This window comes from Patiria miniata, unplaced genomic scaffold (genome assembly GCF_015706575.1).
Source record: "Patiria miniata isolate m_02_andy unplaced genomic scaffold, ASM1570657v1 HiC_scaffold_1, whole genome shotgun sequence".
NCBI classification, from domain to species: domain Eukaryota; kingdom Metazoa; phylum Echinodermata; class Asteroidea; order Valvatida; family Asterinidae; genus Patiria; species Patiria miniata.
The window spans coordinates 34,945,544-35,006,491 of record NW_024037047.1 but is presented as its reverse complement, the minus strand read 5'-3'; the positions used below and the strand labels follow the sequence as shown (position 1 = coordinate 35,006,491).

Sequence of the window (60,948 nt, the reverse complement as noted above, 5' to 3'; positions counted from 1 at the left end):
TTTCGTTTAAATCTTCTGTCTAGTTTGTCTTCTTTTCATAACCAATCATCTGGTCACAATTCAATTCAATGCTCCAATTAATTTTTGAGATAGCGTGTCGACGTGGACTATCGTTCCTGTGCAAAAGTAAGGCAAATGTTCTGTTTGGACTGCCAGAGCAGCCCATCGCCTAGTTTTGCTACGTGTCGCGACACAAGATAATGTTTACGGAGAGAAAAACAATACTGCGTTTAAATCTTCTGACCAGTTTGTCTTCTTTTCATGACCAATCATCTGGCCACAATTCAAGTCAATGCTCCAATTAATTTTTGAGATAGCGTGTCGACGTGGACTATCGTTCCTGTGAAAAAGTGAGGCAAATGTTCTGTTTGGACTGCGACTGCAGCCCATCGCCAAGTTGTTCTCCGTGTCGCGACACAAGACACTGTTTAGGGAGAGAAAAATAATATTTCGTTTAAATCTTCTGTCTAGTTTGTCTTCTTTTCATAACCAATCATCTGGTCACAATTCAATTCAATGCTCCAATTAATTTTTGAGATAGCGTGTCGACGTGGACTATCGTTCCTGTGCAAAAGTAAGGCAAATGTTCTGTTTGGACTGCCAGAGCAGCCCATCGCCTAGTTTTGCTACGTGTCGCGACACAAGATAATGTTTACGGAGAGAAAAACAATACTGCGTTTAAATCTTCTGACCAGTTTGTCTTCTTTTCATGACCAATCATCTGGCCACAATTCAAGTCAATGCTCCAATTAATTTTTGAGATAATAGCGTGTCGACGTGGACTATCGTTCCTGTGAAAAAGTGAGGCAAAGTTCTGTTTGGACTGCCACTGCAGCCCATCGCTAAGTTTTGCTACGTGTCGCGACACAAGACACTGTTTAGGGAGAGAAAAACAATATTTCGTTTAAATCTTCTGTCTAGTTTGTCTTATTTTTATGATCAATCATTTGGCCAAAGTTCAATTCAATGCTCCAATTAATTTTTGAGATAGCGTGTCGAGCTGGACTATCGTTCCTGTGCAAAAGTGAGCCAAATGTTCTGTTTGGACTGCCACTGCAGCTTATCGCCAAGTTTTTCTCCGTGTCGCGACACAAGACACTGTTTAGGGAGAGAAAAATAATATTTCGTTTAAATCTTCTGTCTAGTTTGTCTTCTTTTCATAACCAATCATCTGGTCACAATTCAATTCAATGCTCCAATTAATTTTTGAGATAGCGTGTCGACGTGGACTATCGTTCCTGTGCAAAAGTAAGGCAAATGTTCTGTTTGGACTGCCAGAGCAGCCCATCGCCTAGTTTTGCTACGTGTCGCGACACAAGATAATGTTTACGGAGAGAAAAACAATACTGCGTTTAAATCTTCTGACCAGTTTGTCTTCTTTTCATGACCAATCATCTGGCCACAATTCAAGTCAATGCTCCAATTAATTTTTGAGATAATAGCGTGTCGACGTGGACTATCGTTCCTGTGAAAAAGTGAGGCAAATGTTCTGTTTGGACTGCCACTGCAGCCCATCGCTAAGTTTTGCTACGTGTCGCGACACAAGACACTGTTTAGGGAGAGAAAAACAATATTTCGTTTAAATCTTCTGTCTAGTTTGTCTTATTTTTATGATCAATCATTTGGCCAAAGTTCAATTCAATGCTCCAATTAATTTTTGAGATAGCGTGTCGAGCTGGACTATCGTTCCTGTGCAAAAGTGAGCCAAATGTTCTGTTTGGACTGCCACTGCAGCTTATCGCCAAGTTTTTCTCCGTGTCGCGACACAAGACACTTTTTAGGAAGAGAAAAACAATATTTCGTTTAAATCTTCTGTCTAGTTTGTCTTCTTTTCATAACCAATCATCTGGTTACAATTCAATTCAATGCTCCAAGTAATTTTTGAGATAATAGCGTGTCGACGTGGACTATCGTTCCTGTGAAAAAGTGACGCAAATGTTCTTTTTGGACTGCCACTGCAGCCCATCGCCAAGTTTTGCTACGAGTCGCAACACAAGACAATGTTAAGGGAGAGAAAAACAATATCGTTCCTGTGCAAAAGTAAGGCAAATGTTCTGTTTGGACTGCCACTGCAGCCCATCGCCAAGTTGTTCTCCGTGTCGCGACACAAGACACTGTTTAGGGAGAGAAAAATATTTCGTTTAAATCTTCTGTCTAGTTTGTCTTCTTTTCATAACCTATCATTCGGTCACAATTCAATTCAATGCTCTAATTAATTTTTGAGACAGCGTGTCGTGCTGGACTATCGTTCCTGTGCAAAATTGAGGCAAATGTTCTGTTTGGACTATCACTGCAGCCGATCGCCAAATGTTTCTCCGTATCGCGACGCCAGACACTATTTAGGGAGAGAAAAATATTTCGTTTAAATCTTCTGTCTAGTTTGTCTTCTTTTCATAACCTATCATTCGGTCACAATTCAATTCAATGCTCTAATTAATTTTTGAGACAGCGTGTCGTGCTGGACTATCGTTCCTGTGCAAAATTGAGGCAAATGTTCTGTTTGGACTATCACTGCAGCCGATCGCCAAATGTTTCTCCGTATCGCGACGCCAGACACTATTTAGGGAGAGATAAACAATATTTCGTTTAAATCTTCCGTCTAGTTTGTCTTCTTTTCATAACCAATCATCTGGTCACAATTCAATTCCTATCCAATTATTTTTTGAGATAGCGTGTCGAGCTGGACTATTGTTCCTGTGCAAAAGTGAGGCAAATGTTCTGCTTGGACTGCCACTGCAGCCCATCGCCAAGTTTTTCTCCGTGTCGCGACGCAAGACACAGTTTAGGAAAAGAAAAACAATATTTCGTTTAAATCTTCTGTCTAGTTTGCCTTCTTTTCATGACCAATCATCTGGCCACAATTCAATTCAATGCTCCAATTAATTTTTGAGATATCGTGTCGACGTGGACTATCGTTCCTGTGCAAAAGTAAGGCAAATGTTCTGTTTGGACTGCCACGCAGCCCATCGCCTAGTTTTGCTACGTGTCGCGACACAAGATAATGTTTAGGGAGAGAAAAACAATATTTCGTTTAAATCTTCTGTCCAGTTTGTCTTCTTTTCATGACCAATCATCTGGCCACAATTCAAGTCAATGCTCCAATTAATTTTTGAGATAGCGTGTCGACGTGGACTATCGTTCCTGTGAAAAAGTGAGGCAAATGTTCTGTTTGGACTGCGACTGCAGCCCATCGCCAAGTTGTTCTCCGTGTCGCGACACAAGACACTGTTTAGGGAGAGAAAAATAATATTTCGTTTAAATCTTCTGTCTAGTTTGTCTTCTTTTCATAACCAATCATCTGGTCACAATTCAATTCAATGCTCCAATTAATTTTTGAGATAGCGTGTCGACGTGGACTATCGTTCCTGTGCAAAAGTAAGGCAAATGTTCTGTTTGGACTGCCAGAGCAGCCCATCGCCTAGTTTTGCTACGTGTCGCGACACAAGATAATGTTTACGGAGAGAAAAACAATACTGCGTTTAAATCTTCTGACCAGTTTGTCTTCTTTTCATGACCAATCATCTGGCCACAATTCAAGTCAATGCTCCAATTAATTTTTGAGATAATAGCGTGTCGACGTGGACTATCGTTCCTGTGAAAAAGTGAGGCAAAGTTCTGTTTGGACTGCCACTGCAGCCCATCGCTAAGTTTTGCTACGTGTCGCGACACAAGACACTGTTTAGGGAGAGAAAAACAATATTTCGTTTAAATCTTCTGTCTAGTTTGTCTTATTTTTATGATCAATCATTTGGCCAAAGTTCAATTCAATGCTCCAATTAATTTTTGAGATAGCGTGTCGAGCTGGACTATCGTTCCTGTGCAAAAGTGAGCCAAATGTTCTGTTTGGACTGCCACTGCAGCTTATCGCCAAGTTTTTCTCCGTGTCGCGACACAAGACACTTTTTAGGAAGAGAAAAACAATATTTCGTTTAAATCTTCTGTCTAGTTTGTCTTCTTTTCATAACCAATCATCTGGTTACAATTCAATTCAATGCTCCAAGTAATTTTTGAGATAATAGCGTGTCGACGTGGACTATCGTTCCTGTGAAAAAGTGACGCAAATGTTCTTTTTGGACTGCCACTGCAGCCCATCGCCAAGTTTTGCTACGAGTCGCGACACAAGACAATGTTAAGGGAGAGAAAAACAATATCGTTCCTGTGCAAAAGTAAGGCAAATGTTCTGTTTGGACTGCCACTGCAGCCCATCGCCAAGTTGTTCTCCGTGTCGCGACACAAGACACTGTTTAGGGAGAGAAAAATATTTCGTTTAAATCTTCTGTCTAGTTTGTCTTCTTTTCATAACCTATCATTCGGTCACAATTCAATTCAATGCTCTAATTAATTTTTGAGACAGCGTGTCGTGCTGGACTATCGTTCCTGTGCAAAATTGAGGCAAATGTTCTGTTTGGACTATCACTGCAGCCGATCGCCAAATGTTTCTCCGTATCGCGACGCCAGACACTATTTAGGGAGAGATAAACAATATTTCGTTTAAATCTTCCGTCTAGTTTGTCTTCTTTTCATAACCAATCATCTGGTCACAATTCAATTCCTATCCAATTATTTTTTGAGATAGCGTGTCGAGCTGGACTATTGTTCCTGTGCAAAAGTGAGGCAAATGTTCTGCTTGGACTGCCACTGCAGCCCATCGCCAAGTTTTTCTCCGTGTCGCGACGCAAGACACAGTTTAGGAAAAGAAAAACAATATTTCGTTTAAATCTTCTGTCTAGTTTGCCTTCTTTTCATGACCAATCATCTGGCCACAATTCAATTCCTATCCAATTAATTTTTGAGATATCGTGTCGATGTAGACTATCGTTCCTGTGCAAAAGTGAGGCAAATGTTCTGTTTGGACTGCCAGAGCAGCCGATCGCCTAGTTTTTCGACGTGTCGCGACACAAGACACTGTTTAGGGAAAGAAAAACAATATTCCGTTTAACTCTTCTGTCTAATTTGCCTTCATTTCATGACCAATCATCTGGCCACAATTCAATTCCTATCCAATTATTTTTTGAGATAGCGTGTCGAGCTGGACTATCGTTCCTGTGCAAAAGTGAGCCAAATGTTCTGTTTGGACTACCACTGCAGCCCATCGCCAAGTTTTTCTCCGTATCGCGACGCAAGACACTGTTTAGGGAGAGAAACACAATATTTCGTTTAAATCTTCTTACTAGTTTGTCTTCTTTTCATGACCAATCATCTGGCCACAATTCAAGTCAATGCTCCAATTAATTTTTGAGATAGCGTGTCGACGTGGACTATCGTTCCTGTGAAAAAGTGAGGCAAATGTTCTGTTTGGACTGCCACTACAGCCCATCGCCAAGTTTTGCTACGTGTCGCGACACAATACACTGTTTAGGGAGAGAAAAACAATATTTCGTTTAAATCTTCTGTCTAGTTTGTCTTCTTTTTATGATCAATCATTTGGCCACAATTCAATTCAATGCTCCAATTAATTTTTGAGATAGCGTGTCGAGCTGGACAATCGTTCCTGTGCAAAAGTAAGGCAAATGTTCTGTTTGGATTGCCACTGCAGCCCATCGCCAAGTTGTTCTCCGTGTCGCGACACAAGACACTGTTTAGGGAGAGAAAAATATTTCGTTTAAATCTTCTGTCTAGTTTGTCTTCTTTTCATAACCTATCATTCGGTCACAATTCAATTCAATGCTCACATTAATTTTTGAGATAGCGTGTCGACGTGGACTATCGTTCCTGTGCAAAAGTAAGGCAAATGTTCTGTTTGGACTGCCACGCAGCCCATCGCCTAGTTTTGCTACTTGTCGCGACACAAGACAATGTTTAGGAAGAGAAAAACAATATTTCGTTTAAATCTTCTGTCTAGTTTGTCTTCTTTTCATGACCAATCATCTGGCCACAATTCAATTCAATGCTCCAATTAATTTTTGAGATATCGTGTCGACCTGGACTATCGTTCCTGTGCAAAAGTGAGGCAAATGTTCTGTTTGGACTACCACTACAGCCCGTCGCCAAATTTTTCTCCGTATCGCGACGCAAGACACTATTTAGGGAGAGAAACACAATATTTCGTTTACATCTTCCGTCCAGTTTGTCTTCTTTTCATAACCAATCATCTGGTCACAATTCAATTCCTATCCAATTAATTTTTGAGATAGCGTGTCGACGTGGACTATCGTTCCTGTTCAAAATTGAGGCAAATGTTCTGCTTGGACTGCCACTGCAGCCCATCGCCAAGTTTTTCCCCGTGTCGCGACACAAGACACTGTTTAGGGAGAGAAAAACAATATTTCGTTTAAATCTTCTGTGTAGTTTGTCTTCTTTTTCATGACCAATCATCTGGCCATTATACAATTCAATGCTCCAATTAATTTTTGAGATAGCGTGTCGACGTGGACCATCGTTCCTGTGCAAAAGTGAGGCAAATGTTCTGTTTGGACTGCCACTGCAGCCCATCGCCAAGTTTTTCTCCATGTTGTGACACAAAACACTGTTGTGGGAAAGAAAAACATTATTTCGTTTAAATCTTCTGTCTTGTATGTCTACTTTTCATGACCAATCATCTGGCCATATTTCAATCCGTCGTTGTCGTGGTCTGGCAATCCTCGATTCGAGGGTTTGTTACTTTTGCTGCTGTCTCCCTCGCTCTTGATGACTGGTCTCGTGGCTGTATAGTCCTAGCCATGACCGTATTGGTCGTCAACAGATGGAGCAGGAGAACTGCAGGGTTGAGTAAGGCTGAGACGCCCGTTCTTTCCTTCGGCATCTTTTCTCGTCCTCCTGCTCAAGGCGTGAGGTCTCGAAAAGCTAGTTCCACGTGTGACGGTGGAGCGCCAGGTGGATCGGTTAGCTGCTTTGTCCTCCCGGGTGTCAATGGGAATTCCACAGCGGTGCGGGTTCAGTTTGGGGAGGTCCGTTAAACGTCTTTTGGGTCTTCCACGTGGGCGCTTGCCAGAGCTGAGTTCATCGAAAAAAAGTTGTTTTGGTAGAGCGGTGTCCTCCATCCTTCTAACGTGTCCGAACCACTGCAGTTGACGTCTCACAATCATGGCTTCGATACTGGTCATCTCAGCACGTTGGAGAATATCAGAGTTACGGATGTGGTCCTCCCATGTTATCCTGAGAATGACCCTTGGTTTTTTTCGATGAAAACGTTTCAGAGCACGTGCGTGACGCCGGTACAAAGCCCACGACTCACAGCTATAGAGCAATGTGGAGAGTACAGCAGCACGATACACCTGGGGTTTGGTACGGGACGTCAAGGAGTGGTTATTAAATACTCGACGATGTAGTCGCCCATATGAGGAGTGTGCCAGCCAGCCGAATGCGATTGTTGATTCATTTAGAATGTTTCCAAGGTTTTGAAATTTGCTCCACAGGCTCTCTATGAATAGTGATCTGAGGAGAGGAAGCAGGTTGAAGTGGGCAGTCTTGTGCAAGGAATTTAGTCTCGATGTTGATCTCAAGGCCAGCAGACTCGTAGGCCTCGACGAAGGTATCGGTGGCATATTGGAGGTTGCTGGCAGATGAGGCTGGGAGCCTGGGACCATGTCATCATCAGGATACTGGAGTTGAGACACTCACAGAGTATGCCGGGCCATGTTGTGAAGAGCGTGTTTAAATCACCTTTTCTAGATCCTTCCCCTGGTGTGGGGTGAGCAACGCTCCGTCTAAAAAGACCCGCTCAGCCGCGGATGCAGCTGCCTGTGGCCAGTGTCTTCACAGTGTCACATAGCCACCGACCATCACACACCTGCCCCAACGTGTGGGTTTCAGGCTGAAGACATCCAGGATTCACCTTCCCTGTTCCCGTCACCTGTCGCCCATCACCGCTAGGCTCGGAGGTAAGACGATTGGCAAAAGTGAGCCACTCGCGTGAAATATTAAGGTGGGGTGCAGGCGCGACTCCGGTCCCCACCACCTTAGCCCACACATTCCGGAATCCATGGCAGATTGGAAAATCCGACGATGGCAGTAAACATGGGTTGCAGCAGACTGCCGAAATCCCAGTATAACAGAATTCGCCTCAGAGCCTGTCCACAAGGCTTGTGTGACTGAGGTCAGTGTCGAGACACTGCTTTGCAGGTATTATTTTTCTTGTTTGTCTGATTCTAATTCAGATCCCTTAGCTAGCTTAAGAACTTTCATTTTTGTCGTGCTTACGCTAAGTCTAAGGTATGGTGCCATTAGACTACATATTATAGTCAGCGGAGCCGGTGGCATGGTTAAAATCGTGATCACGCAAGTTGCAGTGACGGCGCACGGAGCCAACGAGCCCCGGGCCACTCGCATGGTCGTTTTTGTACGTGTCCGGGATGCCATGCGCCTTGACTCAAGTCTACGGAACTGACGATTCACGGTCATCAAAAAAGGCCTTTGAGACAAAACAAAGCAAATAGATGAACCTTTGTGCAACTGAAATATGTAAAATGGGGCCGTATTGTGTACTTAACAGGTGAGTATAATTTTTACTTACACCTGCACATGTGTTACGCCAATCGGCGGCGGCGTCGGAACGCTTTTAAAACTGGGGTCGGCAACACCAAAAAGAGGCATTTGCTCAGAAAAGGCACCTTCCGGCGATGTGAAAGAGGAGAAAATTGTGAATATGCAAACATAATTTTAAAATCACAATATGACGTCATTGTGACGTGACTTCATATTTGTCAGTCTGGGGACATAATCTGTCTACCCACTAAGTTTCATGACAATCGAATGACACCTTATGTTTAAAAAAAAAAATCAAAAAAAAATCACAGTTTTGATGACGTCTTGATTTTCGTCACACAAAGTTTCAGGTGCGTTCGATTAGCTTCCCCCCTTAAAACACGGGTTGACACATACTCAATAAAGCCAAAAAATGAGGCAAATGGAATGCTGTGGTGTACACGCTTGGCTTTCTGGGAAAAGTAACGTCACATTTGGTGGCGGACTTTCAAATGTAAAAACACGGACTGTCGTGTGCTCGGCTGGTAAAATGGAAATAGTTGTATCATGGTTCTGAACCAGATCAATACATTTAGGGAATCAAACGATATGCTCTAAATTATTACAGATACTTCTGTACAAATGATATCGTAAATAATTGGAAACATTTGAGTCCAATATATCTAAATTATGTTATATGAACATGTTTTCAAACTAGCTTACGGCACTACACTCGGGCAGCCTGTCCTGATACGCTGGGTCGGTAGGCACAATTCTGCAGGTAGCTAGTTCGAATCCCCGGAATTGTACATCCCTTCTTGTTTACCATAGAGGTGGATTGCTTTTCTTTAACTGTTTTATCAAGTCCTACTTTAATATCGATAAAATAAAGTCCCTTTTTCTGTTGCATGGCTCTGGGTCCGAAAACCATTGAATTACATACTGACGCATGCGCTTTATGGTAATTAAACTCGCTAAGTGGTTAATGGCGAGTTTCTCGATTTCATTTTCTTTTTTGCCCGAATTTTCAGGACTGGTAGACATTACATGAGGGATCACCATGCGCGTCACCAGTCCTAAACCATCGTGCTCTTTTGGGCCTCAAGCATTCCCCTGTACGGGGATCGCAACTCCTGACAGAGTTTCTGTCAAAAAAATGACCAGATTTTCGCAGACAATCTAGTCAGAGAGGCGTTTCCTGCTCCACAACGGACGTAGTGGCTCGATGCATGGACATTAATGTATACCCATCGAACTTCGTATCACCTCCAGAGGGCAGCACACAATGCCATTGTATCGTTATGTTTGCGGCATGGTGCAACATGTTGCCAATTGTCTTTCACATGAAACATATTACAAAATCATGATTGGAGCGCGTCCCAGCTAGCGTCTTTACGATTGGTTATCGGTGACTTGGATCTGAGATACGGTAGACGCAAGACCAACGTGACCGTACCCACGTGATCCAAGGACAGGCCTTTAAATACTGATGATCAAACTGGTTTGGATTTAGTTGTGAGCCAATCAGCCAAACCGACTCGTGCAGAGAATTTGATGATCGTGAAGTCCGACTATCAGTGCAGCCATATAGGTAAGATTTAAAAACGCAAAGAATTTATCACAAATTCGATGAAAGCATGCGGTTCCATGATATCAGAACACATGCTTTCACGACAGTTGATCTGTGATGATCTTTAATAGTGTTGTGGTACTTTTATTCGTACTCGTGCTCATACTCGTACTTATGAGATTGGTACTCGTATTCGTACTCGCAACAAAAAATACACGTACTCGTATTCAACTCATGAACAAGTACTCGTTTCTGCAGATGTTAAAAACAAGTTCTTACAACTAGAGGTACATTCATGAAAAGAACACATTTTATATTATTTGGAACGAACTCAATGATGTTTTATGACGCAACCATTGAATTCTAAATGATTGGCATCCCCTAATAAACATGTATTTAACTGAAAAAAATGCTTTTGTATTCAAGTTATATTCACAGGGGGCGGATCCAGGAATTTTCGCAGGGGGGGGGGGTTTCATCTGCGTAAAAAAATCTGAAATGTAAACACGTGTTTTTTCTCCGGACACATTGCCTCCGTAAAATCCAAAAGCGCCGGAGGCGGGGGGGGGGGCGGTTAATGAAAAATGCACAAATACCCCAGAGGCGGACATTATTTTTAAAAAAAATTGGGTTTTTCGCATTTTTTTTCAAGAATTTCTATTTTTTTTGTAAGACGTTGGGGGGGGGGGGGGGTTGACCCCAAACCCCCTCTCTGGATCCACGCCTGATTCATTTCTGATCTCAGTGCACTTCCGGTCCAATTGAAACTAAAGTTCCTGCGGCTATGTGCTCGGCAATAAAATACTTGTTCAAGGCAATATCCAGAAAACCACAAAATAAAATGAACTCTGTCCACCATTCAGTGCAAAAGATATGGTTCAAAGTACTTTTTTTTATTTTAACCTTAAGTCGTTTGTATTTTTTTTTTACCTGATGACGTCATGAAGAGGTTACTATTTTTATTTTTAACATCCCTGCACCCGATTTCATCAAACTCTTCGTAACTTACGATGCATCGCAGCGATGCGACGCGTCGTATCTCTACGATGCGTCGCAGCTGCGACGCGTCCTGCGATCCATTTCACGAAACACGTCGTAAGTGCGACGCGTCGTAGGTGTATTTATAGCACAACTCGATGACTGTTTTATGTATTTAGTCAGCGTACAGTAAATAGTCGTCTGATATTCAACAAAGAGTCGTCGGATCTCAGTTCGAAATTTGTTAAAACGTAAAACAAAATGACGGCCGTGCGATGCAATTTTGAAGGAAAACAAGCTGTCAGTGGACTGTATAGCTACTTTGAAATTTCAACCCTAATATTCCGGTCTAATTCATAACTATGCAATGAATTTTCTATTTACAACTTTACACACATTGCCTCGGTATTATAATCTCGTTAATGTAATATTTATGGCATAAAAATGGCTTAGAAATGACTCTTCTTATTTTGCGACGACCACTAGACACGTCTTAACTTGCGACGTGTTTTAAGCCGTTGTCAAGGAACTTACGACGCGTTCAACACATCGCAACTTTCGTGAAATGGAAGATACGACGCGTCGCGAGTTGCGAAGTGTTACACGTCGTAACTCGAGTTGCGACGCGTCGCAGCGCTTCGTGAAATCGGGTGCAGGGTTTGACGTCTCTGTCTGAACTTTTAATAATCAAGGTTTAACGTTCCGGTAAACCCGGAAGGAAATGTTAAGCGACTTTGCTTTTAGTATGCGTAAATGTATATACATTCAATCATTTTACAAAGTATAAACATTGGTTGTTTATTTTGTTCATGGGTTGTTAATGAACGAAATTCGTCACGTTCTTCACTATAATCTGATGTCACCATAACCTCACAGCAATCCTCTGTATCAGAATTAAATGCTTGGTTAAAGTTTCAAGTTCATGCTGTGAACCATTTTGAAGAAAGACTATTGTCCCCCATCAAAAAAATATTTATGTACATTTAAGCCTGGCTATTTCTCAATCTTGATACAACATTCTTCCGTGCTTTTAACAAATTCTATTTTTTTCCCCGAGCCGAAATGTTGACCGTTGAGCGTAATTTGTTGTTTATTTTTTTTTTTGGGGGGGGGGGGGGGAAGGGGCACTATGAACACAAACTGTGAAAGCAATAGATCTATGTCTTTTCGATAAACAGAACATATGGCTTTTTTGTATTTAGAATTGTTCTATTGTTTTTGTGTCTAGATAGCATTGTGCGGTTATGTAAATGATCAGTTTCAAATATTGAACCGAGTTCCATAACCGAATAACGTTTGATTTTTTATAAATGACATTTTTATGACATCGTAATGACGTCACACATTTGTTTGACAATTATGTGGCTATTATCATGACCTACCAAACATGTAACAAAGCGAATGAGAATATAAACATGATTTGTTGGTTAGATGAATAAAAAAAAACGCCGAAAATAATTAAAAATTCAAAAGTACAGATAAAATCACATGATAATGATCTAGATATTGCACACATGTGTACTGTTAATACACTGCGTGCCAGAGATTTTGGTACGCTAAGTAAGAGAAGCGAAATCGTCTCTAAGTGCATGCATCGAGACAGGTGTGTATTTAGTTCGGTGACGTAAACGCATACTAACTTCAATGACGTAACGCGCCCAACGTGTAAGTGCGCTGGATTTGAAATGAAGGAAGATGCTACTTGTATGCCATTTGTTGCTATATCCGGGCAAAAAGATCGAAAGAAAGAGAGAAACAAGATTTATCAGAACGATTTTAAACAGTGGTCGGGTTGTGCCCGACCACTCAAGAATATTAATATAAACAATTCTAAAACGTTGCTCGGGTCTTACCGAGTGAGCATTTAGTAATTTGAACAAATACATTTAGGGAACAAGAGTTTTCAAGTCACATTTTATTTACACGATTTTTCCGTATTGATGACTTCATCTGTTTGAATTGTGATTAACGAATGTTTATTTAGTTAAGACAAGTTATGCCGCATAAAGTAAAAAGAACTTCTGGGAATTAGAAAATAACACGAACGTATGTGTTCGTATATATTACACCTGACTTCCGGTTTGGTGACGTCGCAGTATTATGCTGCCCATCGTCAGAAATGAAACTATTATTATCATTTTAGCAACAATGATCTCTAGACTTGTAGATACAGAACAATGGATATTAATTTAAACTTGTTAAATATTGATCGAGCTGGGGAGGTTACGCAGAAAATTTGAAAGTGACACAGGGATATAATTCCAGTTAATTGATCAAAATGTTATTACCACAAAACAAAAAAATACAAACCAAAAAAACGACAGTCTTTCTTCAGCAGTCTGTAATAACAGAAAACAGAAGAATAGAAATTAATTTAATTTCATTACAAATATACAATGAATATGAATCCAATTAATCAATTATTCAATTATTTTAAATAACCATCTCTCCTTATCCTTGGTTATCTCTCGTCAGGAGAAATTGCATTAGCGGTTTTATAAACCTCAATTTCCATTTATTTGTTCTATAGAAATGTTTCTGGTGCGAATCTACAAGTACATTTCTTAAGAGAGACATAAAAATATTAAAGGCATGAAAATTTAATCAAGGAGATATAATCTCCACAAGCACTTGCTTTGCAATAATTTTACAACACATTAATATCCAAATCTCCAAATCTCTAAATCTCCAATTTCTTAGGCACATTTCAAGCAATAATGTTTTAAACACGTAACCAAATGTTATGGTTGCTGGATATAGGATACACTGGTCTACTCGAGAAGGCTTCTCTATTTGTGACCATCAGGAACCACAGAACCACAAGCAGTAGCTGTAATAAAATTACTGTACATATTAAGGCGAGCCATCAGATAACAGACCGTTCGGGTACCGGGTCCGGTATGCTAATTTCTTTCACCCCAATCGGTACGAAGCCAGAAGCCACCCGGTCACTGAAGCGTGACGCCCCAATCGGTCCAAACTGGTGACTCAGGGTTTCACAATAGGCAACATAAATTGAAGTCTGGCCATTGTTGGAGGATTATTCGGCCCGCTCGGATTACCAGCGGCAACTTCTATGAAGCTCATCACAGCCATTGTTGCCTACTGGAGGATTAGCGCGTCGCAAATTGGTTCCTTTGTGATGAGCCAGAGCCATGGTGCAGAAGCCTGGTGGAGTTAATCCAGGCCGATCGGTTCCATGCAAGGTCCCAATCCCTTCAACATACTGGGCGGGCTCAACCCCGAACGGTCTGGGGAGGGATTCTAATTTGAGGGCTCGCCTAAGTAATCTCATAAATATTAATAAATGTTTCGATGAAGGAATATTAAATATTCATCAGTGCCAACAAAAATGTTTCATTTCCACAGTACATGTGTACACTCCCGTAGTTATGCTATATTGATGAATTTACAATGCATTTTATACAGTACATCTATTTCTTAACATTTGTTTGTTTAAACAGCAATGCTCATAAAAAGAGTATTCAATATTCTGTATTCGTGCATCCATCTATATGTCTCATGTGTTTCATTCCAGGCTAAAACATTCTCTTATTTCTCTTTCCATCCACGCTATCCAAATTTGAGTTCAATAAAGTGCATTGACCCTATAATTCAACATATTTAGGATCGAAGTATGTGCAAGTATACAGTCAATATTACAAGGAGGTTCGGTCTCGAAAATTCAATTAATATATGCACAATTTTCATATAGACTTGGCTTTCAACCTGGTATATTTATTTTATAGCATAAAAAATGTTTTATACAGACTTGGCTTTCAACCTTGAGTATTCATGGCATAAAAATGTGTCGCAAAGTGCTATTTAAGATAACATCAAAATTTACGAAGTTGAAACACTTACCGGAGCAGTTGCGGCATGTGTACCTATGCCTCGGGATGTTTGGGCAAACTACACGATATGCATGTACACGATATGTGTATGCACATGCGGCGTGCTAACCATGGCAAAACCACGTACGAAACACAGCAACATATAGACAAGCTGGCTCGCAATAAGGTTTGGCTGCAGTGGCGTAGCCACCGGGGGGGGGGGGGGGGGGCGTGGGGGGGACCGCCCCCATGAAACCTTGTTGCCCCCCCCAGTCGCCCCCCCCCCCCCAATTGATCATTGATCTAAATCTAAATAGTCGCGAATGATCCACATGATGACCGCTGAGAAACGACCCTTCGACCGGCGACCGCGGACCACTAAGCTGACAACCGGCGTGACATAGCGCATAATGATAATCTAAAATGCGTATTAACACCCACTGCACTGCTCGCTCACACCACGGAACACGTATTATAGACAGGTGGTCCGTGGGTCACACAGTTTCATTCAGTGATATCACGCGAATCGGCCACGCACTAACTTTTTCCTCCATTCATATAAGCTAAATAATAATAATAGACCAATTAAAATTCCTTGAAATCAGTGGCGTAGCCACGGGGGGGGGGGGGGGGGGGCGACAGCCTTGTCGCCCCCCCCCAGTCCCCCCCCCCCCCCCCCCCCCCACTGAGATTTTGAGTTTCTAAAAAAATCATCATTGATCTACATGACGCCAGGGGCGTCAATCCTGGGGGGACAGGGGGACTGGTCCCCCCCACACACTTTTTGAAGGGTGGGGGACACAATATCAAATCCCCCCCCCCCAGATTTTTGAACTCGTGTCTCATTTACAGGGCCCTAGTATGTACTACAATGTATCTTTTGCTTAGAAAATATTGGTTAAAGTGGTCAGAAATTGCCTCACACCACAGATCACACCACAGAGCATCGAGAATCCAATTTTTTTCCCCACGCCTATAGCTCAGAGTACCGATAGCTGATCCAATGACTCGAACCTCGAAAACGATGTTCAAATAATTATCTTTTGCTAAGAAAATATTAGTTAAAGCATGGAGGAAAGTGGGAGGAAAGTGGTAAGAAATTAAGCGGGCCCCGAACCCCCACGCCGTTCGCGCTTCGCGCTACGCGCTCGCATCAGTTCTGATCAAGGTATGCCCCCCCCCCCCCACTTTTGAGAAGCGAGTGACGCCCCTACATGACGCCCCCCATGAAATGTTCCAGCCCCCTCCCCCCCCCAGCGCCCCCCCCCCTCCTGAAAAATTCCTGGCTACGCCACTGTGTGGCTGGCAGCAGCGACGACAAGCAGTCAAGTGACCTACCCATGCTTGCTTACTCTCCAAGAAAACTAGCGAAAAAATCACGGAATGTACGTCCGAAGCCCTATGCTTTTATAACGCTGCACGGAATAAAAGGCTTTTTCGCACTGCATGCCATATGCAAATTGTTACGCAACTCGGTATGCTCTAATCATCGGAAAACACAAGAGGGCGCTCGCAATGCTTCGACAACTTTCGCATCGCTGTTTATGTTAAAAAAACAAGACATCGACAAAGAAACATTTTACAGACGGGACCTGGCAGCATAATTACAGGAATTTAAGTCTGGCCGGTCACAGATCATTTACAAAGTCTCTCTAAAATAACTTCTGGTCTGATGATGTCAGCATTATGAAACTTTGCGAATTCATTTGTTTTCCAATCCATGATTAGGGGCAATTTGCTAAAAATTTGACGTGCGGTTTTTAAATTTAAAAAACCTTTCTTTAAACTAACGCAGAGGGCGTCCTTTCGGAGGATGACGTCATTATGACGCTTATTTTTTAACTAATACTCACTGAACATTTTCTCAAATAGTATTACTATTTAGGTAAAATGCTTCCGTTTTCAAGTGATATTCATTTATCATTCTACTTTCCGGAAGTAAAGGTCAAAGGTCAGACAATATAAACCACCTCGAAAAAAATGAACCTGGTTATCAATTCAGTTTAAGAAATATATTAAAAGTATAATGTCAGGTTTCGACAATAAATTGCTTGTAATTGGATATGTGATGACGTCATAATAACGTTACAATTGTCATATCTTTGAAAAAGTTGTGCAACATTGCACCCTTGTCATCCCTTGAACCGTTTGGAAGAATTTCGTTTGTTTCAATATACACGCTTCTTTCGGTATTTTAAATTATCCTAACTTTGACCTTCAGCTAACCCGGAAGAAGAGGTCAAGCGACCTTACGTGCACCTAGTCATGATCAATCTGACCACCATGTATACACTTGATTCTTCGTTTTGGTCGTGAGTTATGATTGAAATAATACGGTCCGTTTAAAACATTGTACATTGATACCTGATGACGTCGTCAAAATACAGTAATAATAATAATAATCGGCATGTAAGAACGCTCTTTTTAGTAAACTAAATCACAGCGCTTACAGTATTATTATTACCCCTGGTCATTGGGCCAATTAAACATTCCAATTACCATCTCAGCTCCCTGGGGAGTATACAGCTCGATGCTGCTTGTTAGGCGCAAGCAAGTTTGTTCAATCACAATAGCCATCTCTGCCCTCACAGGTACCCATTTACTCCTGGGTTGAAAGAAGCAATGAGTGACAAAGTGCCTTGCTCAAGGGCACACGCACCATGACCCCGGCTGGACTCGAACCCACAACCCGCAGCTTTTCCCACAGACCACGAATCCAGTGCCCTTCACCACGAGGCCACAGCACTCCACAGTGGTCATGACGTCACACTTGCATGCACACCTCTGTATGGGGGTTGATGTTCGTATCATTTCTGAAGTTCCTGCGTTATTCCGTTTGAAATAAAAACCGCGGAAAATTATTTTAAAAGAAAAAAAATACGTACGTTGTTTGTAGGTTTTCATGTCAACCCCTCTTGTTCATTTTGTATCAGTTACACAGAAGCAGACAAGCTGATTCTTGATCACGTGGTACAAACATGGACGCGGGACTCTCCCGCCAAAACCAGAAAGTGGCCATAGTGGGCATCGGCTGTCGCTATGGCAACGGGATCGACAACGTCAAGAAGTTCTGGGAGATGTTGGTGGAGGGGTTAGACTGCACCACGTCGGTACCTGCAGATCGCTTCGATGCCAGCTACTTCCTAAGTCCTGGAGAGAAGAGGGCGGGCAAGATGTACATCAAGAACGGTGGCTACATCTCTCAGGACCCGTACATGTTCGACAGGCAGTTCTTTCATATGCCACCCGGTAAGTTTTTTGGATCACCCCATTTTTACAAAACAATCTGTATATCTCATCTAAAGTAAGGGAACAACAACAATTACTTTACAAAAGTCGATAAAATACAGCAACTTTTTAATCTGTTTATATGCATTGACTGTTAAAAGCCTGTGCCCAGGAGGCGGTCCGCCACTTGTACTTGGCCTAGCAGGGCATATTTCTAAAAACTTGACAATTGCGAAAGCATTTTGACTCGAAACTGTAATATTTTTGGCTAGGTGTAATTTGGTCATCCGACTACAGTGCGGCTCCTCAAGCAAAACTGACTTGTTGCTCGAATCTGGGGTATTATCAAAAGACGTAAACAATGTCATTAATCATTTGCCAGGTACATGACCATGAATGCAAGTCACCCCTTACCTTGAAGCCCAAGTATGGCCTCAGGTGGATTAAAACTTGTACAAACTGCCTTAGCCTATCGGCTTGTATCTTAAAAAAAAAAATATCTAACCACCGACCGACGTGGGGTTTATGATTACCCCCGCTTTAACACCTAACCGTTAAATGAGAGAGTTTATTGAATTGTAAAAAACACAACGTTTTATTTGCAGCTTTAGTCTAACTGGCAGTTACAAGCAATCCAAAAAAATATTAAGGCAGGCCACTTTGTCCCCTTGGACGAAATGAAATCGAAATCAACTTTTACGTATAACATCAAGAATTCGCATATTTGATTTTCTGTTCAATTTCCTGTTCATTTTCATGCAGACGAAGCAGCTCATCTAGATCCACAAGTCAGACTCCTTCTTGAAGTCACGTGGGAGGCGCTTGAGAATGCTGGGATACCAGCTTCTTATATACGAGGTTCCAAGACAGGTGTCTACATGGGCGTGACGGCACAGGAGTACTCATCATTTGCCTGTACACCAGTCCACAACATGAATCAATACTCTAACTCGGGTACCAACTCCTGCATGGTGTCCAACCGCATCTCATACGAATTCGATCTGCGTGGACCCAGTTTCTCCGTGGACACTGCCTGTTCATCCTCCCTGTATTCCATCCATCTGGCGTGTGAGGCACTCAAACAGAACTCCTGTACCATGGCTCTTGCTGGAGGAGTCAACTTGATCCTTACACCAGTTACATCCATTGGGTTTTGTCAGGCTGGTATGCTGTCAGGAGACGGAAAGTGCAAAAGCTTTGACCAATCGGCGGATGGATATTCACGCAGCGAAGGTGCCGGGGTTGTGGTTTTGAAACCGTTGTCCGAGGCTCTGAAGAATGGCGATCGAGTTTACGCTGTACTGCGAGGAGGTGCACTGAGTAATGATGGCCGCACACCGGGTATTGCAAACCCAAGTTTCGACGCGCAGGTGGATTTGGTGAAGAGCGCTTGTCACAACGCCAGAGTGGACCCCCATCAGATTGTCTACGCAGAGGCTCATGGCACAGGAACACGGGTTGGGGATACTACCGAGGCAGGTGCCTTGGGCGAGGCTATGGGACGAAGTAGAGGACTCAAACATCCTCCGTTCTATATTGGGTCCGTCAAATCAAATGTGGGTCACTCTGAAGGTGCGGCAGGAGTCGCTGGCATTATCAAGGTCGCCTTGTGTCTGTATCAACGGAAGATCCCACCAGTCGTGCATTTTAAAACACCGAACGAAAACATCGATTTCAAGGCGCTAAAAATAAATGTCCCAACTGAGCTGATACCGTGGCCAGACCGAGACGGTTGGCACTTAGCTTGCTGCAGTTCCTTTGGTTTCGGTGGAGCAAATGCAAACATTGTTCTTGAAGGGCCAACAAATCCTCAAGAGAATGGCCAGTTCATGAAGATTGGTAAAAAGTTGAGTTGCTTCCTCCTATCTGCAGCCAGCTCCGATGCTCTTCGTCAAAAAATAAAAGATTGGCTATACTTTCTTACCGATAACACACAGATGCCAGACGATGCTTTCTACTCGTGTCTGTACACGGCCGCCTGTCGTTCACAGCACCACACACACCGTGTGGGTTTTGCTGTCAACTCCAAGGAAGATGCGATCCACCAACTTCGAATGAAAGTTGAAGCTGGAGGCCAGCAGACCTTGGATCGGTCTGTTGAAGGTGTAGCTCCATCAGCCACAAGAACTGAACACAAGATGGTGTTTGTCTTCTCCGGCATGGGTACTCAGTGGTGGGGCATGGCGAGAGAGTTGATGCATACACAGCCTGACTTTGCTTCAAAGATGAAGGTTAGCACAATTCCTTGCTTATAATATTACTAAATTGACTCGAAATTAAGATATTGAACGCAAAGGAAGTCAGCAAAGAATTTGAAAAAACTAAGGTTCCTTAGTTACGCTCTTGCGTTCGTACTGAAAAAGTACAAACAATTAGAAATGCTACTATCCAAAGTAAAGATTGTTCTGTTGAAATAAATCTAATTAATTAAATTTGAAGGTTATCGACAAGCAGCTGCAGAAATGTGGAGCGACGTGGTCATTGGTCAGCATGCTGTCTGAGGAAACGGACCGAGAGAGAATCAATCAAACAGGTAACATTATGAATCCTTATTGTGAACATAGTTTGTGATCTTTGGATGACTGTTGTTTTGAATTGTCATTTGTCATTACGTCACAACCCCAAGAATTGTTCGTCTTATTTAAAACTGTTAATGAGTTTTCTACTATCTGCATCCCCACAGAAATTAGCCAGCCTTGCCTGTGTGCGGTTGCGATAGGTCTTATTGATCTATGGAAGTTGCATGATGTGGTTCCAGACGCAGTGGTTGGTCATAGTGTAGGAGAGGTTGCATCAGCCTACGCAGCAGGTCTCCTTAGTCTGGAACACGCAGTCAAGCTCATCTACCGGAGAGGAAGAGAGCTACGTAAGACCAGTGGCTCAGGGAAGATGGTGGCTGTCTTGAATCGTGTTGAAGACGCTGTCCAATTCGCCAGTCAAAGCAAGCATGGGCAAGTGCTCGATGTTGCGGCTATCAACAGCCCAGGTCAAATCGTTTTTTCAGGTGAGACTTCGGCTGTTGAGGGTCTGGCTAACGAGCTCAAGTCAGATAACATAAAGTGTGTGGTACTTAAGGTAAATAATGCTTTTCACAGCAAACAGCAGGAGGTTGTAAAGAACCCTTTCCTCAAAAAAGCGGGTAAGTTTCTTAAGGTACAAAACGCGTCGGAGAAGGGACGCACGATTCCAATGATGTCAACTGTGACTGGGCGTTATTTGACGCCTGAGGAGGCCAACTCTCCTGAGTACTGGTATCAAAATATCAGACAGAAGGTTTCCTTCATGGATTCTATTCAGAATCTGGCAAAAGATGGCTTTCGTGTGTTCGTGGAGATAGGTCCTCACCCCTCACTCCTGCCAGCTGTCAAAGATACCCTGGCTTCAATTCAGGCTACAGGTGATAAATTCGTCACAACTGCATCTCTGCTACGGCCCCAAGACACCACCACGACGGCAAACGATTCTGAGAATCTCCTGTTGGCGCAGATGAGGCTTCATGTGAGTGGCATTCCCGTGAAGTTTCATAGCCTGTTCAGCTCGACTTTTCGCCGAGTAGAGTCGGTCCCACACTATCCGTGGCGGCGAGAAATGTGCACAAATATTTCACCGCAAGGAAAGGAGAGTATTCTCTTTCCTGTGAGGGATGGCCAGCACATGCTCTTGGGAGAGCCCAGGGTTACCTTCTATCTTCAAGAAAGTCCGGTGAAGATATGGCGAGCTGACCTGAATGCATCTCGGGTACCTTGGGTTCAGGATCACGTCCTGCAAGGGGCTGTGGTTGTCCCTGCTGCTGCTTACATGGAAACAGCTCTTGCTGCAGCTCGATCGATGAGCTCTGATCCCTATCCTCTGATTCTGAGTGGAGTGCAATTCGATCGATTCATGTTTGCCTCAAATTGCGAAGGTACCTTGGAGACAACAGTTGAGAAGAAGACACCAGAACAATCTCTCTTCACGCTCAGGAGCCACGATGCGTCAAAAGGAACGTGGATCCAACATTGTCACCTAAACATCATCTCTTCATCTGTAGCCAATCTTAGTGAGGTGAAGACAGCTACTATTGATGTAGAGAGCATCATATCAAGGTGTGAAGGGATCCTTCAAGATGAGGACTTTTACACCAAGGCATCAGGTTCTGGGTTCGAACTGGGATCGACATTTAGAGGAGTTCGGAAGATATCAAGTTCTAAAGATTTTCGAGAAAGTTTATTGTATGCTGCTGCCCCTCCAAGTGTGCAGAGAGAATTCCATCGTTACGTTTACCATCCAGCTTTCATGGATAGTTTCTTGCAAGCCTTTGCCGTGCTCCTAAGTTTAGCAACAGAAGCAGAAATGGAGGCTTCTAGCAAAACATTCCAACCTGTGTATCGGGTTCCAAGAAGCATCAAGACGCTCACTCTCTCTGCTCCAACCTCACCGCATGTTTGTATCCACGCGAAAATTGGCGGAAAGGACCAGCGTTTCTGTGATATTGATGTGGCTGACGCAGCCACAAATGAAGTATTCTGCTCAGTAAGGGAACTTGTGTTTGAAACCATTCAAGCTGACAAGATGGAGCCCCAGATGTGGAGTTTGTCATGGGAACATTTTGGTTCAGTGAAAGTAACAAACAGACCATCTGAATTCCAATCCGCCAAAAACAAAGTGGTCGTCTTCCCGGATGATACAGAATTAAGTGGTTTATTTGTAGATTCGTTGGTGAAAGTAGAAACCTATGATGTAACAGTCATTGATACGAAAAGTGCCAATGCTTTGCAACGGGCAGTTTCCGTCGTTTCTGACAATAAAGAATCTGATGCGGTTCTGGTCATGATGAACACTGAGGTTTCTGATGTACATTTGAATTCGGGGTCTGTCATGCGCAAGAATGAGTTTGAGAAATGCCAAAGAGGCGTATTGTTTTGCTACTCTGTCATAAAGGCTTTACAGAAGGAGGGGACCAAGACTAAGTTGATTCTATTCACAAAGGGCGCACAGTATGCAAAAGAAGAGGACGACGTCAACCCATTTGCGGCCATCCTCAACACTATCGGAGTCACAGTCAGTCACGAAGAGCCTTCGGTTCGAGTGTTTACTGTTGACCTGCCCATGATCGCAAACAGCCTGGAGTGCGCCAAGATTGCTTGCGAAATATTTTACAAGGAAGATTACTATCTGAATGACGAAAATGTAGTCGCCGCAAGGACATCCAACTCCACACACCCAGAAGATCAGGCTCTAACGTGGGATTTCTTTTCACCTCGCTTGACAAAGGAAAATCTCTCCAAAGCTTCAGGGGTTGTTCAAACAAAGTTCTGGTCAGTTGGTGAGCAAAAGATATCTGATCGTAATCGTGTCTTCATTCACAAAACGCCTTCCAGTGAGTTTGATAACACCGATTCAGGCACTGTCCGGGTAAAGGTCGAAGCTTTTAGTGTTTGCAATGGGCATAAGTTGGAAGGGGACAGCCATTTAGAACCCATAACATTAGTGTACGCTGGTAGAGTTGACACATCGGAATCAAAAGATGTCTGCGGAACGTATTTGGGCCTTATTTCTTGTAAGGAAGTCAAATCGTCAATGACCGCTTTGTCAAAGGATTTAGTTGAGGTGCCTTCCCACCTGAACCCCAAAGAGGCAGTCAGTATCGTTAACGATTACTTCCCAACTGCCGTCTTCTTCAATCAGGCTTTGCACGTATCTGCAGGTATGCGTCTTGTCTTCAAGTTCGACTCGCTAGATAGTTGTGATATCGCAACGATGCACCTGTCAACTACATTGGGAGCCGAAGTGGTCCTCTTAACTGATGGCCATGCTGATTTCGTGGAAACGAACGCTGAGATATCTGTGAGGTGTCTCAATGAGGTAAATAAAGCGTCAGTTGACGTGCTGTTTCTGTCTCTCAGATCATCAACCTTAGATCATACACTGCAGTCGTTGTTGCCAAAGTTGAGAAGAAACGCCACTGTTGTGATAATGCAACGACTGAGACAAGATGCAAGACTTCCGATGCTTCCTTCCCAGATGAAGATGGTGACCTTCGATACAGATCTCCAGTCAGCAGTTGAAGGTTTATCCGATGCCGAGATATCAGATGCTCTGTCGAATCTCTGGGAAATGTTTGACCCAAATGTGGAAGGTAGTCACCTGACATGCAAAACCAACAATGTTAAGGAACTGTCTTCTCTGGCTGCACAGAATGTTGAAATCCCCAAACATGAAGTCATCCAGGTAGCATCAGCGGAGCTTATGTTGCCACCTTCTCTTAAGCACGATGGTTTTGTTGCTGATGGAGAATCGGCATACTTCATCACAGGAGGAATTAAGGGGTTTGGTCTCAAACTTCTAGAGTGGCTTATATCAAGAGGAGCTCGATACATCTATACTGGTTCAAGAGGGGAAATAACTGATGATTTACATGAGGTAATACATAAAGGAAAGGAAGTTGGTGCCACAGTGCAACACATTCAGTTGGATGTTTCTAATGCCACAGACGTTGAAAAGGCACTGCAGGGAATGAAGGATGACCAGTGGCCGGCTTTGAAAGGCATATTCCACTGTGCCGCTGTCTTCAGTGATGGATTCATCCAAAATATCACAGCAGAGTCATGGAACAGTGTCATGGCTCCCAAGGCTTATGGGGCACTTCTCCTGCACCAGTTGACGCTTAAGCTTGGCATCAAACTCGATCATTTCATCATGACCTCTTCCATTGTGTCTCTGCTTGGCAATGCGGGACAAGGCAGTTACTGTGCTGCCAATGTCTTTTTGAACGCCCTCGCCCAGTATCGACACAGGCGTAATTTACCAGCGACTGCAGTACAGCTTGGTTTGATAAATGACGTTGGGTTTGCAGTTCGCCGCGGTATTGTTCAAATGTGGGAGAAGACAGGCGTAGAAAGCATGAGTCCCGAAGAGGCTCTTGGTGTGATCGGTTGTGCTTTGTCAGTTCGACAACCACACCTGGGTATCTCAGGCTCCTTTAATCGGAAACTTTACGCAGCGACACATCAGGGTCTCATGACACAACACTTTAGAGAAAAGCATGGAACCATGTCCATTTTCAAGGAGTTGTTTCAAGACAGAGACGTATATCTAATTGCCGCTGATAGCCTGCAGCAGTCAATTGTGAAGCTTCCACTCGCTAAAGCCAAAGAGATGGTTATCAAGACTTTGGCCAAGCTTCTCAGTCAGCACCTTGGGATGTCCGATGAGCCACCACATGATGCCTCTCCTGTTTCCCTTGGTTTGGATTCCCTCATGGCTTCAGAGGTTAGCCAGATGATCAGCCAGCAGTTCGAGGTCACTGTGGGAGCCGTGGATCTACTAAACGACAAGAACACGATCCAAGAGCTTTCGAAGAACATCACAAAACAAATACTGGCAAAGGCCGATTCAACCAGCCAAGCTGATTTAGGCAATGAAGTGTCGTCCGTCTCCAAAGAGAATAAAGTTGTCATCGAGGGTGAGGTACCCACGTCGTTGGGAGTAAAGCTTGTGTGCTTTCCCTCCAACGGGGCAGGACCTTCGATGTTTCTTCACTGGATACAACATCTGCTTCCATTTGGAATCCAAGTCTTGATGATCCAGCTGCCGGGTTGGGAAGGGCGTGAAAGCGAGCAACCACTGACAGACATGAAAGATATTACACGTCTTCTCCACGATGAGCTCATGCCACATCTTTCAGACATTCCATTCGTATTTTTTGGTCACAGCATGGGCAGTCTGATTGCGTTTGAAGTTTCTCATCTCCTTCTGAAGGAAGAAAGCATCTGCCCTCGCCACCTATTCGTCAGTGCTTGGTACGCTCCGACAGCACCTTATCCTCACCCGAAAGAGCTTAATATCTCACCAGAAACCTTTGACTTGTTAAGAAAGACCCTGGAGAATCACCCAAAGCTCTTTGCAAATTTAGCGAGGATCAAACAAGTAAAGTTCAGTTTCATGGATGAAAGGGCCTTCCTCAATACATCCATCATGCGACGGTTGTTACCCTGCTTAGAGGCCGCCATTGAAATTGTGAAAAGTTACGATGGCAAACACGAGAAGCCGTTACCTTGTGACATCACAGCTTTTGGCGGGAAACAAGACGGTTTTGTTCGACCAGAACTCCTGGAAGGCTGGAAGTTGCAGAGGTCCAAGAAGCATTGCTTTAAGAAGACCATTTTGCCAGGGAGGCATATGTACGTTCTGACAAACACGGCAGAAATTGTGAAGGAAATTTGTCTTACGTGCCAAAAAATAGTAGCTCAAGAATGAAGAAGTCATTGTTTCCACAAATTTAGAATACCAAATAGGATAGCCTGCTTTCAGTACACATTACACACCCCTTTACTGATTGCTTCCTTCCTGTTTTATTTCCATATTGAAAACCTTGCATTTTCAAGATGAATATGAACGTGCCAATATGTTTCTGAACTTGAATAGTATTCTTCGATATGGGTAAAACTTTAGGCGCTAGTGTATGTAATGAAATATTGAAGTGGGGCTTGGACAAAGGTACAGTCAGTTTGGGCGAATATGCAGTGAGAATTTTTTTCGTAGCCTTTTTGCTCAAGTTTAGTCTCTTTTATTTACATGGATATCAAATGCAATGTTAAAAGTAACGCTTGTAAAGAGAAAATTGATAAAGGTCAGAAGAAAACATCGTATGTTTTATATTCTGTAGTTTTACCATGCATCGATAATGTTCCTAGATTCCAGGGATAATTGGATTTACCCAGATTTAATATTGTACACATTTAGCAACGTTTAATAGGTAGAATATTTAATGTACTATGAATGGGATAAGTATGAATGTTCCGAGAGACATTTTACGGATAATTTGACAACTGGTGGCCGAATCAATGTCGATGAAATTATTTGAGAGCGTAAAAAGCTAAGCGAACTGTTTACTCAGGACCAATGTCTCTTTTCTTTTCCATTTATATTTACGACTGGCGCCAACAAGTGACATTATTTACTGAAATTAATAAGTGTAAGAAATACATATGCTGTCAATCACTATCATAGGTGTTTGTCACTAGATGCGATTATAAAAAACAGGAACATTGGTATATATTTATGTACAATGAATTACTATTCCAAAAAGCGAGGGAATTACGAGAGATTTTTAAAGGTCTTTAGTAAGTATTGATGTTTATGTCAAAGGAACAAGTTGTTTTTAGTCAAGTAATTTCAACATCACCACTTTACATACATGTGCTACGACCGCTCTTTAATGTACAGTAACAGTGCACTCGTTGTTTCTTAAATACATCACTAATGGGTTAAGAGTTTGAGAGTGATAATCTCATTAAATGTAATGGACAAGCCCCGTTCTTACCTCCAAAATGAGAGAATACTAGAGCATGTATCCAAGGGGTTTGCCCATCTTTAGTTTCATATATGATTAGCTACACTGTAATCGGCAAAACATTATCGAAATACCGTATACACACGTAGTCAAATGAATTGATGTGATTATCGATTTATGTTGGCTAAGAAATTTGTATGTTAACCATTACACACCCCTTTACTAAATGCGTTCTTCCTGATTTATTTCATATTGAAAACCTTGTATTTCTAAGATGAACAAGAACGTTCCAATATGTTTCGAAACATACAAAGTACCGGTTTTCTTTGATTGCGTTAAAACGTGCGACGCCATGTCTAACTATTGAGGTGTGACTTGAACAAAAGTATTGTCAATTTTTGGCGAAGTTGCAGTCCGATAATAGTACGGGCTTTTTATGCTTGGGGTATATTCTATTTTATTTACATGAATATCAAATGCAATGCAAACAGTAACTTTTGTAAAGAGAAAAAGGGTACAGTTCAGATGGAAAAAACATGTATTTTATATTCTGTATTTTACAATGCGTCGATCATTTTTCCTAGATTTTGCAGATAAAAGAATGTATCCAGATTTAATACTGTTTGCCTTTAAGAACGTTAGATAAAATTATTAATGCACTAAGCCATGAATGGGATAAATATGACAAATTCCGAAAGGCTTTTTATGGCTAATTTGACAACCGATAGTAGAATCAAAGTCAATCAAATTATTTGAGAGCGTAACAAGTTAAGCGAACTGCTTACATATGACCACGCGTCTCTTTTCTTTTCCTTTAATATCTTTGACTGGCGTCAATAGGCGACACTATTTACTGAAATTAATAATTGTAAAAAACAGGTACGTACTACGTTGTCAATCCCTTTCATAGGTGTTTGTCACTAGCTTCGATTGTGAAAAAAGGAAACAGTGGTATTGTATAATGAATTACTCTTCCAAAATGTAATGGAAGTACGAGTGGTATTTAAAGGTTTTAACTAAGTATAGATGTGTATGTCAAAGGAACAACAATGTGTTATTTGGCGTTTTTAAGTTGTTTAAGTATAGTAATTTCAATCCCACCACTTTACATACTACGACCGCTCTAAAATGTACAGTAACAATGCACTCGTTTATTTCTTAAATGTATCACTGGCGGGTTGTGAGTTTGAGAGGGATCATCTCATAATTTATAAAGGACAAGCTCTATTTTACCTCCAAAATTAGAAAAACTAGGACATTTCATCAAAGGGGTTTGCCCATCCATTTAGTTTCATACATATATGCCCATTTAGTTTCATATATGATTAGAAATACTGGCGAAACCTTATCGAAATACCATATACGAACGAAGTCAAATATATTAATGTGATGATTAATTTATTTTAGCTGAGAAAGATATATGCTAACCTCAGAATATTCTTTACACCCATAGTTTTGAGAACTGAACACGTATTGTGTCAGGGAAATTATCTCAGAGCGTAGAAAGCTAAGCAAACTGGCGTGGTGGTAAGTTGAAATATAATTATGGTGTGTAATAAATGATTTTGATTATAGGAAGTGTTCAAGTGTTACAATACTGAAAAAATATTTCAGTGTTTAAATCGTGGTATTTGGAAGACTTCACAGAAGAAATATTATTTTTGAGGTTTTAAAAATTAAAGACATGCTTCTTACTCGAGCTTATCAAATTGCTTTTTAATCAACCAACTGCAATAGGATACCTAAATAAATAACAAAATATTCTTTCAATCCAATGTCAAGAATTAAGCAACATACTTAAATTATTATTTGGATCAAAAACTTACTCAGGTTCCAGATCTGCTGAAGAGACAAAACTTATTATTCAAAGCGAAAACAATAGTTTTCATTGAATTACTATCCTTAAATTACTCATAATATAACGTGTGCTTCACTTTTCTATCCGTGAATATCTATGTCAGAAATCAATGAGCGACACTCTTTACTGAAATGAATTATTGTAAGAAAGTAAACGTTGTCAGTCCTTATCAAAGATGCATTTGTCACAAGCTACGATTATAAAAACAGGATCTTTTGCAACTTACTTTATTGTTCCTGTGATCTGGACAGAATAGTAGCGTTGTATGAAGCCCTCTATAGTTGGACAGTTTATGTAACTCATGTTTTGTTCAGCCATGTTTGCCTATGCATTTTCACTTTCAGTTTCAGTCAAATAAACCCGAGTTTTTACAGCTTTCCCGTTTGAACACGCAATAGTTACAGTTACAGTACATGACAGTAGAGTCTTGCCAACGAAGTAAGTGATAAGTTCATACATTTTTCAAGAGATTTACCGCATTTTTGGACAAGATAGGTTTAGGTTAAAACAATGTACACGCAATGCATGGTGTTTTATGCAGTATTAGTTTCAGCTGATTGTTAGTAATTTAGAGATGATTTAGAGATCCGTTTGATCTAGTAGATTCTTAAGTAATCTGACAGCATGAGAGCTTTCCTGAGAGAATTTATATAATTTTTGGATTCTGTAAACACAGATAATTATTTGTTTAAAGGGACATTCATTCGCCTGGATTTTCCGTTGGATTTTTCGTTCCTTCATGATTCACAGTCTGTCAGTTGTTAATACAGTTTGAGAATATTCCTTGGAGTTTTAAGATGCTTGTAACTGATTCTTTATCAGAAAGTACATAATTTAAGGACAGTTTTTGGAAGTTTATTTGTAGTTTGCCAGTCAGTTTTCTGCTAGTTATTTCTTTGTTGTGACACAGACACGTAATCTCATGACCGTATAAACTGTTATTTTGTACTCAATGTTTATTTCCTTTAAGATCGAATAATATCCATATACGATTCTAAGCAAGATTTCTTCTATTCAGTTGCATTTCCTGATGATCCATATATAATGATTTCACTTTTTATGGTAGGTGATCATAAGTTCGAAGATGAAACAAAGAATTCCACGTTACAAAGAGTACATGAGTGGTCTTTAATAGGTGTTCTATATGTAGATAACCATGTCAGTGGAAAAAATAAAGATGTATAGACTATAAACTATTTTTGGGGGGTTTCTAAGTATGATTATAATGTTAACCGAGCACTGTATTTAAGCCTGGATGATTCCACAAAACTTACATGATAGTAGCCACAATATGATTTTTAATATTATCATCAGCATAGTACTTAATGTCTTATTTGTGCACATTAATATTGGTAAACTACCATAAGCTGATGATTTAATAAGGATTTTCGGTAACCATTGTAGACCAGCCTTTCTTTCAATTAATATTTCCTCATACACGAATCAAAGTGCAATCTCATTGCATACCAAAGTTGCACTAAAAACTCAAATCGCACTTTTTAGATCTCAAGGGAGAAACTACTCCGGAATGGGAAGTAATAGTTGGGCTTTTTTTTTAACGTTAATCAAAGACGTGTGCATGAGCAAAGATGCTTTTTTGTTTTAATACTTAGTTTAAAACTTAGCTTGTAAAAAGTTTAGTCTGCATCACATCAAGCTTTGGGTGTCCATGAGTGAATTTTGCACTGAATTTAAAACTAATCCGTGAATAAAGGCGAACTTCCAGTTAAACATTCCTTTCTTAGTGTGTCTGTTTGTCTTTCTTTTATCTGAACAGTACATGCAAACAATATCGTGTCTGTAGCTTGCTGACAACATTCCCAAGTTTTATTAAGTAAACTTCGTAAGATTAAAAAAAAAATGTTGTCACAAGCGACGGGAGTTTCAGGGGAACCGTCGTCAAATGGCCGTCATTGGCTAAAAACAACCACTTCCAATTAGCACCTGTACTGTATTGTTATATTTTATATTTATTCACTGAAAAATTAAAAATATTAAAGAGTGCTCGGGCGGTTTTGGGTGCTACAGGGCGTACTAGGGAAGGCGGTTTCTGGCGCCTCAATTTGGCGTCCAAGGTCATCACTAAAGTTAACGATATCCACCTTTGAGCACAATCATCATTTTTCTTGATTCAGAAACATTCACGAAACAAAATTGAAACAAGAAGCCAGCATTACATGGGAATTTCCCGTCAAATCTGTTTCAACAATACTTGTAAAAACGTATCTTGTCGAGAGCTTTTAACAACATTTTGTTAGTGGCCTGGAAATAAGGTACGCCACGTTTAGATAGCACCTTATGCTTAGATCACACAATCGCAAATTGCATAAGAAGGCACACACGCAAATGCAAATATTGTGTTGGGTTCAATTACCAAGCTGACCGCAATTACACTTGTTAGAATGAACCGTTCTCTTTGCATACACAATCAATCGCTCTCTTTGCATACAAAGGTAACACTGCTCTCTAACCCTGTCAGGTTCGGGTGTGTAAAACCCTACCCCAACCCCAGCCCCTTGATTTTCTTATAATAGATCGGGAACGAACTATAATGGCTCTGTCTATCAACAAAAGCAAATGGTCACAAATACGGAAATATGCTTATTGTGTTATTCAAAAAAACATGCGTGGCCAACCGAGTATCAACAATAAAATCATAGTCACAGGACAAACTAAGGCAATCATGGTCACAATGCATGCATGCTAGGAATCAAATGGCCGCCATTGGCTCGAAATTCCACTTCCCATTATCACCTGTACTGTATTGCTATATATTATGACAAATGATACCAAAAACAATTGCACTTTTGTTTACGTGCAAGTTGTGTTTCACACTCACCTTGCACGTATACAAAAGTTCAACTTTTTTTTCGGTACCATTTGTCAGAATTTGCATAATTTTGTACACATTGTCACTGTTTGGGGCCAAACAAAGAGTATGGCTGGATTGCTGAGGAATGTATGTAATGATCAGTCGTCATTTTAGCAATATGTGCCCAGTAGTTTTGAGTTAGACAAAAAGGTATTAAGAGGGGGAATATCTTTTTGGGTTGAGTGTGGGATCACAATCCCGGTACATACCGTTATTTCGTTTTACCGTTTTGGATTTCCTCAAAAACAAAAGCAGTAAACGACCATTGACTGTTTTCTCGTTTTACAGTTTTGTAAACGGTCAAACGGTATAAAGTCGCACAAAAAAAACCCCAATTAGGCATACCTTTTTTATTGTAAAAAACGATAAACGGTTAGTTGCTTTACTTTTCGAGTGTTGTTTTCCAAAAACATGACAATGACAAAATGGTCAATAGTCTTGTCGACTATTAAGGTTTGGCAATTAAGCAATGCACCTTTGAATGTTATTGTGTCCTTGGGATCGAGTCACTGCCTGGCAAATTGCCCTCCTTACATTTATGTTGTTCGCACGACAGAATTTGCGAATATTGCGGCTATTGAACTTTGAAGAGCCGCGTCGAACTCCAATTTCCTTAACATAATCTGTAACTTCTTCATACCTTAATACCATCCCTATCCCTTGTGAAATTTCCTCCTTGAAATTTCCCAGCGCCATTTTTGCTTGTAACTCTTTAAGCCCCACCAACTGAATCGCAGTGGATGGGCTCAGGGTCACGCCAGGAATCACACCACGCATTACTGCGTGCACGGCATGATCCCCCTCCACCCCCTTGCCCACCGCCACAAAATGCACTACGGACTGTTAACTGTTACACTGAAATAAAAAATAAAATAAAAAAGGTATTCAATACTGACCGTTTTGATGTTTTTTTAAGTTATTTGTGTAAAACTGTAAAACAAAAATCATTGATCGTTATGCTGTAATGAATTTTACTAACTGATAAAACGGAATAACCGTATTTATCTGAATACCATTCTACCGTTTGACAAAACTGTAAAACGAGCAAACGGTCAACGGTTCGTTTATTGTTTTTGTTTTTGAGGAAATCCAAAACGGTAAAACGAAATAATGGTATGTACCGGGATTGATCACATATCATAGTCGGAGTGCCAGGCAGGCTTGTAAGTACTGCGGCCAGACCGTGTGGATGCAGCAGCGTGGGTGTCAGCCGCGGGAGGGGTAGAAACCTCGATAATACTTTAGAGTGCCTGGGCGGTTTTGGGAGCAGGGCGTTATAGGGAAGGCGGTTTCGGGCGCTATACAATTTGCAGTCCAAGGTCACAGCTAAAGGGGGCTATGCCCACCTCGGGAGAACATTTAGCATTTTTTAAAATGATTTTCCCAAATATTTTAGTAACTTTTTATTATTGAATTTAGGCTTATGCATTGTATTTTTGTATGCAAGAACTGTCAAAAGAACCAAAATATTGTGCAGAAGAGGGATATCCTTGAGTCACTGTAGCGCCCCAGAAACTCTGCCTAATACCCTGTAGCACCCTAATCTGCCCAAGCACTCTATTATTGGATGTCCTCATTTGATTGATAATGACCACACATAAACCTGTTTTACCCCAATTTAAATGTTTTTGAATGAAGGATGCACAAGTTATGCCAAAAATATTGGGTTTTTTTCACAAAAAAGGGGAAAATGCAATAAAGCTTCCTCTTGTAGTTAGCGCATTGAAACCAAATGACTTCATATTGTATGACTTCTGGCCAATCAACATTTCTATAAATGTTTAGGATAATATGCCGTCGAATACGGGATTTAGGATGCGATGTGACCCCCACCCTCGGTCCTGAGAAGACCCACAATACCCCGGTCCTGATACGGTAAAGGTGTATGAGCCCGGAGGTTTTTCCTAATACGACTTTCAGAGTAGTATACTGTCTGCTTGCAATTATCTGGTTGCGAACAGACAATCTTTCAAATGTCCTTAAATAAACTTTCCAACAATCATGAAGTAATTCAAGACAAGAAACCAGCATTACTTGGGAATTTCCCGTTAAATTCCGTTTGAAAATTACATGCAAAGACATCCGGTCTAGAGCTTTGAAACAAAATGTGTTAGTGGCCTGGAAGTAAAGTAATTAACTTTTAGATAGAAACTTGGCACATTAAAAGTCGGGGAGTCCCTTGGGAATTTCCAGTCAATTTCCCTTTTTATTGTCTATGATTAATGTCTATTTCTATCCAAGAACAGATCCAAAAATCTTTTGGTCTCTACCTTGCAGCGAAATTTCTTAGTGTCCCTGAATAAACGTGTTATATTTTTTTTTAAATGTTGTCACAAGCCAACGGGATTTCAAGGGAATTGTCCACGACCCTGCTATGTCTTTTGTCAATGGTTTTACAGAGAAAAAAAAATCGCCTGATGTCTGCAGAAAAAGCCTTCAAGACTAATCTCCTAGGTAAATGCCGTCACATTTTGATTTTGAAGGCTGGCAGTGATATTTGGGGCCTATTTCGAGTAAATATCTAAACAGATAATTCTGCTTTAATCACACACTCGAATATGACACAAGAAGGTGCACACGCACAGTAGGTTGCACTTGTAGGTTGTTAATTTTTTTTGGATTTAAATTGCAGAATATAACATTTATTATACTTCATTAAAGCAATTCGCACATTCATTTCCAAATGACACAGACCAAAACAAATGTGAATAATTATGTTATACCTTATTGGTTTAACTACCCTGCCCATCGTAATTACCCTTCTAAGAATAAACTACACAGCGTATTACGTTAATTTGGATCAAGCTTGCGTGCGTGTGAGGTTGCTATGCAATAAGTGATTTCAAATGATACTAATGTGTACATTACTTTTATTTTGTGTTATAAATGGCTTCTTTTTTGTTTTACATCACTTCATACTAACAATTTTAACACCCCCTCCCACTTTGTCTATGTACAAAAGACGCTGGATGAGAGAAACCACGCCCGGCTCAGTGTCAAAGCCGAATGGTCTATTGTTTACAGCACTTGCTGGTCAACCACAACGAAAAATACTTGCCAAATAATTGTGTCCTGTTGCATACAGGAACCACAAGCCACGCCACAGACTATGCCACTTGTACAGGCAATGACATGTTTTGGTATGCCTGAGGGCAATAGGGGTCTCAATCACTTAAATTATGCCCCGAGGTGATGACAGATCTTAATGCTGCTAGGGTTTGCATGAACATTATTTTTTTTTGGGGGGGGGGGGTGTTAGCTTTGGGACACATGTGTCTTAACGCAGGGTTTTGTTCATCTCTTTGCGTACAAAATTGCAATGAAATCTATAATTGCACCATCAAGATCTCCAGAATTTACTCCCTACTGTGAAAGATAAACCCTATCAGGTTTGGGGGTGTAACCCCCCCCCCCCCCGGCCCTTTGAATTTTTTTTATAATAGCTCAGAAACGAGCTATAACAGCCCTATCTCATTGCCGGAAAAAAACGAGGAAATATGCATCATGTTATTTAAAAAAAATATTATTGTTGCCTGGCCCCATAAAGTATCAACGAAAATACCTAATCACAGGACAAATAAGGACAAACAAAATAAGGAAATGTGTATTTTTTTGAGTCAAAACCATGTTTTCTTTGCCTGGATCTATCAAGCATAAAACAAATTCATGGTCATGGGAACAACCCCAATGCATGCTTGGAATCAAAGAATCAAATGGCCGCCATGGGCTGTTTTGGGAGGTACAGGGCGTATTAGGGAAGGCGGTTTCGGGCACTATACATTATTTTGTGTCCAAGGTCACCGCTATGTCCACCCTTGGAGAGCAATCGTCATTTTTATATATTTTGCCCCAATAGTTCCGTAACTTATGATTATGCATTGCATTTTTGTATGCAGGAACAGTTAAACCAGAACTTACAAATCCCAGAACCAAGAATACTCTGCAGAAGAGGGATACCCTTTAGTCACTGTAGCACCCCTGAAACCCCTGCATAATACCCTATAGCACCCTAAACTGCCCGAGCACTTCATTGTATTTTTGGATTTTACGTCTCATTTGATTGATAATAACCACGCACAAAAAACTGTTTTACCTCAATTTAAAATTTTATTAATGAAAGATGTACAAGTTATGCCCAAAATACTGTGGTTTTTTAACACAAACGGGGAAAACTCAATAAACTTCCCCTTTTATTTTGGTCACCGCATAAACCCAATGGCTTCATGTTGTAGACTACCGGCCAATCAGCAGATCTGCAAATGTATAGGAAAATCAGCGGTCGAATACGGGAATTAGGATGGAACGTGCCGCCCATCCTCGGTCCTGAGAAGACCCAAAATACCCCGGTCCTGATGCGGTAAGGGTGTATGAGCCAAGTATTATCATCCGGTTGCGTGCAGACAATCTTGCAAATGTCCTCGAATAAACTTAGGAACATCCCGGAAGTAATTCGAAACAAGAAACCAGCATTACATGGGAATTTCCCGTTTAATCTCCCATTGAACAATACAAGCAAACACATCTGGTCTAGAGCTTTCAAACAAAAGTTTGTTAGTGGCCTAGAAGTAAAGTACTCAACTTTTAGATAGATAGTTTGGACAATTAAAAGTCCGGGAGTCCATTGGGGATTTCCAGTCAATTTCCGTTTTTATTGTCTATGCCTAATGTCTACTTCAATCCTAAAACAGTTATACAAATCTTTAGTTATTGGCTCCTGTATTATGTCTCCAAAATTAAAGCAAACTGTAGAAAGACTTATTGTACACGGTCGTCCAGTGCGATTTTTAATCCAAGATCCGAGTCCTTACCATATTGTCATATATGATAAATACATTGCGGTTAGAAAAAAATGGCTACCAGGGTACCAGGGTACGGATTAGTGTAAATACACATGGTCGGCTTTTTTAATAATATTTGTTTACATCTGACGCGAAAGCTGTTGAAGACTTGCCTATTCGTATTTCCATCAGCGTATAAAGCTTTCAAGTTATTAGCTCTTATATTATATCTCCAGAATTAAAGCAAACTGTAGAAAGAACTCATTCTACACGCCCATGACAATTTTTAATGCAAGAATCAGTCCTTGTCTATACCATATTGTCATAATTATATGATAATTACAAATACTGTAGACCTAAGTAGTAAAAATTTTACCGAAATACAACATACATCTGCAGTCAAGTATATACCCTCCTGTGGAAACATGCATTCTGGGCCGTGCCGTTATTGGTCAAGTTACCCATTGGTTTGTTAGAAGTATATCAGGGGAAATGGAAGGAAACTTTGACCGTTTGTGACCTTTTAAACAGCAGGTGGGTCTGTGTTTTTTACGAACCGCAGAAACAAATAAAGCGAAATTCGAAATCGCAATTCAACAAGTTTATATTTGCATAGTAGCAAAATATGTGTTAATTTTGTATTAAATAGCTTCTTTTTATGTTTTACGTCACTCTATACTAACATCACTCTATAATAACTATTATAACATCCCTCTCCCACTTTGTCTATGTACAAAAGACACAGGCTGAGAGAAACCACGTCCGGCTCACACAGCTGTGCCTACTATGCTCATCACCCTCACCAGTGTCAAAGCTGAAAAGTCCATTGTTTACAGCACTTGCTGATCAACCAGAACAAAAGCACTTGCCAAATAATTGTGTCCTTTTGCATATACAGAACAACAAGCCACGTCACCTAAAGACAATGCCACTTGTAGAGTCAATGACATGTTTTGGTATGCCTGAGGGCAATAGGTGTCACAATCGCTGAAATTCAGCCATGAGTTGATGCCAGATCTTGTTGCTAGTGGTTTACATGAATATCAATTTTTGGGGGGTGTTAGCTGTGACACGTGTCTTGACGCATAGTTTAGTTCATTCTCTTTGCATACAAAATAATCGTTCTCTTTGCATACAAAATTGCCATTAAATAATTGCACCATCAAGATCTCCAGAATTTACTCCCGGCTGAGAACGATGAACTTAATCCGGCACGGGGGTTTACCCTCCCTCCCCGCCCCCTTGAATTGTTTTTATAATAGCTCAGAAACGAGCTACAATAGCCCTACCCATTTTCAACAAAACAAATCATGGTCACAGGCCCAACACCGAAAAAAAAAATAACAAGGATATGCATTATTATGTTATTCGAAAATTCATTATCTTTGCCAGCATGGCCCCACAAAGTATCAACGAAAATACCTAATCACAGGACAAATAATGACTAACAAAACAAGGAAATGTGCATTTTTTTGTGAGTCAAAACCATGTTTTATTTGCCTGGCTCTATCGAGCACAAAACAAATTCATGGTCATGGGAACAACTACAATGCATGCTGGGAATCAAATGGTGCCATTGGCTCAAAAAGCCATTACCCATTAGCAACTGTACTATTTTTTTTAGATATTGTATTTATTCACTGAAAAATCGATCATAATACTGTAGAGTGCCAGGGCGGTTTTGGGAGCTATTCAGGGCATATTAGGAAAGGCGGTTTTGGGCGATATACAATTAGGCGTCCAATGTTACCGCTTAAGGGCGCTTTATGTCCACCTTTGGAGAACAATCATCTCTTTTTTTTCTCTTTAAAAAAAATAATAATTTGCCCCAATAGTTCAGTAACTAATGATTATTTAAAAAGGTTGTGGAATGCTCGAAGACATTTCCGTCATTTTGGGGGTATATGTAGCCTAAGGTGTGATGAAATAAAAACGACTATTGTTTCTGTCATGAAATGAGTACAAAGGTTACTTTTGAGAGCTATTTTTCAGGTCCTGTTTCGACCCGAACGTGCAATTTGTGTAAAAGTCGTCGTTGCGGGCAGCAAAAAAACGTTTATGCTACTCTGTATCGGGAGTCCTGTTTATAACGTCACGATTTACTGTGTTTTGTTTGCTGCCCGCAACGACGACTTTTACACAAATTGCACGCTCGGGTCGAAACAGGCATGACAGGACTTGAAAAACAGCTCTCAAAAGTACCTTTTGTACTCATTTTATGAAAGAAACAATAGTCGTTTTTATTTCATCACACCTTAGGCTACATATACCCGAAAAATGACGGAAATGTCTTCGAGCATTCCACAACCTCCTTAATGTATGCATTGTATGTTTGTATGCAAGAACTGTCAAATCCCAAAACCAAGAATACTGTGCAGAGGAGGGATATCCTTTAGTCTATGTAGCGCCCCACAAACCCCTGCATAATACACTGTAGCACTCTAAACTACCCAAAGCACTATATTATCGAAATTTCTGATTTGATTATTGATGACCAGAAAAAACCTGTTTACCTAAATTTTAATGTTTTTGAATGAAAGATGTTCAAGTCTCTGCCTAAAATACTGTTTTTCACCCAAAATGGGGAAAATGCAATAAAGGTTCCTCTTGTGGTCAGCGCATTGAAACCAAATGACTTCATGGTGTAGAATTTTGGCCAATCAACATTTCTGCAAATGTTCAGGAGAATCTGCCGTCGAATACAGGATTTAGGATGGGATGTGCCCCCCCCCCCTCGGTCCTGAAAAGACCCCAAAATACCCCGGTCCTTGATACGGTGAAGGTGTATGAGCCCGGAGGTTTTTCCTTACACGACTTTCAGAGTAGTGTTATCCGGTTGCGAGCAGACAATCTTTCAAATATCCTTGAATAAACTTCCCAACATTAAGGAAGTAATTCGAAACAAGAAACCAGCATTACTTGGGAATTTCCCTTTAAATTCTGCTTGACAAATTACATGCAAAGACATCCGGTCTAGAGCTTTGAAACAAAATGTGTTTAATGGCCTGGAAGTAAAGTAATTAACTTTTAGATAGAAACTTGGCACATTAAAAGTCGGGGAGTCCCTTGGGAATTTCCAGTCAATTTCCCTTTTTATTGTCTATGCTTAATGTCTATTTCTATCCACGAACAGTTGTAAAAAAATCTTTTGGTCTCTACCTTGCAGCGAAATTTCTTAGTAAACTTCAGAGTAGTGTTATCCGGTTGCGAGCAGACAATCTTTCAAATATCCTTGAATAAACTTCCCAACATTAAGGAAGTAATTCGAAACAAGAAACCAGCATTACTTTGGAATTTCCCTTTAAATTCTGCTTGACAAATTACATGCAACAACATCCCGTCTATAGTGCCTTCAACCAAAAGTGCTGATGGCATGGAAGTAAAGTACTCAACTTGTTTAGGTAGATAGTTGGCACATTGAAAGTCGGGGAGTCCATTCAGTGGACGGGGGCAATTGGGGGAAAGGAAATAAGTTTAGGGGCGGGCCAGTAAAACAAAAACTCAAGCCTGTATACGCTCGCGCGTAGCCAACGGTCCGTTTATGAGCCACTAGAGCAATTATACTATTTGGGCTACGAACAAAGTGATAAGACAGGGATCAAAAGATAGAATATAAAAAATGATCATTTTTAAATTCTCCCTACATTAACTTCCAGTCTGATGACGTTATCATTTTGAAATCTTGCAAACTTATATGTAGTTGATAAATTTTGGTTAAATTGGGACGGATGTTTTTTTTAGGTTGAAGAAAGGAAACTCTATTTGATGAACCACTAGAGGGCGAACTTTGAAATGATGACATCATAATGTTATTTGTGTGTCCTTCATTCCGTTCTAACACTACCATAATTTATTTGCTGATAGTAAAGAGCTCTGCTTTCGAGTTGTATTCATTATTTTATTAGACCTCCGGTAACACCGGAAGTGAAGGTCAAGCTGTTTTGTGCCCGGGAATAGAATCGTTGCCCGAGGCATCATTTATATCCGCACGCAAAAGCAAACGCGATACTCTATTTAGTTTCAAAGATATAGCTAAAACTATTTTCACCAATTTGGCATTTAAATTGCTTGTAATTTGATACCGGTTTTTTTTACATCTTCGGACGGGGGTTCAAGGTCATACCAGGTTTCATCATAATCGAGTAAATCGTTGAAAGAAATTCGGTTCGTTTTGATTTCGAGGCTTCTGTCTGTATCTTTAATTTACCCAACGTTGACCTTCTGGTTGACCCGGAAGTAAAGGTCATGTGAGTTTACGAACACAACAAAAAGTGTTATTTGATCACAACGTATGAACATAATTGGTTATTTTGTTTGAGAGTTATAAGTGAAAGACGTTGGTCATTTTTTTTAACGAAAATCAGTTGTAATTTTACACCCGATGACGTCATCATGAAGTCAGAGTAATATGAACCACAAGGGATGAGGGTCGATGTATGTTGAAGGTAACAAGTTCCTACCATATACAGTTTAGTAGAAAACCGCGGAGAATTATTGTCAGGAAAAAAAGAAGAAGATTTATCAGAACAATTCATAACAGTGGTCGGGTTGTTCGGGAAATTCTGATTAAATCACTACTCGAATATGGCCAAAGAAGGCGCACACGCACAGTAGGTTGTATTAAGCTTCCTCTTTTTTTCGTCCGAAGTTCGCTTAAAATGTAGTTTGTTAGACGTTATTATTTACCAGGGTATGGGTTAGTATAAATACACCTGATGGGCTTACGTATGTCAACAGATTTTGGTTTTTATTATATCTGTTTACATCTGATGCGATAGCCGTTTTATGTGTTATGGAACACTGCGATATTTCCGTAGGCCCTCGAATTTTTCGTAGGCCTTCAAATTGTTCGTAGTCCCGAGGCACACTGCTTTCTATGCCTAATACGGGCCTGCATGATGGGCTTAAGTATGTCAACAGATTTTTCTTATATGTCTGTTTACATCTGACACGAAAGCCGTTTCAGACTTGCCTGTTCGTATTTTCATCAGCGAATAAAGGTTTCAAGCTTTTAGTTCCTATATATTATTATCTCCAAAACTAAAGCAAACTGTAGAAAGGAGTCATTCCACACGGTCGTCCGTTACAATTTTAATGCAAGAAGCTTGTCTATTATTGTCATGCATACATGATAAATACAAATACTGTGAGAGGTAAAAGTTTTACCGAAATACGACATACATCTGCAGCCAAGTATAAATGCGTTTTTAGGAACCGCAGAAACAAATGAAGCGAAATTCGGATACGCAGTTTACAAGTTTGTATGACTTCGTGCAAAGTAAGAAAATATGTAAAATTACTCTAGACTGTCTTCCATTGCTTACCTTTTATCCAAAAACCATGTCTTTACCCTATTGTCATATACGATAATTACAAATACTGTAAGTGGTAATTTTTTTTATTGAAATACAATATACACCTGCAGTCAAGTATTATAAAATAAATTAAGGAACTGCAGAAACAAACAAGTTGAGCTTCGGAAATGCAATTTAACAAGTTGAAATGAGAAAAGTAACGAACCATAAATAAAAAAAATAATTTATCTTTAAATTGCACGATGAACATTAGTATAACTTAATTAAAGCAGTTCGCACAATCATTTCTAAAATTCACAGTCCAAAACAAATGTGAATATTACTTTTGGTTTAATCACCATGCCAATCGCAATTACCCTTCTTATCTCGTCCTTCATTCTGTAGAACCTCTTTGCATACAAAATTGCAATGAAAGTTTTGATTGCCATCAGGTGTAAGTGCTTCTAGCAGCTTCTCGAGTAAACTCCGAAGGAATACAGTACTGATCTTGTTAATCCCTTTGACAACAAACTGGCCCCTGTTATCAGATACGACTGCTAATCCCCTGCACTTGTCACTATCAGCTGTGTGACAGCGCATGTGGCTTTATTACACTAATAAGTGTTAGGGATTTTAAAGCCACTGTTTGGACAAAGGATTAAGATAGATCAGAGGGCTGGCCAGTTTACAGTAACGTTGACTGTTTTCTCTCGGAAGTTTCTAGTGGAGGTTACTCGCAATGACAATCATTTGAATGAACACTATTTTTTTAATGAACGCAATGAAATAAACATAGTGGTTTTTTTTACATTACCCTTTCATTATCAACAATACTTCAGGGTCATAGGACCAACGAGGAAACAAGAAAGAAAATTGCATTGTTGTGATCAATCATTTTTTCTTTGCCAGGCTCTATAAAGCTCTCTAAGTACGCCCAAAATGTATTCCCACGGCACCAACTTTAATACACACTGGGAATCAGATGGCTGCCACTTCCGCCTATAAAGCCGCTTTTAGTGTTTTTACCTCTCTGCAGAAATTTCTTGGTTCTTGGTTTTGTTGACAGTTCTTGAATATGAAAATGGAATACGTGTATTAAATCATCGTAAGCAACTAAACTTAAAAATCCTAAGGTTGGAATAGCGTCACTCAGCGCCAAAACTTGTTAATTTGATTGATCATCACCTCAGAAAAAAACTGTTTGTACCAAATGTCGATGTACTCACATGAAAAAATGACAAGTTATGCCGAACATCCTGCTTTTTTTTGAAACATTACACTATTTGCTTCTTAACATTTTGAGTGGGGCAGGGGGAGGGGAGCACATCAGGCATTCACACGGGCCTACTGTCTACGTCCAATTGATGAACAATTTGAAGGCTGGTATATTTCAGCCATATTTGATAAGGTTACATTTAATTAACTTCAAAAGCCCTTCCATTTTTTAGGTGTTTGCTTAATGATAGTTACTTTATTCATACTAAAAACAACAGTGTTGCATTTATTATTTTTTTAAATTACATACAGACGGCACATTAGTAGACAATTTTATCTTACATTGACAAAGAAATTAACTGTTCATGTATACAAGATGAACAAACATGATGGATATGTGCCCTTTAAGTTAGTGTCTGAGAGTATTTACTGGTTATTAAAATGGATACAACTAATTGTTTGGGTCACTGTAGGCAATCGGTAATATGCATTTTTATTTATGTATTTACAAAATGTCCACATAGTTATGTGGACGTCAGGCCTTCAAATGGTCCGTGTACAAGGCACGGATCCGAAGGGGGGGGGTAGGTCGCCCCTCCCCCAGCTCTGTCTTAAAACAATTTTGGCACTAATTTCAATTATGATAATTCTACTGTTAATAATATCTGCCTGTGCACAAAGTGTTGTCAGAGCCAACAAATCTTCTCACTAGAATCCTCCACTCAGCGAGACTTAACGGGAATTGTGAGCAAGAACATTACTGGCAGAAAGAGCAGTCCGTGCAGCGCTCCAAGGGAGATCACGAGAAACATGGTCTTGAAGAAAGTCCGGAAGATGTAAGAGTCTGTGAAGGCGAGAACTACGACACCGAGTATGGTAGAAAGGGATCCTTGAACGATCGGCATTCCAAGGGAGAATAGGGCGTAAATAACGTTACTGCGACGACGGCCTGTGTTAGCTGCTATGTAAGCATAGGTGATGTGGGCTGAGAAATCCACACTGAAACCTATGCAGAGTATGAGGTTGGTCATGGCGATGGAGTCGAGGTTGACCTGCCACAGGGTCATGAACCCGACCACCCCTGTGACGATGGAGGCTACGGAAAGGGTGACAATGAGAGAACAGATGGGGTTGGGGATCATGAGCAGGGCCACGATGAACATGGCGCCCACAGCGATAAACATGTTCTGCAGTGTGTTAGGTAGGATGGCTATGTATTGATCGAAGAAAATAAAGGCCGGATGGTAAGCTATAGCGGGAAGTTCTGAGTTCTCGGCTATCTCCCTCATATCTGTCATCATGAATCGCTCTTTGTCTGTGGAATCCAAGTCCTTGGTGGTGACAAAGAATCTTGTTGCCGCCACAGTGGTGCCATTGTCACTGAAGACGACATCTAAGGAGTATTTCTGGTAGGCTGGAATCTTCAGGAAATTCTCTCGCAATATGTCTACAAACTGAGTCTGGGTTGGATTACTGAGGCCGATGGTTTGCAGGAACTCCAGATAATCTCTCAGCCAAGACACAGTCAGATTCTGATCCTTACCGTACGCATACTCATTCTCCTCCATCTCAGCTAAGGTTTCCTCCATGAGATCTTGCACCACAGGATTCCACACGTCTATGGGCTCCGTGAAGACCAGCGAAACTTGAAGGCCGTAGGTCGTGAAAAACTGCGATTCATCATCCAAAAAGTGGGCTGCGTAGGAGTCATCTCTGGCAAGGTTGCGGAGAGTGAGACCTTCGCGAACCTGGGTGCATCCGTAGATGGCGGTGCCCAGGTAGCCCAGAAACAGTAATATAGTCAGAATCACCACCCACCAACGCGTGATAAACGGGCCGTAGTAATTCTTGAAGAACAGCATGAGGGCGTGGTCGTTAGTGTCACCACCCTCCCTGACTCTGGGTTGGTGTGGAGAACCACCAGCGCAGAATATGGTGTAGGCTGTTGACTTAGACTCATTCTTAGGTCGGACTTTGAGGCAGGACATGCAATGTCGGTTAGCTGCCTCGCGACGACCAGTCAGCACCATACAGGCGCCGAAGAAAGTGATCTGATAGGCGTAGGCAAAGATGACGGCCACACCCGTGTACATGCAGAATATACGGACAGATCTGAAGAACGTAATGGCGCCAATTCCAAAGGCCAGAGAGTCTGTAACGGACGTGATGGTAATAGACATGGCGGCTTCAGAGAAGGCATGGCGCATGCGTAGTTCCACTGGCCATCTGACATCAGTCTGTCGCCAAGCAGCCAACATGATGAACATATCATCAACTCCAATACCTGTTAAGATAGAGGGAAACCATTAAGAAATCTTGAAAACAAATTGTCAAACCAAATAATTGCTTTCCAATAATACACTATAATAATAATAATAATAATAATAATAATAAAGAGCATTTATAATGCGCCAAATCCATCTTGATTAGATGCTCAAGGCGCAGAGAAACAAACAAATAAACATGAACAGCAAAAACAGCAGGGAACAAAAGTACGCACAAATGAAAATACATGAATATGAAACAGTACATATGAGAGTGAAATCAAACTGGGTGATTAATGAAATGCTGCTTGGAATAGGTGGGTCATCAGAGCACATTTAAACTCATGGGAAGTAGCACTATCACGAATATTTTGAGGAAGTTTGTTCCATAACATAGGTCCAGCATGAGAAAATGAACGTTCCCCCCAAGATTTAATAGTTTTAGGCACAACAAGCAGGGACGAATTTGCAGACCTGAGGTACCTAGCAGGGTTGTAAGAAATGAGCAAATCAGAATTATATCCAGGGGCAGAACCATGTAAGCAATGAAAAACAAGCAAAAGTAATTTGAAAACTATTCGAAACTGTAAGATTGACAAGGAATCCGTACTTGTATCTCTTCTGACATCAGCTGCTATGATGACTATGCTATGATGACTATGCGTTTCCCCATATTTATATCACAATGCTACCTTCCTAACTACTTTCAGGGTGTTTTTGTCTCACATGCCTGATACACACGTACGTGTACAATTATGTTTGACAGTCATTTGTTTTCAAAAGTAAATTCCAAACAAGGCACATTTTCCCATCTGCCAATAAAATCTAGACACCAAAACTTGATCCATTTTGCTGTTTAATGTTACAGACTGGATCCAGTAGTAAGTATTAATATCACCCAATGAATGTAATTCTTAATTTTAAGCTTTTTAGTCAGTAACAGTAATTAATAGAAAAGAAAAAAAAATGTTTTCTTTATGAGGTTATTTTTAGGGTTAGGTTACTTTGCTTAATGTTATGCATTGACATCCGCACATTTAAACTTTGAACCGACAAATAAATTGTACCAATTAAACTAGGTCTATTTCTGTTCGATGAACAGCACATACAGCTTTTCCGCATTTCATATTTTAGAAACGTTTTCAGCTTTTTTGGACCATATGCAGTTATATTAACTGTTAGTTATCGGACGTTTAAATATAACTTTCAAACTTAAAAACTATTACAATTGCAAAATAAATCAACTGATGAATATCATCGTGCCGTCATTTCACACAGTGAGTACCATTGACATTATCTAACTACCCTGCAAGTTCCAAGCATCCGGGCATTCTTCTCATATGTTTTCAAAATACTATAATTTTTGATGACGTTCCGATTACGTCACACATTATTTGAAACTTTGTGCATACAGCTAAAAACATACATAGATGTTTTGCACATTGCGTATGTGAGATACTGCAATAAACGTTACAATTTCAATAATCTAAATAGAATCACATGATGGCGTCATCATGACGTCATTTCAATATTCATACTTAACACCTCCCTGTCTATATACAAAAGTTCAACAAAATCGGTCAATATAGAACTTTAATTTAAGCACCTTAAGATGATATCACATAACCATTGATGACGCCATCACAATGTCACTAGTTCAGGACCACCTTTAGCAAAGATGCATTAGTCTAAGTCTATGCCTAGTTGAAGTCAATCTGTAAAACAAGTTAATGACGTCATCATGACGTCACCTCATATTATAAATACTAGTATCAATATCTAACTACCCACCGAGTTTGATAACGATCATTCATTCCCTTATATGTGTTTCAAAAAGTCACGTTTCGATCGTGAGATGAATACAGAAAAATGAGAAATCGATAAAAATTCACATGATGACATCACTTCAGTTTTCATCTATTACACATCCCTTACTATGTACACAAAGTTTTAATCCAATCGTCCAACTCAATCGAACATGTACTTCAGGATATAGCCTGCAAACAAAATGCAACTTTAAGGGTGTGTCACGTTGTCGCCGATGAGATCATCATGACGTCATGATTTGGAATGCATCTTCAGATGGTGGTCTAAGTATGTGTCCAGTTTTAACTGGATTGTATTTGAAAAAAAATCATGTTAAATTTTGCAATGAGAAAAAATAAATTAAAAGTAAAAAAATAATAAAAACAGTTGATGACGTCATCATGACGTCACTTCAGGTATTGAAAACTATTATCAATGCCTACCTACCCACCGAGTTTAATAACGATAAAAATTCCCAAAAATTATTGTGTTTCAATATGTACAAGCCAAGACCACAATGCAAAATGTGCATTGACAAGTTCGAGCTGTCCATAACTACCTCCACAAACCCCATTCCGTACACCAACATTCAACATTACATCATGGTCGTGAACATACGTGCCATTCGGGTCGCATGGCATAAAAGCAGGGAAGTTGTGGGTGTATTATACGAATTATACGGTTTTATACGAAACCGCGGCTGTGCATGCATACGAATTCGCTCGAAAAAGATGTGGGGTTCCATTTTGCTATGACACCGCCTCCGTGTATTGCGTGCTGATGGGTTTTTCCCGATGAGAACTCATGTGTGTGTACAGCACGGTGAGCAATTCGCACACATGCATGGGTACACGCAAATGTCACGGAGTGACAGCCTTCCAAAAAATTGAACGGATTGTGGATTTTTGGTGATCAGTTCCAGGCAGGCAGAACGTGCAGCCACCACTTGATTTATGAGACAACATCAAGGCTAGACTGACCCTGGGTTTCTTATTCCCTAGCATTTCTGAATAAACAATACAAAGTCACCGATTGGTGTCCAGCTTCATCCATCTTTTATTAGTGGACAGACCCCAACCCTAGAATCAAAGTAGGGCAGACCACCTCTGTCACCAAATTCAAAAAAAAAATGTTACGGCTTTGTTAGGGCGTACATGTATGCACAAACAAAAATACAAGTCTGTGACGTCATGATGACGTCATTAAAAATGCCATTTTCGACACGGGGAAGATCCGATCGTCATGAAACTTGGTGGATAAATAGATAATGGTACTAGTATGCAAAATCTAAAATGAAGTCATAATGACATCGTGGGCTGATTTTTTTTTATGGTTTTCTTTTATCAGAAAAATTGACAGTTTTTGATCTGATCGACTCAAAACTTGGTACAGACCAAGACCACATTAACATATTCTCATTTTCTAAAATAAAGTTGCATTCGGGTGACATTACAATCAGATTTTTGTCTTAATCAGTATAGTTTGCAAAGCCACATAGACTTTATATTTAGTAGTGTTTCTACGCGTTTCACTGTGCCCCGTACAGTGCATATGCATGTCTCGAACTAATACAAATCATGTACTGGTACACCCATATACATGTTGTAAGTACAATTGCGCTGGTCATTTACGGCGAAAGTGAAGCAGTGTCTCTCCGCGTTTTCCTGTGCCCCGACATAATCCGTATGCAATTGTAAAAAAAAAAGTTGCTTTCTGGTGACATTATGATCAGATTCCAAGCCACATAGACGTCGTATACAAAACAGTGTTTCTCCCCATTTCCATGTGCCCTGTATTAGGCCTATCTACGTTAATACGACCGCATGTACATGTATGTAGGCCTACATGTTGCGTTGCAATGCGTGTGGGTCATTTGTCAAAGTGATGAAGTGTTTCTCCGCGTTTTCCTGTTCCCCGTACATAGGCTATAATTATGTAAGTTTTGATCGTATGTGTGCATAGTACATGGGTGGGTGGAAGTTCAATTCGATTTGTCGACAAAGCGAATTTTTTAAGGCAACAGGGGACGCCACAGGTTGAAAATCAGTACTATATTGAATTTCAACAGTTACAATTTAGCAAAATGTTGACATAAAATGAACTTTGAACTTGATGAGTATATTATTTGTTTTATTTTTAAAAATAATGTACATAAAAACATGTACTATTATATAATCTAAAAAGCACAAAGTCATACAAAAATCATAATGCGGAAAAGCCCTATGTTCTGTTTCAAACAGACATAGACCTCTAGTTTCTTTCTTCTGTTTGTTCCATGAAAAATTCCCCAGACTTTGTACACGATGTTTGTACCGCTCAATGTTTGGCATTCATCTTTGTCGTAAATCGTTGTAAGTCAGCATAGGCATAGTCCCTATAAAAAAGGTGTGTCCCGAAGAGTGACTCATGATGACGTCATCATGGGTCACGTGACGTGGTCACAAATATGCACTCTTTAAAATCCTATATCTACAGAACTGTAAGTCCGATTGGGTCGAAACTCGGTATGTATAGACCGGGATGTGTTATATGTTAAATTGTTTTTTGTTTGTTTGTTTTTTACCTCTTAGCCACATTATCTCAAACCCACCATGCAAAATTCGAAATTCTTTTTGCATTAGGGTTCTTAGGTCATATGTATGTGCACACAATTTTGTAAAAGATGTGACGTCACGATGACCTTATAATAAATGCAATTTATTTTTTCAAAGCACAAGTGAAGGTCCGATCGTGATGAAACTTGGTGGGAAGTTAGATAATGATAAAAGTATTGCAATATGAAATGATGTCATGATGACGTTATCAACTAATATTTTATTAATTTTTAAAATGATTTTTTTTTTCTGTGTGCATAGTTTGACATGAAATGTCAAATTGAATTCAGAATAGGTATGTGATAAAGCGTTGTTTTTCTAATTATTCTGAGCATTTTGAAGTATCATGCACTCTCAAAAGGGACTGGAAAGGACAAACACAGCAAACATGACTTTGTGTAAATGCGAAAAAGCATTATGTTCTGTTTGTCGTGTTGCGATGCATCGTAAGTTACGATGAGTCTCCTGAAATCAGTTGCTGGTCCTATTCTTTGACACGACGTCATAACATTAACACCAGAACCAGACTGATTTACCGTTGATTCGTGTAACACATGATTGAAAAAGTGTACATTGAGGATGTCTAGTCCTGTATTTCATATTGTACTTTTAATTACAGAAATGAACTACATGACAAACTTATCACCCTATCAGAAAAAATTATTATTTCTGAAGAATTTAGTTACCTAAGTTGACATTGGGATATTGTGTCGTCTGTTTAAATCCCTCGCGGGTGTTACTGTACACGTGTGATTATAAAGTGTTTTTTTATGCTCCGTAAAGTAAGGTTTACTCACCGAGGATGAGAAATGGTGCTGAGCCGACGACATTAATGTACGGTACTCCAATATAGCTCATCAGCCCGAATGATGAAAGCACGGCCAGGCCGGCAGATAGGACACCACATGCAGCCAGCCAGGGCTTGCTACGCACCCAGTCTAGCATCACGCAAGAACAGATACTGAACGTGATCACGATGGTGAACGTGATAGAAAAGTCCTTAACGACACTGGAACTAGCTTTATCCAACTCGCTCTCTAGAGTAGAAGACACCTCGCGAGTTACTGTGATGACCGATGACGTGAAAGCCTCAGCCACTTCCAGAAACTTTTCCTCCCACAAGGCGCTTTGCTGGTCCTCCACGCTGTCTTCATACCGTAAGAAGTAGGACAACTTAATGACCTCAGCCGAGAGGACATCATCTTGAGAACCTGATACAAAACTCACTCCAGCTAGTCCTCCACCGAGAAAATAAGTTACGGTGTTATCGGCTGGTGAGGTATAGAGGGGAAATGTCAGGGTGGTTGACGGAACCTTAGACGAGTTGTAATCATAGGCAGCCAGTATGGGGTTTTCGTTACAAACACCGTTCCATTTCACGCAGAGATCGCTGAATGTGTAGTTTTTGTTCTCGTGTTTGATGCTGGTGCTCATGATCTGCTCGTGTAAATCTAAAATGTCATCCATGGCCGCCTGGGTCAGGATGTTCTGTCCATCCTTGTGCCGTATAATCACGCTGCCAGCCCGACCAAGTCTCGTCAGACGTGACACCAACGTGTCATTGTCACCGTGCTCGGCAAATAATGTTTCCACCGCGTTTCTGTCCGTCTTGGCCTGGCCATTTTCAGGAGTGAACAGGTTCTCCACGCTCTGTTCCTCCGTCAGAAACAACATCCCAGCCCCCAGTGCTCCGGCAACAAGTAGCGGCACCAGAAGAAAGGGAATCGGGTGCCTCGCGATGAATCCACCGTAGTTGAAGAAGCACAACCTGACGATTTTGTCGATGCAATCGAACGCCATTTTAATTCTACACAATCGACTCCGTTTATATGGACGTGATGTCGGTCTGTTCAAATGCCAGAGTTTGTGTAACTTCCTTCGTCTGTGGTGTTCCCGCGTTGCTGTGCAGAGAACGCTTAACCACAGGCCAATTTCCCTGTTATGTGGCTTAATGCAGCTCGCTATCTAGGCTCTGGATCCCGACACTAACGTGTTTCCTTTTCCAGGCTGATGAAAAACAACAGGGCGTTACAGATGACATTTGTACCACTGCAACTTGAGCTCATTTCAACGTCTCCAAAAATCCAGGCCTTCCAAACGATCTAGCGATCAACTCATTTATCCAGGCTACCCTGTCTGGATTGATGATTTTACCTCAAAACGGTGATTTTCTCAATTTTTCATCGCAATTGTTGAAATCGCTGTCCGTTGCGGCCATATTGAATTTACTGCGCTTGCGCAACCGGGCTGCGATTTTTTTTTATTAATTGTTTTTGCATACCAAGTGCTCGCTATTGAAGCATGTAGTTAAGTGAGGGTTTTTTTGAAGAAGGGGTCATGCATATTGTTAATGTCGCGAACACATGTTCATAATGATCTATGATGGCCCTGAAAGGGACAACAATGCCGTACATAATATATTTCACGACATCGCAATTGATATTATCTCGACATCGCATTGTTTTTAAAATATTTTCATCCCCCCAAAAAGGACCTTGCCCCAAAAGACCTTGTGTGAAGTAAATTAGTTCGGTGTGTGCTTAAGAATTTTCGATGCGTTCTCGAGCATAATCCGGCACGTTCGTTCGCATTATGTAATCAGTTATCAGACTATACGTGTACTGAAGTCAGAGAACAATAACCAAAAGAAAAATGTAAAGATTACCAATAAACACATTAACTAAATATGAATTAACAAACGAGAAGAATAATTGCTAACAATTACAAACAAATGTCAAAACTAAGATGTAACACCATGCCAAAAGTGCCAAAACAAATGAATCGAACGTATTTTTAAAACTTTTCAAAGAAAACAAACAGGGAAACTGACTAGGTGCATGATAATATTTTAAAGTTGAACAACGAAATTGAATGGATGGGGGTTTGAACCTATGACCTCCGGATTACTGTTAAACAAACAATATATTTATGAAGAAACAATAAGTAGATAAAGTGCACTTGTATTGTTATCAGTGGATTATATGCTTCTTCCTGCTTCAGTGGCTGATAAGATAAAAATATTTTAAACGTTTTTATTTCCTTATTTCTGTATAAACTTATTGTTGGTTTCTTTTGGTTTGATCTTCTTAAAACACGTTAGAGTACATGTTGGGCACACGCAATGCCACACGGAGAACTAAGTGTCATCCTAGTTTTAGAAATGTTCTTATTTCATTTACACTTGTTTTATTAGTTTATAAATTTGAAAATAATCTATATTTTGTCGTTTTTGGTAAATATATAATTACACTTTTCTTTGGTAACTGCTCTCAGAGTTAAATACACTTACATAACACCATGCAAATTGATGGATTAAATTGATTGATATAAGACGAATTCGATGTCTGAATGCTGACAAATATCACTGACCAAGTACTAAAATAGGTTGACCAAAATTTGAAATAAAATGATAAAAATGCCCAAATTGATTCAGCTATAAGCATGTGGAATTTTTCTCTGATGAATTTGAATATAAGAAATGGTCAATTTAAAGAATTCATCATATGAATTTTACACTGGATGATATTTGTAGCAAATATCCATTCCTCGGAAATGTTTAAAAGCTATGAGACATCAATTTTGGGTAAAAATGGAAAGTGCAGGAAAAGTGCTTCACAACTGAGGGTCGTTGTTGCTGTGATGTCACCTTAGGAACACATTCGTTATCCAAAGACTCTCAAACTTCTGCTTGTTGAAAGCATGTAGGCATAATGTTTTCCCATTGTATTACTGTCATACACAATTGAACCGCTGAAAACAGAAAAACAACCACAGGTAACTGTTTAGAATTGAGGTGACCTTTTATGCTGAAGCACATGCAAAACGTAGGTTTCTGCCTCAAATGATATCACAGTTTTGCTTGTAATTATGGAAATTTGCATTAGCGCAGAATTAGAAACCACAATGGCACCTTAAAATGGGAACAGGAAGATTGAAATAAGGTTACGGTACACAAAGGTACATTCAAGGGATACTTTTGTTTTTTAATCCATTACAACTCCCTTTTTTTCTACTCTTTTTAAACTACACGCCCACAATAGTTTTGGTTGTTTTATCCCGATGTATCGTTATTTGATGCCTATTCTCCAGGATGTAAAAACCGGTCAAAAAATAAAGAAACGAATCAAGACCGGGTTTTTCTTCATATTATCAGCCGCATTTTCCTTAACTGACTTCTTGTCTGCTCGGATAGGGGAAAAAACACACTACAAAAAGACAAAAGTCAATTGTGCTTGATGGTTGAAACAATTCGACCTCGAGTGATAGTAGCATGTAGCGAGTTCACGCAAGTTGAACGGTCTCGCTGTCTGTCGAGTTTGAACCCTAACGTAGAACACATCAGAGCATCATGACCTCGCGATCGCGCGACATTATTATGCATGACCCTTTCGTGAACATGGCACATTCCTGTGAGCCCATAGCAAATACACCATGCGAATACACTAATGTAGTAGGCCTATGGGAAGATATGGCAGATCGCTATGTGTCGATTATAAGTCAAAACATTCCATCCTTCACGTTTAATTCCGCAATGTGTTGTGAGCTGAAATTGCACCAGTGTGTAGTACTTACATACAAGGCTATCCGCGAATTGCCAATCGAACAGGTTCTGTCATTCATCTGAAATAAGATTTTAGAGGATTAAGAACGTGGAAACATGAATGTAGCATTCATACGAATGATGCTAAATGACAAGATAGTACGGAGCCCCTAAAGGGACAGGCATGATGATTTTTTTTATTTCGTTCCCTCGAAATATTATTTCACACAAAAAAAATCATCATGCCTGTCCCTTAGGGGCTCCGTAAGATAGTGATACCCGTCTGCTCCACTAAACGTATACGATAATGTCAGTGGTGGTAATTGTATGTCGAAATAATGACGGCTGTTTTAAAGGGGCACTAGGTCCAGCAATCCCCGAAAATTTCATGTTTTTGATTGTTTACATATTTCAAACATCTGGTTCAAAGGAAACCAACCTAATGTCTTACCGTTCCCAAGAAAAGACAAAAAAAAAACCCTCGGTTGTTTAAATCGGACACGACGGAGTACGAATACGCTTTTCCTGTCGTTTTCACTTTCATTCAATGTACGTACGATATGTATAGACAGCATCGTGCTCGCGAACAGCGCGCGGTGACCAATCACCAACGCACAAAATATGGTTTCTTACACGTCCGGAAAAGGCGAACACTTGTGATTACGGATGAAATCACAACTAGCATCACAACAGTTCGAATTTTTGAGGTCGCAAAAATGGACCCCGAAATTCGTTCTCGCACGCATAATACAGGAATAACACAAAAACGCCCGGTTTTGAAGGATAGTTGTGTGGTTGTTTATATCCTACTTTTAAATGTTCTTTCAGATTAATATCATTTCGTTCAAAGCGCGTTTTGTAGCCCAATTAGGCTGTTCTAGGACCCAGTGTCCCTTTAAGTCTCCGTAAAATTGGTCTGAGTAACTGAAAATATGACTTCTTTAAAAATAACTGGGTTTTCATAAATTTAAGTTATCTTTTTTATATACCATTAATAAATGTAGCTTTTTTCTGAGTACAAAATATGATTTCTTTGCCCAGATATGTCAAGTATTCGCTTTCGACAAACAAAATGTCACAGCGCAGTGCAATATGGCCGTCATCGTTATAAGCAATTTTAACTTTGCAACGTTTCTGCATTTTTTCCCTTTTTTTTTAGTTTGTGAGGGAGGTAGGGGGTATTTTGTTCGGAAATGTTGCAGGTGAAAATCTTACGTAGGAACAATTTCATCAACCGCCTCCAAAAAATCCGGAACCGCCCAATACTAATGTTGTGCATCTGGTCGGGTTGACCTGGCCAAACCGACCCGAAACATTATAGATATAAACCGAATCGGAACCGAAACCGATCAAAACTCGACCCGAAAAAAACCCCGAAAAGGCCCTATCGTCATACACAGGTTTAGGCCTACACTTCGAAAAATGCGCATGCGTGAAAGAGCCTCATTTTGAAGTTGCGATCAAAAGTTTCAAAATGACGGCGAGGTGTGCGGCAGTAAGGCCAAAAAAAAAAAATATTCGGTCTCTGGTCAGACCAAAGTTCCGGAATTGACGCGGCCACGCGGCTTTTTTTTTTTCTCTTTCTTTTTTTTTTTCTTCAAGCTTGGATTGTACAGACAAGGTGGGGTACTATTTTGCTTTTTTGGTGTCCTCGTGTACATTGGTGTCCTCCATAATTTGCCTTGGTGCTTTCGATCATTTGCCTTGGTGCAATTTCCCATTCCTTGGTGCTCTTTGGTAAAAAAAAAAATGAGGAGGTGCGGAAATAGAGGGCGCTGTTGGAGCTACCGCGGAACATTTTGGAAAAAAAAAGATCGACGCGCATGATTAAAATCGACGCGCGCGCTGACCAGAGACCGACTTATTTTTTTTTTGGCCTAACGGTAAGCGTAAGCGCTGTCATAATATAATCAATTTCGCACGTGATTTCCCAGCGAATAGGACAAGATCAAAACTTTGTGTCCTCACATTAATATTTAGGCTGACAGTGATAATAGTGATACATTAAATCCATCTCCCTGCAGTTCATTCAGTATTCAAATCCGTTAGTTTTCTTTCCGAATCATTCTTGAATCAATCAAGTCAACTGTCACTGTGCTGTGGTCAATGCTGTACATGTACTGCCTACATCATACGTGCAATGTGCCGGGCTAGGGCCAGATATTGAGTGCTGAAAAAACATGAAAAACAAAACCATCAGGCCAACTTTACTTTCTCTTCAGCTGACACTGTGACACAATTCTCCGACAAATTTCTTGGGCAATTTTCTTGGGCAAAGAATTTAAGAAAAGGTCCTCAGTGCTCTCAGATTAGATAGTTTAATTTAGACTACACTAATAATAACTAAATTTTAGTTATTATTTCATCCCGAATTTTGACATGTTTGAAGACTCACCATGCTCAACTCAATCATTTGTCAATTTTTAAAGGAGACTTTTCTCCAATATTTTTTGCACATGACAGGGAAGACCAGTGATTTCAAAATGAGGCTAAAGACTAGACTGGTACATGTCCATCCATGCCAACCATGGTCCAACTGTTCGAGAAGACTGACCTCTTCATCATTCGTTATCATTGACATTAGTCTGGTGGCTGACAATGGATGGGGAAATGTGTAGTAATAGTACCACATGACATGCAACATCATGCACAGCTTGTCCCCAAGGTTTGTCTTACAAAAGAGGATATCAGTACTGAACTCATCACGGTCCGTCGGTCGTCTTCCAGTGAGTGGCTGGAACATCGACAAGGAAGGATAACCGCAAGCAAAATTCATAACGTATTTACATGGGTTGCATCACTGAAGCGAGACCCCACGCTTGATGGTTCCTCATTGGTCGAAGTAATACTGGGTTATAAAAATGTTCCCAAATCAGTTGCCATGAGGTTTGGCAATTCAACTGAGCCGCATGCAAAATTGGCATATAAGAAGAAAATGGCTAGACAACACAAGAAATTCCAAGGAAAAGATAGTGGTCTGATTATTTCCCACAAGAAGCAGTTTCTTGGTGCATCCCCAGACCTTGTCATTTCCTGCTTGTGTCATGGGAGGGGTGTATGTGAAATTAAGTGTCCCTATTCACTAAAATCAGAAATTCTAACCATCGATAATTATAAGCACTTGAAAGTTTAGACTGGTCAGGGTCAGCTATCTCGAACATCGTCCTACTATTTTCAGATCCGGTTCCAAATGGGAATCTTGGAAGTGAGGTATGGGGACTTCTTTGCATAGTGACCGTTTCAGCCGATTTTCGGCTATCTTTGACAGATTTTTGGTTTCAAAACGAGTTTGACAGAAAATTTGACAAAACGGATTTTTATGGCGGATTTCTGGCAGAATTCTGCAAAAATGGTTATTTGACAGAAAAATACAGCAAATTTGAAAAAAAGGTAGATTTGTTTAAGAAAACCTTTGATTGCCTGAACCATGTCATAAGGATCCAACAGGTCAAGAAATCCACACTGAACCGTCAGTTCTATTATCAGACACTCGCCCACCACACACACGAGACACATACATTATCATAGAATTCGGCGCTACACTTATCAGGAACTTTCCGGTATTATGGTGCTTGTATTGAAACAGATACTTTGGCGTCTCAAGGAAGATTTCTGTGCAGTCAATTATGCATCTTAGGTCGGGCAAATGCTGATAACGTCCAGGCATAGTTGTTTTCACATGTTCCTTGAGTGGCCGTTGCACAAATCTGCCCACCACAGAATTTAAAGAGCCACGCATCATTGTCAGTCTTCCGGAGATCATCTGCCAAGGAAGCTGATCGTTCACATTTTAGTTCTTTTCCAAGATACCGAATTTTATGAATCAGTGCTTTATTCTCACGGATGAGAGCAGTGACTTGACGTGAATAGTCTTGTTTAAATCTTCTAATGACTTTGAGAAGCAGCATTATGATGAACTGAACACAAAGTAATGGTAGAGTTGCTGCACCGGTCTGGGCCCGCTGTTACAAGATTTTTTTACCCGATGTCTGCGTAGGTTCCTTTTCTCAGCTCACCGTTTACGTGCTTCTGCAGCCTCTGAAATAGGCGTTGAAATATACCCAAGGTACAGACTTGGAAGAGGGTTCTTCTCCGTTGGTTTACAATCTGTGGCCACTAGAAAGAACAGTTGTGAAATTAGTAGGCTAAACTACCTTGAAATGTCAGCAAAACTGGTAATCAACCGTATTTTATTGTAGTGCCCATGTCTTTCGGTGTGAATTCTGTACTAAACCTAAATGGCTCACGATTTCGACGTTCAGTTCCACTCTGACTCCTGTCACCCCCCCCCCCCCCCCCATCATGAGGCTTGCTCGCCCCTGCTAATTGCTTACCCCCAAAATGCCTTGAACAAACTCTTTGGTCCTTCGATGGCCTTAGGAACCGGTGTTGGTGTTGTGGATCAGCCCGGTTGAGGACTTTAAGCCACTGTTCTCTAACCTGTGGCCTACGGCGCGTTGGTAAATGTGATCAGCCTGGGGACAAAGCAAACATGTCTCTAAATCACAGGCATGAAATACCTTTTTGCAATTTCTAAGTAAAAATGATGTTGACAAAAATGCAAACACTGACAACAAACTTGGATAAAGGCCCTAGTGTCCAAGCTGGTTTGGTAGACCGTTGAGGATTGGTTGATGTACCAGCACAGCGTGCTACTAGTCTGGTTCCCAGACCTAAGATTCATTAAAAATACAAATGTAGTCAGAATCTTTTGATTTGGGAACATGACTCAGGAGCGGATCAAGAGGGGGTATTTTGGGAGTCGAAACCCCGTCCCCAGCTCGAACTCAAAAAAGTTGTTTATATAAATGTATTACAAATATTGTTCCCCAAGGCTCTGACACCCAAAGAAATTATGAACAATAAATACTGCTAATAATATCTGCCCGTGCATGGCATTCGGACAGAACCACCTGGGGTACGGTGGTATTTGTACACTTTTCTGTAATATAGTGTTCGTGATTTTCGGATTTTAAAGGGAATGTACATCATTTGCTTTTGCTGCAATTTTCAGAAATAAATGGATTTGGAGGATAAGTATGTGTTAGCAAATATTGTTAAAATGACTTGTTTCACGTTTTGGACTTGTAGATGTTGGAAAACCAAGAAAACCATTCATGTTCCTGTAGTCTGGTTCACAGACCCCACTTAAGACGAAACGGAGAATTTATAGACTTTGGGGAATTGTAAGATCAGAGAGTCAGTCTAGTAGGCTTGTACCCCTTCACAGTTGTGTAATCAATTGCAAAGAAAACATGGAAAAACTAATTATGAAATATTAGGAGCAGTTTTGAAAATAAGCCAGTTTTCTCCAACGCTGGTCGGCCGACCAGCGTTGGAAAAAATACCATTTTTCTCAACAATGTCAGCACACCAGGAGCCACGATTTACAGAATGCTTTAGACTGTCATTCCCTAACAATCCAGCAAGGTATTTAGTGATAATTTGATCATTTCGTTTTGTAATGTTTGCAAATGTTGTATCTTCCCTTTAACAGCCTCCTCCCCTATTGATATTACGGAGGCCGACTGTCCGGAGAAAAAAAAAACCTGTTTACATTTCAGCACTGATTTGCTGATGACCCCCCCCCCCCCCCCCCCGCAAAAGTTCATGGATCCACCCCTGAGACTAGCTTCCTTACCACGACCAGCATGCTGCTGTACCCGCGCAGTGCAGCAATAAAGTGTGTCAATTTGCATGCTCGTTTTCGGAAAATCAGGCAAGAAAGTTGCATTTTCTCCCAATTTACTGTTCTTAATTTAAAAAAAAAAAGGTCGGTATAATAAAGGGACCGAATGTAGTATCCAGACGCCATTTCCGCGTTTTGTGTACAAAGTCAACAGAGAGTCCAGAACAAAAAAATCTGAGTATTCCTTACAAAATTGGAAATTATTAGATTTGTGTCCTTTCAACATTTTTGCAATAACTGACCTTCACTGAGATGATAGAACATAGGCTATATGAAAAAAAAAAGTGGCGTCAGGTTGCAACATTCCTTCCTAATTAAGAGAACGTTGTCTGAGGATGCAGACTTTGTAAAGGGCAAAACGGGTGTGGGTGAAAGCCGAAGCCCCCGGACCCTGTTGGAGCTTCCCGGAGCCTATATAAAATAACGTTATTTCTCTCCAAATCAATGAAATTATTGTACGAAACTGCCTTTCAGTGCTGTTGATAAAAGAAACGGCCCTAAAAATAAGACCGATTGTTTCGATCCAGAGTACATACCTACAATGTGTACATTGAAAAGAACGCTGTTCTGCACGTTTGCTGATAACAGCGCCCTCTGGGAATGTTATAAATATGGGCGAGTTGTTTAATCGCACAGTTGAACGTTTTAAATCGCACAGTTGAACGAAGGCAATAATGCCCCGGAGTATTTTTCATTATTTGAAAAGAAGCTCAACCGCGCTAACAATTCACACATAGTCCTTCTGTGATACA

General features: G+C 40.5%; 2 protein-coding genes across 2 annotated transcripts; one reads left to right on the top strand and one right to left on the bottom strand.

The window, feature by feature from the left end:
• Window positions 1–17,762: 17,762 nt before the first annotated feature.
• On the top strand, window positions 17,763–26,310 carry LOC119729221 (phenolphthiocerol/phthiocerol polyketide synthase subunit C-like). Its single transcript, XM_038201799.1, has 4 exons — window positions 17,763–18,033; window positions 18,775–20,243; window positions 20,452–20,545; window positions 20,696–26,310. The coding sequence occupies exons 1-4, from the start codon at window positions 17,763–17,765 to the stop codon at window positions 26,248–26,250; spliced, it is 7,389 nt and encodes a 2,462-aa protein (XP_038057727.1). The 3' UTR covers window positions 26,251–26,310.
• Window positions 26,311–41,857: 15,547 nt separating this feature from the next.
• LOC119729216 (patched domain-containing protein 3-like) lies at window positions 41,858–58,608 on the bottom strand. The gene is made up of 4 exons (XM_038201785.1): window positions 58,490–58,608; window positions 54,540–54,587; window positions 50,765–51,974; window positions 41,858–45,587 (listed from the first exon to the last, which is right to left on the bottom strand). Exons 3-4 carry the CDS (start codon window positions 51,765–51,767, stop codon window positions 44,026–44,028), a joined length of 2,565 nt encoding a protein of 854 aa, XP_038057713.1. The 5' UTR covers window positions 51,768–51,974; window positions 54,540–54,587; window positions 58,490–58,608; the 3' UTR covers window positions 41,858–44,025.
• Between the last annotated feature and the right edge of the window lie 2,340 nt (window positions 58,609–60,948).

Bases quoted from the DNA above. Each gene is read 5' to 3' on its own strand.
- LOC119729216 (XM_038201785.1), bottom strand. From the start codon at position 51,767: ATGGCGTTCGATTGCATCGACAAAATCGTCAGGTTGTGCTTCTTCAAC. The intron at 45,588-50,764 runs GTGAGTAAACCT...CTATCTTAACAG, and splicing joins AGCACCATTTCTCATCCTCG to GTATTGGAGTTGATGATATG.
- LOC119729221 (XM_038201799.1), top strand. From the start codon at position 17,763: ATGGACGCGGGACTCTCCCGCCAAAACCAGAAAGTGGCCATAGTGGGC. The intron at 18,034-18,774 runs GTAAGTTTTTTG...ATTTTCATGCAG, and splicing joins GTTCTTTCATATGCCACCCG to ACGAAGCAGCTCATCTAGAT. The intron at 20,546-20,695 runs GTAACATTATGA...GCATCCCCACAG, and splicing joins AGAGAGAATCAATCAAACAG to AAATTAGCCAGCCTTGCCTG.